General features: G+C 31.6%; 7 protein-coding genes across 8 annotated transcripts; 4 read left to right on the forward strand and 3 right to left on the reverse strand.

The window, feature by feature from the left end:
* Positions 1 to 8,849: 8,849 nt before the first annotated feature.
* LOC124938380 (peptidyl-prolyl cis-trans isomerase CYP21-4-like) lies at positions 8,850 to 12,437 on the forward strand. The gene is made up of 8 exons (XM_047478806.1): positions 8,850 to 8,966; positions 9,479 to 9,681; positions 10,086 to 10,125; positions 10,455 to 10,505; positions 11,136 to 11,221; positions 11,391 to 11,528; positions 11,735 to 11,885; positions 11,968 to 12,437. The coding sequence occupies exons 2-8, from the start codon at positions 9,530 to 9,532 to the stop codon at positions 12,052 to 12,054; spliced, it is 705 nt and encodes a 234-aa protein (XP_047334762.1). The 5' UTR covers positions 8,850 to 8,966; positions 9,479 to 9,529; the 3' UTR covers positions 12,055 to 12,437.
* A 5,677-nt stretch (positions 12,438 to 18,114) lies between these two features.
* LOC124937973 (pentatricopeptide repeat-containing protein At1g02370, mitochondrial) lies at positions 18,115 to 19,883 on the reverse strand. Its single transcript, XM_047478318.1, has 2 exons — positions 19,536 to 19,883; positions 18,115 to 19,442 (listed from the first exon to the last, which is right to left on the reverse strand). The coding sequence occupies exons 1-2, from the start codon at positions 19,788 to 19,790 to the stop codon at positions 18,168 to 18,170; spliced, it is 1,530 nt and encodes a 509-aa protein (XP_047334274.1). The 5' UTR covers positions 19,791 to 19,883; the 3' UTR covers positions 18,115 to 18,167.
* Positions 19,884 to 20,898: 1,015 nt separating this feature from the next.
* Positions 20,899 to 25,624, reverse strand: LOC124937657 (DEAD-box ATP-dependent RNA helicase 24). The gene is made up of 5 exons (XM_047477956.1): positions 24,776 to 25,624; positions 22,925 to 24,153; positions 21,846 to 21,885; positions 21,290 to 21,677; positions 20,899 to 21,201 (listed from the first exon to the last, which is right to left on the reverse strand). Exons 1-5 carry the CDS (start codon positions 25,380 to 25,382, stop codon positions 21,147 to 21,149), a joined length of 2,319 nt encoding a protein of 772 aa, XP_047333912.1. The 5' UTR covers positions 25,383 to 25,624; the 3' UTR covers positions 20,899 to 21,146.
* A 12,514-nt stretch (positions 25,625 to 38,138) lies between these two features.
* Positions 38,139 to 44,607, forward strand: LOC124938339 (receptor-like serine/threonine-protein kinase ALE2). Its single transcript, XM_047478760.1, has 8 exons — positions 38,139 to 38,435; positions 39,111 to 39,572; positions 39,824 to 40,195; positions 41,334 to 41,573; positions 43,012 to 43,386; positions 43,452 to 43,695; positions 43,841 to 43,988; positions 44,064 to 44,607. The coding sequence occupies exons 2-8, from the start codon at positions 39,116 to 39,118 to the stop codon at positions 44,448 to 44,450; spliced, it is 2,223 nt and encodes a 740-aa protein (XP_047334716.1). The 5' UTR covers positions 38,139 to 38,435; positions 39,111 to 39,115; the 3' UTR covers positions 44,451 to 44,607.
* An 18,592-nt stretch (positions 44,608 to 63,199) lies between these two features.
* Positions 63,200 to 66,164, forward strand: LOC124937858 (transcriptional regulator ATRX homolog). The gene is made up of 7 exons (XM_047478187.1): positions 63,200 to 63,680; positions 63,876 to 64,393; positions 64,464 to 64,941; positions 65,027 to 65,127; positions 65,426 to 65,515; positions 65,589 to 65,716; positions 65,817 to 66,164. The coding sequence occupies exons 2-7, from the start codon at positions 63,944 to 63,946 to the stop codon at positions 66,013 to 66,015; spliced, it is 1,446 nt and encodes a 481-aa protein (XP_047334143.1). The 5' UTR covers positions 63,200 to 63,680; positions 63,876 to 63,943; the 3' UTR covers positions 66,016 to 66,164.
* Positions 66,165 to 66,709: 545 nt separating this feature from the next.
* On the forward strand, positions 66,710 to 69,360 carry LOC124937859 (ATP-dependent Clp protease proteolytic subunit 5, chloroplastic-like). The gene is made up of 9 exons (XM_047478188.1): positions 66,710 to 66,977; positions 67,117 to 67,242; positions 67,335 to 67,452; positions 67,533 to 67,625; positions 67,714 to 67,759; positions 67,849 to 67,921; positions 68,399 to 68,433; positions 68,527 to 68,615; positions 69,029 to 69,360. The coding sequence occupies exons 1-9, from the start codon at positions 66,847 to 66,849 to the stop codon at positions 69,227 to 69,229; spliced, it is 912 nt and encodes a 303-aa protein (XP_047334144.1). The 5' UTR covers positions 66,710 to 66,846; the 3' UTR covers positions 69,230 to 69,360.
* Positions 69,361 to 69,654: 294 nt separating this feature from the next.
* LOC124940254 (probable WRKY transcription factor 14) lies at positions 69,655 to 70,833 on the reverse strand. Of its 2 annotated transcripts, none has more exons than XM_047480752.1 (3): positions 70,654 to 70,833; positions 70,427 to 70,573; positions 69,655 to 70,339 (listed from the first exon to the last, which is right to left on the reverse strand). In XM_047480752.1, the coding sequence occupies exons 1-3, from the start codon at positions 70,764 to 70,766 to the stop codon at positions 69,808 to 69,810; spliced, it is 792 nt and encodes a 263-aa protein (XP_047336708.1). In that variant the 5' UTR covers positions 70,767 to 70,833; the 3' UTR covers positions 69,655 to 69,807. The 2 variants fall into 2 exon arrangements, with proteins under 2 accessions (XP_047336708.1, XP_047336707.1); XM_047480751.1 differs by having other exon boundaries at positions 69,655 to 70,351.
* Between the last annotated feature and the right edge of the window lie 903 nt (positions 70,834 to 71,736).

A 71,736-nucleotide genomic window follows, 5' to 3' on the forward strand; every position in this document is an offset into this window, starting at 1 on the left:
AATATAATTGGGTGAATTATGGTACATTTGACCCATAGTTTATCTCTATATCTATTTATATTCACATAAATATTCAAATAAATAAATAAATAAATATGTATAATTTAATAAACTATAATTAAATATTATAATACATAATTAATAAATTATTGATTATAATTATGGAATATAAATTAGTTTTAAAAATATAGTTTTAATTAAAATATATTAAAAATGGATTATAGCAATCTAACTAAAAAAATAAAATAAAATAAGCTACCTTATCTTTGCATCATACTTAAGTAATAAATTTTAAAATTTATTATGATATATTTTAAATATTTTTTATAATAAATGAAACAAAATAAAATAATTAAATATTCTAAAGGTAAAATAGGAATGAAAGCACAATTTTATATAAAAAATATCATTATCCCAATATATTAACTTTTAATTTATAATTCTAAAAAAAAAAACTTAAACAATACAACTATGAGTAGCCCGAGAAACATAATTAAACATATGAACAAGTCGAATAATATAACAGTGGCCGACGGAAAAAAAAAAAAATTTCTGTCATGGGAATCACTTATGAGTAGAGACTAAACAAGTGTGCATTTTGCAATATTTTCCAACATGTCAACACCAAATGTACTCAAGATGTGAAAGAAGTCAAGATGTGAAAGAAGGACAAAAAAATACTGAAAAGCCAAGAAGCAAACAATAATGAAAAAAAACAAAAGATTCTAAAAGCAAAGAGAAAAATGTGGAGGAAAATAAAGAAACAGAAATCAATGAGGACTCTACAAAGGAAGAAGACAATGAAATTGAAGGAAAAAAGTTAAGGGAGTTTCTGTTAAAAAAAGAGAATAAAGATAGCGATGAAACAAGGAATGGATAAGATGAAAGAAGGTGATTCTCAAACAAGTGAAGTTGTAAAAGAGAAAATCAGATAGGAGAATACTCAGAATAATCAAGCTGAAGCAGAAGTTATCAAGGTTGTTACAAAGGATACCATAACTGAAGTTGAAGGAAGTAAAGACAAGAATCTTGAAACTCAAGTTGAGAACAACAAAGATAAAAATCTTGAAACCCTGAAAAAGAATTTTTTCTATCAGATTAGTACGGGTTCATTCAATGAAAGATTACACAATAATAATAAGCAAATTTTATCATCTTCTTCAATTAAATCTCCTTTCATCGTAAGAGGAATGGGCAGGGGAAAGGGAAAAAGGCCACAGGACATAGTAAACTTATATGAAAATAAACACTCTGATTGGAATAATTAGGAGTTACTATTGATTATAATCTTTTAGTTTGTAATCTTTATTGTATGGTTGTGTGAATGTTACTAATCAGATATATAATTGTTTCCATTTGTATCTACATTTTCCTATAAAGCAATTTTAACTGTTTCATTTATGGTGCTTCAGATGAGAAAAGTTAGAAAAATTTCAAGAGAAATATGCATAATGAGTCTACATTGTCATCCTCTCTTTGTGCATGTATCTTTTTGTGCAAGTTTATTGCATTTGTATCAACAAAAGCCTAACAACCCTAAAATTGAATTAAACTCATTTAACCCAAAAATGGGCATCCCATGTCTTTCCAAGGTTGATAATGTAGACACATGATAATAGAACAAATGTTATTATATATTAATAGCAGATTTAAATATCAGCATTGAAACATTCCGATAACATAGCTTTATAGACTTGTAAACATAAATGAATTTATATCAACAACAAACAAAAACATAAGCTTCTATGTAATGAGAGATGATTCAGGGTAATTATCGTCGTCGAAGCACTTGTAGACTGTCTCATTTGAAACATATGTGGTTGTTTTTGCAGGTAATTTGTTTTGCACTCCTTATTCTCCAATATTTCTCCAAAGGTTGTAACATCATTTGTACTATCTTATTTAAAACATATGTGGTTGTTTGTGCAGATATTTATTTTGCACTTCTTATTCTCACAATATTTCTCCAAAGGCTCTAACATTATTTGTAGACTATTTCATTTAAAACATATGTGGTTGTTTGTGCAAATATTTGTTTTGTCGTTCTTGTTCTCACAATGTTGCTCAAAATGGGAAGTTTATTGCATTTGTATCAACAGAATCCGAGACTGACAACTTTGAAATTGAATTAAGCCCAATTAACCCAAAAATTGACACTTTTCTTCTCTAACTCATTCCCAATCTTTTATAATTAGAAAAAAAATGTTATTGTACATTCATATAAGATTTAAACATCATTAAAGATGTCGGCTTCTTTCGTCGTCAATGTTCTGGTACTATTAGGGATGTCGGCTTCTTTGGTCATCAATCTTTTGATACTATTAGGGATGTTGGCTTCTTTGGTCATCAATGTTTTGGTACCATTAGCAACCATATTTGTTTCTCTCACTCTCAAGCATCTTGAAATACGCCAAACAAATAACCAAACCTTAGCATTCATCTACGAAGATGAAGAAATCGACTTCTTTGGTTGTCAATGTTTGGGTACCATTAGCAGCGATGGTTGTTTCTCTCACTCGATCTCAAGCATCTGTAAATGTGTCGAATAGCTAATCAAACTCTAGCCTTCATCAAAAAGAATATGGAGAAAAAGACAGGAAAAGAAACGAATATGCATCAATAACAACAAATAAAGACCTAAGCTCTCCATTTAAAAATTTCCGAACTTACTTCTTTATTTGTCATTTACTCTCCTCCCTCTTTAGAAATGCGCCAATCAAACCCTAACTAGGATGGTAGAGAAAAATAAAACAATTTATACTGAAATAATGAAAATGGAGTCCCAAGACTCCGGGATATAGACAAACTTTTTTATTTATTCTGAAATTAAAATTTTTATTTCTCAGAAATTTCATAAAACGAGTTCAACTTAGTTTTTAATTTTTTATTTATATTTAAACAATTATAACTTATTATTAATTATATATATTTAAATTATTATTTTTATAATTTTGATATATATATTTAAATTATTATTTTTATAAGTTGATTATTTATATTTTAATATATATTTAATTATTTATATTTTAATATATATTTAATTATTTATATTTTAATATATATATATATATATATATATGAGGAGTGATAGAGTGAGGGAATTTGGTGAGGGAATTTGGTGAGGGAATGACTTGGCATCACCTTCATTGGTTGGAAAATGTAAAAGTGGGAGGAAAGAGAAAAAAAAGAGAAATTATTTGATTTTTTGGGCAAATAAGATTATGCCAAGTCATTCCCTCACCAAATTCCTTCACCGAATTCCCTCACCTAATCATTTCTCTATATATATATATAACTTGAATTTTATATAGACAATCTACTGTACATTTTGTATAATTTGTGGCAGGCTTAGCCAAGAAAATTACACAAAATGTAGCTAATGATCAAACAAAATGAATAATTAAAAAACAAAATAATTGTAATTATTTTTTTTGATGAATTAAACAAAATAGTTAATAATTAAAATTAATAATTATATATTTTTTAATATGAATTATTAAATTATTGTATTGTTATGTTTAAGATGTTTTAAATTTATTAGTATTTATCAATTATTTATGTGGATTGTAAAATAAATATTTATTATATTATATAAAATAATAATTAAAATATATAAATATATATATTAAAATATAAATAATTTAATTTTAAAAAGATAATTGAAATATATATCAAAATATAAATAATCAAATTTATAAAAATAATAATTAAAATATATAAATATATATTAAAATATAAATAATTAAATTTATAAAAATAATAATTTAAATATATATATATATATATATATATATCAAAATATAAATAATCAAATTTATAAAAATAATATATATATATATATATATATATATTTGTAACCCCGAAAACTTCTTGTCCCGCCCTTATGGGACAAACTCAAGTTCGAGAAATTTTGAACTTCGGTTTGATCTGTGTGTCGAGAATCTTTTTAATAAAATATTATTTTAAAATTTAAAAAAAAATATATGATTCAACGTTTTAAAATTATTTATAACAATGATTAATTTTTTATTAAATTTAAATAATTTTTTAAATTTTAAATTAATCACATTATTATTTAATTAAGAGAAATCCATCTTAAATTAATAATAACTAATTTATTAATTTTATATTTAACTAATTATTTTTTTTTTATTTTCTCTCATCAAATATATATATACATCATAATTTTTTTTATAAATATAATATATATATATAAATATAATATATGTATATATATATATACTTATAAGTACGTTCACCGTATTTACCATATCTTTTAAATTTATTCTTATTTAAAAAATATTCATTTTCTCTTATTATATATAAATATTTTTATATCTTTTAATTAATTTATTTTTTATTTTATTTATATATATATATATATATATATAAATTGAAGCCAGTAAGCGGTTAACCACGAATCCATGGGTATTTGAACCGGAGTATCCAAGAAAAAGCAGAATATTTGATGGAAGAACAGGGATCCTTTTGAATAACCTGTTATAATAGGAAAACCTTATATCTTGAAATTAATTCATCAAGTTGATGATAAAATCCATGGGCGTTCCAGCGGACATTATGCACTTGTTACACAACAACCCCTTAGAGGAAGGGCCAAGCAAGGGGGATAGCGGGTAGGAGAAATGGAGGTTTGGGCTCTCGAAGGATTTAGTGTTGCTCATATTTTACAAGAAATGCTTACTTATAAATCGGATCATATTCGAGCTCGCCAGGAAGTACTTGGTACTACGATCATCGGAGGAACAATACCCAATCCTGAGGATGCTCCAGAATCTTTTCGGTTGCTTGTTCGAGAACTACGATCTTTGGCTCTGGATTTGAACCATTTCCTTGTATCTGAGAAAAACTTCATGAATATATATATTCATATATATATATATATATATATATATATATATATATATATATATATGAATATATATATATATATATCCTTCATTTTATTATATATATATATATATATATATATATTTTATCAGTATGATGGGTGGTTGGTTTGACGAGAGATAAGAGGTTGATTTGACGAGAGATAAGAGGTGTTTGAATGTAATGAGGTCACGAGATTAGAAGTCAATTGTGATTGATAGTTAGTTTATCAATAGAATATAAGAATGTGAAAGTATGAAGTCATGAGATTAGAGGTCGATGAAATTAGTGGCTGATTTGCTAAGGGGATAAGAAGCCAGTAAGATTGAGATTGGTGGTTAGTTTGATGAAGGATAAGAGAGCAGTAACAAAGGTAAGATCACGAGTTTAGAAGTTGATTGTGATTGATAATTAAAAATATATATGAATGAGGTGTTGATTGACCGAAGTGTGAGGTCAATTGAGATTTAGTTGTTGGTTTAGCGAGGAATAAGAGACGTGTGAAAGTGTGTGAGGTAACTATATTAGTAATAAAAGTTATTCATTAAGAAAAAGAATATTGGTGGTTAAATGTGTAATTGAGATTGTTGGTTGACCGAAGTGTAAAAGTGAGTTCACGAGATGAGAGGTTAATAGGATTGGTGGTTGGTTTGATGAAGTGAAATTAAAGAGGTCGTGATAATGATATGATATGGTTGAGGTAAAAAATACTTGAAGTAAGGTCACGAGATTAGGAATGAGATATTCATTGAAGAACCAAAAATATTTGTCGTTAAATATATGAATTAATTTGTTGGTTTACCGAAGAAGTGAGGGTTAAATGGTTAGTGATATGAGATGATTGGTTGACCGAAGTGTTTAAGTGAGTTCACGAGATGAGAGGTCAATAAGATTGGTGGTTGATTTGCCTAAGTGAGGGTAAAGAGATTGCAATAATGATATTATGAGATGGTTGAGGTACAAAATACTCGAAGTAAAGTCACGAAATTAGTAGTGAGATGTTTATTGGAGAACAAAAAATATTTGTCGTTAAATATATGAATGAATTTGTTGGTTTATCGGAGAAATGAGAGTAAAGAGGTTTGTGATATGAGATGGTTGATTGACCGAAGTGTAAAAGTCAGTTCACGAGATGAGAGGTCAATATGATTGGTGGTTGGTTTGCTGAAGTGAGGGTAAAGAGGTCACGATAATGATAAGAGACGGTTGAGGTACAAAGTACTCGAAGTAAGATCACGAGATTAGTAGTGAGATGTTCATTAGAGAATAAAAAAATGTTTATTGTTAAATATATGAATGAATTTGTTGGTTTACTGAAGAAGTGAGGGCAAAAAGGTTAATGATATGATAAGATGGTCGATTTGCAAAAAAATATTGTAAGAGATGTTTGTACTATTGAGATGGTTGAGTGCAAAAGTGAGGTCACGAAATTAGTAATATGAGAGGTTTATTAGGTGAGAAAAAATATTTTTGATTAACCGAGAAATGAGAGTAAGAAATTGAAAAAGAAGAGGTCGGTGCTAATTAGAAAAAAAGTTAAATACATGTCTTCTTATCAAATTTGTTATCATTTTTTTTTTATAAATAACGAAAACAACAATAAATGAGAAGAGGAAGACAATCACTAGTTTGTCTCAACCATTGAAGTACCATCATGTTCAGACCATAAATGTTGACGACAAAGAGGATAATGAAAATGATGACGACCACAAAATGGTGAGTATTGTTTATTTTAACTTTGTAAATGTGATTTTTATTTATCCTTATAATGTAAAGACCTTTATGTACATTTGTACGAGTAAGGATATAAATAAAATATTATTTATATATAAATATTTTAAATAAAAATAATATTATTCAAATCTTTGAATTAGTTTTAATTTGTAATAATTAAGTTTAATTCAAATTTAATGTTTACTTATATTTTAAAAATCAAGTATATGCAGTTTGAAAAACATCTAAAAGAAATAAATATATAATACATGCGAACCAATCATATAAACTGACAACATTATTATGTGAGAAAAAAAATAGTTTAAAAAAAAATCAAACATTGAATTTTTAGATCAAATTATCAATCAAATTATATAAAATTATTAGTCTAATACTCTTTATTATTATATACTTATTTGAAAAAATAAAATTCTTAGATCTAATACTCTTTATTATTATATACTTATTTGAAAAATAAAATATTAAAAAATTATCTTATCATTCATCTCAATTTTTTATATTTTTTATTTATAATAATTTTTATTATTTAATAATCAAATTTAATGAGGATGGATATTTATCAAAAATAGAAAAAATAAATTAATTAAATATAATTAATTATTTATAAATAAATAAAAAATATAATAAATAATTGGAAAAATATAAAAAATATATTTAAAATTAATATATATATATATATATATATATATATAATTAAAAATATATGTTGTTATAAAATTGTTGTATACATTATCTCATTTATTTATTGTAATAATAAATTATTATAATAAATAATTGGATAAATATTAAAAATAATTAAATTAATATAATAATTAAATAAAAATATGTGCTAATAAAAATATTGTTCATGCAATGTCTTAATTTATATTTTTATAATGATAAATTATTTAAAACTATTTATATAAATAATTAAAAAATAAATATGTGATAATAAAAAAATATTTTTTTCAAATATCTTAATTTATTTTTTATAATAATAAATAAGTCTCAATAAATTCAAATATCTTTTTTAATTTAAATATTTTTATCAATTTGTTTTATAGTATTATTTTTTACCGTCAGACCGAGGACCCTGGCACCCCGATTGAGAATCTTTGAACCCCGATCGAGGGAATCTGACCGAGGACTTCAACACCCCAACCGAGAACCTTCAAACCTCGACTAGAGGGGTTTGACCGAGAATTTCCACACTCAACCGAGAATTCTCGCACCGTACTGAGAATTTCCGCACCCGATCGAGGAACCTCAACACCTCGACCAAGGACTTCGGCACCCTGACCGATAAAAATCGCACATAGAATCGAGAGCACTAATTCTAGGGTCTGTTTTATTTCACTTTTAATATTCAAAATTATTTTTATAATTTTGAAACTCTAAACCATTTTTAAAAAATCTGAAAATAAAAATAAAAATTGATTTCAAAATATTTTTGGAATATTTTTATAAAAAATATTTCGATAAGGACTTGTTTGAAATTTATGTTTAAACCTTAATGTCTTTAAAACTGATATTCTTTAGGTGCATTCCTCTTCAATCTACATGTATCAAATTTAAAAATTGTTGTTACAATTTTAAATACATAAAAATATGTGTATGTCTTGAAATGAAGAATAATTTGTTAAAATAAAATGTTATACAACTAATTTTTCAAAAGATAATATTTTATAAAGTAGAGACCGTTTTTTAACGGGTACGAAAGAGATAACACGAAAATTCTTTTCCGAGTATCACCAAACTACAAACCAAAAAAACTTTAGTTAAAAATACGTTTGTACATGTATATATTTTTTTATTAATTTTAAAATAAAATTAATTGACAATTTTTTATTAAATAAATAATCTTTTAAATTAATTTAAATACGAATTTCTAAAAATCAAAATTTTAATTTAATTATATAAATATAAAAGATTATTTAAAATTTGTTCACAAATTTATTAAAAATTTAAAGAAGTCATAACATATATATATAAATCTTTTAAAATAATATTTTGTTTAAAAAAAAATTTGACACAGTATTAAAATTTTGCTAATCTTGAATTTTTTTTTTTTATGGGACAAGGATTGTTTAGAGTTACAACTTACAATCGGGTTTTTGTTGATTTTTAAATAAAAAGAAAATAAAAAAAAATAATCAAAAAATAATGTATTATGTGTATATATTTATTTAATTTGAAAAGAAATGTAAATTCTTTAAAATTATAAACAAATAATTACAAAATTAATAATAGCTTATTAACAATTACAATGAACACTGCCAGGAAAAAGAAAATTCCTGGCGAAAGGAAGATCGCAGGTCTTCTTCTTCTTCTACATCGGGGCAGATTAACGTAGAGATTCTTTTCAGGTAAGATATTTTCTTCTTTATTGTCTGAATTCTCGATTTGAGCAAGTCGTTTGATCTTTCACCGGATCTGTTACCTTTCTGAAGTTAGTTAGGGTTCTTTTTTTGGTAGCCAGTCCCGTTTTACAACTTTCCCATATCACTTCTTTGCTTCTCCCCTTCTTCTTCCATGCTGTGAATCTGGACATTTTGTATATGCTGGTCTATTCCATATTCACTAACTGTGCTTTGTCCAATTCAAATGAATATGGATTTTTTACTGTATATATGCTCCGAAACTCTTGCTTTCGATGAGACTTTACATCTAACTTTCTGATAAACTGTCGCAGCAACTGCTAATGAGATCCTGGGTTGTATTGCTCGAAAATATATTGGAATATGGTTAAAGTTTTTTTCTTTTTGTTGTTCTGAAAATCAGTATTTTGTACTTGTAATGAATGTTAATATTGTTTTGGTATATTCAGTGTAAATTGTGGACTAATTTCCTGTATTGATTATACCGTTTCAACTGCCAGGTTTGAGAACTGTAGGTGTTTTATAGTCTTTGGAACTAAAATCTTTACATAATGGCAAGGATCAAACCACAAGCTTTACTGCAACAAAGCAAGAAGAAGAAGAGTCCCAGTCGTGTCAGCATCCCGACAATCATTATATATTCTCTAATTGTTGTTGTCATGGTGTTTTTCCTGTATTCTACTTACAGACATTGGTCTCAGAGGTTGGTTATTGTTGTCCTCACATGCCAAACTAGTATATTAGTATGAAATATCTAAAGCTTGTATTATTATTATTATTATTCGAAAAAGAAAGTTTACTTTGAAGTTCTCTGACTTTCTCCCTATAGTAAAACTAGATCTTATACTTAATGTAGGTTTCTGTAGTAGTAAATTGCATGACAGCTATTGTAAATTATGTCATAGATCAGCAACAGATCCACTCTTCTTTTGCGAAAAAATGTAATAGGTGGCAGAAAATACTTATCATCAGCAAAATATTAGAAGTGTTTCTTCTTGAGGTCCTGATGTTGGCAGACATGTAGTTTAGCTAAATTCTTCATCTTTGTTGTCTTATTTAGTGTAAAAGGAAAGTCAGATGGATCCTGAATTAGACTATCTTTTGTAGGTCAGGAATTCAAACAGTGGAAACATTTTCTGGTGTAGAGGTATGTTATTTCGACAACATTGCTGAGTTCTTTTTTTGGATTTATCTAGATAATGTTCATTAGTGCGGTGCTACTGCATTTTGTAGTTGTTATCTTCCTTTATCATTTGCATGATATTGTATTATAATTTGGGGGGTTTCATAAAAACGTAATTTTCTCAGTGGATCCATTTTTTGTTATGTTTGTAATGAGGATTTGCCATGATCATTAAGTTAATTTGACATATAGCCCTCACAACATACTCACTGACATCACATAAAAGATTGTGGGCATAAGTTACAACCAAGTACTTATTCCAAATTGACCAAATACTTTGTTACATGTTGCAGGATGGTGATGCATTTATTAGTTCAAAGAAATCAAATAATCCCAAATATGCTGTAAGTTATTATTATTTAAGCAGTTCCACTATCGTTCTTTTCTTTTGCTTTATCTTCTAATTTTTTTGAGGGAGGAGCTGGTCACTTTGTTATGCCTCACTCACTTAATCAAAGTTTTATTATCATTGTATTATTTGGATCTAACAAGCCTCATTGATTGTATCACTTCTATGGTCGGCTGGACTTTGCGTTTAATATTGTTTTAATGAAGTTTTTCTTAAGGCTGCATACGCAATAAACATAGCTAACATATAGAGCCTATTTGGAAAGTGATATTTTGTCACAATTACGATGGCATTAGAAAATCGTCAAACTAAAAAATGGAAGTGATTTTTTTCTTAGTTTTGGTATACAATGATTTTGATCATGATCCAAATTATATTATGACTTTTTTCTTCATTTGGTATAGATTATTTTTTGGATCATGTCCACTTTATTTTCTTGATCATTGTGGTTTATCATAAAACGTAACAAATGTAGACTTTCCGGATAATGATCAACATGAAAAAAATGGTATACCAAAACAGCCAAATTTGTGTTTTGGTTTAGGTGTTTCTCGCCCACATTTTTGCCTTGTTCTTGTTTCCGAAGTTTAACATGTCTTTGTATTTTTCACAAAATTTTTATCAGATTTTAAACACTTCAAAGGGTTTCATAACAGTGGAGCTGTACAAGAATGGTTCTCCTGAGGTGGTTGATGAATTTATCAATTTATGGTGGGTATTGTTAATAATTATATTATATTAACACATCAGCCAGCTTTATCAACTAAATTCTATAAGCAGATGATACATGTGTGGCTTCTTTTTTCTCTTTTTTTCTCTTTTGTCACATTATCCGTGTGATAAGAGAGGAGTTTCTAATTAGTTTAATATATTTTTTCAGTCAGAAGGGACATTTCAAGGGGATGCCTTTTCATCGTGTAATTAAGAATTTTGTGATTCAAGGAGGTGATTCAAATCAACCTGGTGCTACTGAAGATTGGACTACTAGAGGAAAACATAACAGCCATCTTGACACGAGGTTTGTGCTTATTTGGATTAAGTTTATTTCATCATTAGTATCTAAAAAACACTTAATTATTCAGCTCAAATTAAGCTAAAAAAGTGAATTTAGTTCGGTAAACTATGAATGACTTAACTAGGTAATACCGAACCAAAGCCAACTTTGAAATCAACTCTTAAACTCTTACGTTGTGATCACTGAAGCTGTCTGTGATTTTGATCCAGCCTGAAGCATGAAGCGTTTATGCTTGGTACCTCTAAGGTGAAACCTGACAAAAAGGGTTTCGAGCTTTTCATTACGACGGCTCCCATCCCTGATCTGAATGAAAAGTTGATAGTTTTTGGACAGGTCATCAAAGGTGAAGATGTTGTGCAGGTATTGTTTTGGTTTGATCATTATAACCCTAACAACACTATGTCAATTTTGTAATCTCAATATCTTCTGCTGATTCTGATAGGAAATCGAGGAGGTAGATACAGATGAACATTATCAACCTAAATCTCCCATTGGTATCATCAACATTACCCTAAAAGAGACTGTTTAAAGGACTTTCTTATTGTGTATGGCTGCACATCATAGAGGAAACCTTTTTTTTATGGGAGAGATGTGGCTTATTTCTTTTCTTTTCTTTTCTTTCCACCTCCCTTGATATTATAATTTCACACTCCACACTAGAAGAAGTATGCTCCCAGAAATTATTTTAATCTTTGTTGTTTAAGCCAAAATTTATTTGAAAGTGTTTTAATCACAGATTATATATAGATATTGTCATGTATTTCTAGTCACTTTTTTTTAGTTGGAATTTTATCAATCCCACAGCTATGGCAATGCATTCATTACACCTATGTTGATTAATTTGAGAGATGAACATTCAATCCAGTTTCAGAACAATGAAGAAAGTTCATAAAGAAGCAATTTCTTGTTCAATTTTTACTTTTGTAATAATTATAGCATCTCTGCTTTTTATTTGAATTATTATGATTACGATGGAATTTGTATTCGAGTCTTTTATGTACAAATACTAATAAATATATATAATATTATTAATATATTTATTATTTTATATTTTATAAGAGTTTTAAATTTATTTTTATTTAATTATTTAACAATATGAATTTTAATATAATAAAATTATTCATATTAATTTTTAATATGTATAAATAAATTATATATAGGTATAAGTTGTAATAGGTATAAATTTATATAAGTATAAATTGTAAGATGTATAATTTTATTGAGGTATTAATAATAACGTATTATGATGTATAAATTATACCTCATACTCTATTATGATGTATAAATTATATATTTTTTAATATTTTGTTGAAAATATATAATATGTATAAATTTTATAGGTTTTATTATTTTGTGTTTTTGTTGATGGTATAAAAAGTATAAAAAACTATTTTACTTTTATATTTAGATAAATTATGATTTTAATATTTATCTTATATGTAATTTTTATTATTAATTATATTGAAATGAATAAAAAAACAATATCTAATTATCATATAAATATATTTTTAAAATAAATAATCATATTATATTATAAGAATTACATTCTTTTATATATAATTCTTATAATTTAACTTATATAATTATATAAATAAAACCTATTTATATATTAATTAAAAATTTTGTATTATTAAAAAATTTTGTATATTAAAATAATATTAATTGTTTCTATAAAATAAAATAATAATAATTTTAATAAAATTATATTTTAAATTAGAATGGTAGGATTATAAATTAGTTTCTGAAATAAAAAATATATATATATATATAAAAGTTGTATTAATTAATTAATAATAATATCACCAATTAATATATTATAAATTGTACATATCACCGTGAAAACATTTAATATTTTTTCAATTTTAAAAAAATATTTAATAATTTATCTCTTTTATAATATTTTATTATTAAAATATTATAAATAAAATTTTAAAAACTATTAATATATATATATATATATTATTATTATATATATTTTATAATTTTAAATGTATTATCAAATCATTTTTGTTATTATAAATTTTATTTGATATTAGATCCATGAGACAAATTCTTAAGTTTTAAGATAATTCAACTTAAATTATAAAATACTATTAAAGATAAATATAATATTCAACCTAAATAAAAAGAAAAAAACACATACATATCATATATATTTTAATCCTATATATTTTAAGTGAATTTTTATATTTAATTTTTATAAAATTTATTTATATGTTTAATTTTTTGTTTTAATCCTATATATTTTTATAAATATTTTTTATATATAATAAATATATAATAATGACCAAATTAAATAAAAAAATACTAAAAAATAAAAACTAAAAAAAATTATTAAAATAAAACACAAAGATGAAAAAAAAAACAAGCATGCGCTTACAAGCTACAAAATTGAAAAAACAATATTCAGATTATTAATCAATATTTAAAAATAAAAATTATATTTCTTACAATAATTAAGAATTCAATAAAAAAAAATAATAAAGTTAACTACAATCAAAGATTAATAATATAGTAAATGAGAAGATTTCCTCCAATATTGTTGAAATGTTGTAAAAATATACCGTTGTGAATGAATCTGGTTAACTTTCATCTTGAACTTTCTTTTTTATAAATTTTGTGTTTGTTAATCTTTTTTAACAAATGCTCGAACATTTAGATTTTTTTATCTTGTTTTTCATATTCAAATGGTATTTAATTTTGTTAGTTTGTCTTTCTTATTTCTTAAAAAATTCTTTGATTGTTTCTTGCATAGTAGTATTTATGATCGATGATGTATTACAAATATTTTTTCTTTTCAATTTTGCTTTCTTCGCCCGATAGGTTTTTCTAATTGAGAATCAATGTCTAAATTGTCTAAATTTACAGAAAATGAGGAGATATCGGGGTATCCTAGCCCGACATACTCAGGAGTTGAATTTTCTGACTCGGAAGAGAAATAGTTGCAAGATTGTTTTCTTCTGCTACTTGTGGAACAATCTTTCATTTTTTTGAATTTTTTTAACAATTTCCTACACATGATCGAACTTCCAACCTACTTTGAATTTAGAATCTTTCGTGAACAACATTTTAGCTTTAAGCGTATATCGGGTTCAAATAATTAAATACAACTTGTTTGAATAATAATTTGTAAATTAAATCAAATAATGTCTTAATACTCACAATATCTTCATTTGAAACACCGATTTGATGCATATCTTCAACTACTTTTATATATGCGTGAAGTCTTCTTGTTGCTTTGCTTTTTAGATAGTATCAAGTCGTGTATACATAAATCTCTTAGTACGAATCTCCCATTGTTCCAGTTTTTCTTTGTTGTAAGCTTCTTCTACACGAGATCATAATCGCTCATTTGATTGGTACACTCCAATATTTGGATTTTCAAAAATTTCTATATAAACTCGACATAAGAGGATATCTTTATCGTGGTGTAGGAAGCTGATCAGATAGACATTCTTAACAAAAGTTGAAGATGTATGTGTATTCGATAAAATTAAAATAGTGGGATGTAGTGAATTATATTTTACCACCATATATCTATTTATAGTCAAAATCTCAACACATCTAACACGAAATGACTACACACTGCAAAATTTATCACGCTTATCAACACATCTGACAGGAAATAACTACACACTACAAAGTTTATCACGATATCAACACATCTTACACGAAAATGACCACACATTGCAAAACTTATCATGTTTATCAACACATCTGACACGAAATGACTACAAACGGAAAAGTTTTTAATGCTTATTAACACATCTTACACAAAAAATGACTGCACACTACAAAGTTCATCACAATTATCAATACCTCTGAAACGAAATGACTACACACTACAAAACTTATCATGTTTATCAACACATCTAATACAAAAATAACTACACACTACAAAGCTTATCACAATTATCAATAAATCTGACACGAAATGACTACATACTACAAAACTTATCACGCTTATCAACACGTCTTACACAAAAACAACTACACACTACCAAATTTATTACTATAAATATATAACATATTATCATGACATTATTAAGTCACTCATAACTTATAATATATATTTTCTTATCCAAAACTTCAATTTTCTGAAATTAATTTTAACTTTGGCGATTCATCTTCTTCTTCATATAATGATGATAATACAATGATCATAAATGTTCTTCGTCAAAAATAAGAAATGTTATACCTTTCTATCACCTATAACAACATGATCATCCAACAACTTCTTGAACAACAAAATCACCAAGTATTACATGGTGGTTCAGTTCCTGGACATATTGTTATCAATCGTGATCAGGAGATTGTTGATTGTAGGTCATTTTTTAGCTTGGCTCATTCCCTTTCCCGGCCCTTTTGTTGTACAATGATTACTTTTCAGATATATCATTATACAACGATACCATGTTTCGTCGGAGATATCGAATGTCTCACTCGTTGTTCCTTTGAATTGTTGACATAATCAAAGATTATGATCGTTACTTTCAACAACGATCAGACAATACAAGTAAACTTGGATTATCTCCAATACAAAAAATAACATTAACTTTTTGTATGTTGGTGCATGGTGTTCCAGCAGATGCCACGGGTGAGTATATTAAAATTGGTGAGTCGACTGCAATTGAAAGAATTAAAATTTTTTGTCGAGTTGTGATTGAGATATTTAGAAAACGTGGTCTTAGAAGGTCAACATCAAATGATATTTTTAGACTTCTCTAAATTGGAAGGAAATATGGCTTTTCTATAATGTTAGGCAATTTAGATTGCATGCATTGGAATTGAAAAAATTATTCTACCGCGTGGGTCGGGCAATATGCAGCTCTGTAGTCGAAGGGCTAGGATCATTCTTGGAGTTGTGGCAGATTATGATCTTTGGATATGGCATGCGTATTTCGGTTTGTTAGACACCAACAACGATATAAACGTGTTAGTCATCTCATCTATTCTCGAATTTAATTCAAGGTATTTCTCCTCCAGTTCATTATGTAATTAAAAAAATAATATAACATGGGTTATTGTTTAAATGATAGCATATCCAAAATGATCTACTATTGTGCAAATAATTCATGAGTCACGTGGTCTAAAGAAAAATATTTTACAATGAAACATATAGAAAGACTGTAGTGATTGAAAAATTCCAAATGCACGTTCTGCTATTAGAATACTTAGTCTTACTTGCAGTTCATCTGGATGTGAACGAAATTGGAGTGTATTTAAAATGGTATATTTTTGTTTTTACATATATTTAAAAAAATTTTGTTTACCTAATTATTCAAAGTTTAAAATTAGAACATTAATATTCTTCTTTGCCTGCAGGTGCATACAAAGCATAGAAATTGTCTACATCAACAAAAAAATGAATGACTTGGTTTTTGTCATATACAACATGAAGTTAAATGACAAAAAGTATTAAAAAAATACGTTGAAGATGTTTTTTCTGATGATGAGTGGATAACTGAAGAAAATGATACGAATAATTCATCGTCATCTCAAACACATTTATTTATAGAGAGTACTAAATGTAGAGAAAACGAAGAAGAAATATGCGAGGAAGATGGTGAAAAAGAAGGAGTAGAAAGAGATGATGGTGATGAAGTTGATGATGATGATGATGATGATGATGCTATGGATGATTTAGACAATTTTGATGTTAGCAATGAGACAAATGTTGATGATTTAATTTCTTGATTTAAAAGTTGGTTATGAACAATTTATTAAGCATTTTGAATGATTTTTATTTATTAAGTTTAAAATATTTTGAATGATTTATAATTTAATAGTTAATATTATTTATAAGTAAACTCTTACGAGTTTACGATTCAAGTTTACGATACGAATTTACAATGGTATAACGATTTTACGTAAACCTTCGATTTTGACAGCCTTGAGGAGGACCGATACGGTATTGAAGAAAAAAAGTATTGCATGATATAATGACTACATGTATAATTTTGCATAACATAATTGATGAGGATGAACGTGGCCTTAATGCACCTATTGAAATTGAAAAAATTTCGTCGGTGGTCGAAATGATGATAAATAAAATTACTCGATTTCAAGATTTAATATCTCGCTACAAAAAATAATAAATAAAAAAGAATCTCACATTGCACTTTGTAATGCATTAATTGATAATTTGTGGAAAGTGTACAACTATTTCGAAAATTGATATATCGTCTATTTTATGTGTATGGAATATTTTTTTTAATAATGTTTGTTTTGATTTAAAAAGAATTAATTGTTTATATTGATATAATTTTCTTTGTTTGGATAGAATAATTTGTGTTTATTTTAATAATGTTTAATTTATTATTTGATGAGTAAATTATTAATTTATAATTATTTTTTATCATAATTTTCCCTTTCAATTTATAAAGGGATAAATACATAAATAGTATTAAAAAAATAAAAATAAAAATTAGTGTAAAAAAAATATTTCACAAATATTTTTTTGAGTTTGAAAATAAGTTTTTGAATTGGAGATTATTTCCTCTCTATTCAGTTTTTAGAATAGATATTTAAGTTGAGATAGCCTAACAAAACAAAATTATTAAAAAAAAAAAAATCAGCCCAAAACAAGTTAAAAGAAGAGTTTTAAGATTGATAAAACACTAAGAAAACTAGTAGTAGTCCCTATGGAGCTGATGAGCCTACAATATTATGATCCTCAAGTTCAGAATCTATCTCAATCCCATCTTCTTCATCCATCTTACCTTCCTCATCCATCTTACCTTCCTCATCCATCCTACCTTCCTTCTCGGGCGGAGTCAGACCCGCCGCTACATAGACTCGAACCAACAACTTATAAGCTCTGCAATCAAAACACTTCATGTTCTTCAATATTCCACAGAACCTTTCTGCTCGATCAACATCCTTTCCCTCTTCAAAAAACTGAAAAAACTTCAAAATATATTTAACAGACAGTCCCCATTCCTCTCCTTTTCTCCAACTCACTGCTTCTTCCAAACACTTAAAAGCAGCATCAATCTCACCATTCCTCAAATAAAATTCCATAAAAATCTCCATTGACCTAAAGAAAGGTCCTTTCGACCTCTCCATCGATTGGAGAAGAACACTTTTAGCTTCTTTCAGCATGTCGTGTTTAAGGTAAGTAACTATGGCGGAATTCGCTACTCTAATATCGTAGTTTACATGACAATGTAACCATTCGTTAAAACATTTTTTTACTTCACAAACCTCGTCGAGTCTTCCCATTGCCTGGATCATAATGAGATAACTCATATTGTTCGTCACAGGAAGAATGGTCTTCATTGATGTCCAAATCCGACGAACTTCAGTTGCTTTATTGATCCCCGCGTATAAACTTATCAGAAAATGGTAAGCCATTCTGTTATTCGGTTCCATTTTCTCCTCTAACTTACCAAGAGCCCATTCGGCTTTATCATGAATTCCAGCTTTAACATAAATGGCAGCTAGATTGCTGTAAGCTGTCCATTCACAGTCTTCCATGTTCTCAGTCATCTCCTTGAATGTTCTTTCTACACCTTCCATGTCGTTTAAAGACGAATAACTACTCATTACTAAACAGTAAGTGAAAGTGCAGGGACGGAGATTTCTCTGTTTCATCTTCTCCATCAACAACGGGAGTTTCTCCGGTTGGTTGATTTTCATGTACATGGACATGAGATTACTGAAAGCCAATGTGGTTGTAGCAAAGTTTAATTCTTCCATCTTGGCAAAGAGAGACAGGGCTTTATCTACCATTTTCTCCTTGCAATATGAGTTCAGTAGAGAACCGTAAGTGCTGGGGTTTCTTCTTTCCGGGGAGAGATCAGTGAAGTAATTCTCAGCTGCAGCTATCCCCTTAGCTTTTGCTACAAGATCTAAGCGAACGGCATAATCACGATATGCGAAGTTAATACCTCTCATTTCCATCCACTCCATTATCTATGTATATGCATTATATATAGATAGATCAATTATGTAGATCCGATAATAGACTCACAAGAGATGTAGTAAAGGAAGGGGAAATTCAGATACCTCGAGAGCGTGTTGATACCTTCCGTATTTCCGAAGCTCCTTGATGCATCGGTCAAGCTCGTGTTTCCTGACAAATCTTCCCTCTCTGATGTACTCATTCAGTGTTATTCCGGCGTTTCCGCCGGTAGCTCCCAAGGCTGACAATCTCCTATATATTCTTTCAGCCGACGGATCAACCGGATTCGTAGAAAGCAACCTGACGAAGGAAGCTCGAATCCGTATTGAACCGTAACCGCCACCACCGCCATTCATCATGCTTGAATCGCGCACTGGGAGAAGGTTGCGTTTAGGGTTTAGCAGCTTTTAGTTTTACCCACACGAAAGTGAAGTGAAGTCCCGCCATTTCATTAAACCCTAATCCTTGTAGACTTGTAGTTATTACTCATATTTGAAATATATCATTTCTTTTTTGTTTCAATCAAACTTTATGTCTAAAATAAACATAGTAGTTTGGATTTATTTATTTTTTAGTCCATTTAATATAAATCATTTCATTTTTAAAATTTAAATAATGTATATTTTATTATTAAAAAGAAATATATAAGTAAATTTTATTAAGAAGAGTGACAGAGAGAGAATTTGTTGAGGGAATGATTTGGCATTACCGGTTGGAAAATGTAAAAGTGAGAGGAAAAAGAGAAAAATTATTTGATTTTTTCAGCAATAAATAAAATTATGACAAATCATTCCCTCACCAAATTTTCTTACCTAATTCCCTCACCTAATCATGTTATCCTATTTAATTTACAAAAGAATTTAAATACATTATTTTAAATTATTTCTAAAATTTAAATAAACTAACCCTATATGAAAATTTAGACTTTGATTTTTTTAAGATAAAACTCTTAATCTTAATTATACTTAATAAGTTATTAAAAATTATATTTTACTTTTGTTAATACAATCCTAACCAATAATTTAAGTTAATTTAGGTTAGTCAATTTAATAACAGTAAAACACGTCCTAAATATTTAAAGTTCCAGTAAATATCTAAATATTTTTTAATTTGAACTATAAAGTAAATAAATAAATAAATAAATAAATAAATAAATAAATAAATAAATAAATAAATAAATAAATATATATATATATATATATATATATATATATATATATATATATATATATATATATATATATCAGCGAATCTTAAGTGTGCTTCAAATAAATCGTTTTAAGACCATCTTCAAACGGACTAATAAACCAAAACGATGGTTTGAAAATTTTTCTATACAACTTCAACAGTTTTGCATGTCGGTGTACAAACCGACCGAACAACTAACGCTCCTTAGAACGACGCCACTACAACTTGACCTGTTTTTAGTGGAATTGAACCATAGACCAAAATGTGCATTCAAAATGAGACAGAAATGATGCTGGCCAATGAAGTCACAATTGTGGTTTACAGAAAACTGAAATAAATAGAGGAGATGAGAACAAAACAAGCAACCTATGACCAAAGATGACACTGAACTCCATCCAGTTGTCTAGAGGCCCTTGGCCTTTGAGACACCAGTACAAAATAGTACAAAATAAAATATCAAATTTTGAAGAGGAATCACATAACAATACATCAAGCATATAATATTACTCTTCTTTTTCTCTATTAACCTACTTGTCCCACCCAGAGGCCCTTCGCCTCTCTCTTCCTCCTTTATACCCAGAACTGTCAAAAAGAGACAAAAAAAATTATAACTTCCCATCAAATCAAATCACTAACCAGTTTACCGAAAATGAAAAACAAATGAACAAACCTTTGAGGTGGAGGACCCGGAGGAGGAGGAGGAAGAGGCTGTGAAGTATTTGTCCTGGAAACGTGTATTCCCCCACCAATAGTACCACCAGAGACGAAACCGGGCAAGGCCATTCTATTATTGTTATTAGCCGAACCTTGATTTTGAGGATTAGATGCTGAAGAAGCCGCCACAAAGCTGTTTCGGAACTGAGCCATCACTCCTGTTCTTAGTGAATTGACAGCAGCTGATCGGCCTGGTGCAGGTGCAGCAGCAGTGTAATTACTTGACGAACCACCACCACTAGGTTCTTGATTGTATCCAATACCTAAACCGAAATCCACACCCCTAACACCTCGACCTCCACCACCACCACCACCTCCCCTCCCTCTAGCCTTTTTACCGCCACCTGTCCAATTATTATTCAACTTAGTAAGTTCCCATGAATTATAGCCTATTTTTTTGCTGAAAAGTCTTCAAACGTGGAAAGAAAGATTCTAGCTTCAACCACAGAGTCGGTTAGGGAATTTAAACGGAAAAAATGTATACACATTATATATTTTGAAGAATTCCCTACCTCCTTTCCTTGCATCGCGTTTGGATCTGAATCTCCCATCCTAACAGTTGGAAGGTAAAGATCAAATATAGCAACAATGTCTCCAAATAAAACATAAAAATTAACAAAGCAGCTTAGAAAGAAATAATAATTAAAAGCGTGCAGAATATTCATTTCATTTGCCGATTTAAATCCAAAATTTTCTCTGTGAAATAATATTGTGTTAATATCTAATTTGATCAATATCTTTCAAACACTTCACACTTCTTCTCTTTTTTATTTAAAATTTTATAATGACACTAAATTCCTTCAACATTTACTAATTCATAATCACTTCCAACTCAAATAACCCATTCTCCTTCCAGTGGAATATTCCCTGCCCTAGACATGTACAAGACAACTTTAAATTGAAATGGATAAGGTTTTGTCAAGAACATAGTGACTATTTCATACACATCAAAATTTATACACAAAATAACTATCACTGGTAAATTCTGCAATATATTTACCATCACAGTTGAACATTGTAGCTACATTCTTATTACTTAAGCAGACCTGGGTATTCACAGCTATGAAAGGTGAGTTTTTTATTATCTCTGACATTATAGCACTTGTAGACATATGCGAAAGAGAGTGGATGGCCAATCACCAAGTGCAGTAAAAATAATAAGGTAAAAGCAAGGTAGATTTTCAACCAATTAGATCAAAAGTGTACACAAACAAAGGCCTTGTTTGAAGTGAGTTATTTGAGATTAATCTCAAATAACCCACTATCTAATCAACAATCACATCATTCAAATTATCATTAAATTACCAAAATACTCTCTATCTTTTTTACAAATATATATATATATATTTTTTTTAAAAGATAAACCCATAATGCCTTTTTACCCAAATAACCTGATTTTTAATAACCAACATCAAACAATATTATTTGAAAATAACCACCTGGCACCTGGTTATTCAAATAACCCAAGATCAAACAAGGCCCAACCCTCATAGAACCTACTACTACATTTGCAAGCAAAACCAAACATATACATATTATACAGGATAGAAATGCATAATTTAGAGTGAGATAACAGAAGACAAGCAATCACCTTCATGGCAAGATCCATCAATTCCGTGGGAACATTCTGTCCCGCAGCAACTAGACTATTAACCAATTCGCCGGCAAACCTTGCCTCTTTTTGTGTGATAAGAGTATAGGCAGTTCCATCTTTATCACCAGCACGACCAGTCCTTCCAATTCGATGGACATGCATATCCATGTCTTTAGCTATATCAAAGTTCACAACTGATTTAATGGACTTGATGTCAAGACCACGGGCAGCAACATCAGTTGCAATCAATACGTGATAGAGTCCAGATTTATATTTTTGCAATATATCCATTCTAGAAGCCTGGTCTTTGTCACCATGAAGAGCAGCAACTTTAAAGCTCCTCTGGGACAATTGTGATTCAATTTCATCCACTGAGGCTTTCTTTGAAGCAAAAACTAGAACATCACCATTGTCAATAAGTCCAGGTAGTCTATCAAGAAGCCAAGGCAGCTTCTCAGCATCGGAAGGAATTACTTGAACAACTTGAGTAATGTCCTCATTAGCCATTCCCACCTCTCCTACTGTAACTCTTATTGGATCAGATAGAATTTCTCTCGCAAGCTTTTCAACTTTGCGAGGCATTGTTGCAGAAAAAAGTAATGTTTGCCTATCTGGTCTAATCTGGCCCACAATGGACCTAATTTGTGGCTCAAACCCAAGGTCAAACATCCTGTCGGCCTCGTCCAGAACCAGGTAAGTCGCTCTAAACATTGTAAGGGCTTTCATCTTCATCAAATCTATTAACCTTCCAGGGGTAGCAACAACTATCTCACATCCTGCCTTAAGTTCTTTAAACTGATCAAGCTTGGACATCCCACCATAAACTGCAGATACACGTATACCATGGGATTTAGAAAATTTCTTCGCTTCCAGGTATATTTGATGGGCTAATTCTCTAGTAGGTGCACATATCACTCCAATGGGACCCTCCTCCTTTCGAAGTTCTGGCTGATCCATTATATGAACAATCATGGGGAGCACAAACGCTGCAGTTTTTCCAGAACCAGTCTTTGCAATGCCAATGATATCTCTTCCAGACAAAACAATAGGCAAAGCTTGGCACTGAATTGAGGTAGGCCTTTCATAAGCTTGTTTTGAAATAGCTTTCCTTAACTCAGAAGAAAATCCACAGTCTTCAAATGTCTTAATTGGTCTAGAAACATCAAATCCAGAAACTCGAATAGCTTGACTTAATCTGTATTCAGCAACCTCCTGCTCACTCATGCCTGCATAGAGATGAAAACATTCAAAACCACTGCAATGTTTGTAAATTACTTAACACTGAATAATATTGCAGGTTCATAAAGGTTGGAATGATTCAAATCAAGGTGACAGATTACTACTAATTCAAAACGCTACCTTGAACTTCAAGGTTCTAATCTTGATAACATGCTATCTTTTTTTTCTTTTTGGAAAACAGCTTAACGCCATTTCATTAAGGTTTCCTTAAGGTTCTACGTAGCTAAAACATGCTATCTTTAGTTCACCTAAGACACAATTGGCAAGCTACAATGTCCTTTTCAGCCAATAATCTTCGGGGATTGTCAATAAATATATAACAACTACATTGCACTCGATTAAAACAAATTACGATCAATAGAAAGAAAGAAGAAAATGGCGCCTGCATGAGAATGGAAACATGTGTTCTTAAAAATTGGTTAAGCCCAATTGACAAAACCAACAAATTATTGAACCTATACATCAAATAGAAAAACATGTCACTTGAGAAAAACAAAACATGTCTATTATGTTGAAAAGTTAGTTTTTTTTGGCTGAAATAGTTAATATCAGAAGCACCGGATTTATATACATCAAAATAAAGAAAGTAAGAATTTTAAGCATGTCTACCTGAAATTGAAGGTTTTTCTTCATAAAAATCCTTATTGAAGGGCTCGTAGTCTATTGAACTGTGATCCAATGCTGCAATAGGCTCAATCTTTCTCCTATCAACAACAACTGGATTGTCATCAGAATCATACTCAAGCATTCCAGCATCTATAGCCTTTGCAGCAGCATAAACTTCCTCGTCTGAATCATAACCAGCATGTAGAGCATCAGAAGCTAGCGTTAACCCAACATCCTTCTTCGACCTCAAGAAACTCTCAAGAGGATCATCCTCGTCATCATCCATGTACTTCTCCAACTTCTTCTCTTCCTTCGGTTTGGGAGCCGCTTTCATCTCCTCATGAATTCCCTCCATAAAAGCATCTAGAGGGTCCACCTCATCGTCATTTCCCCCGCTTCCTCCATCGGCAGCATTAACATCGGCTTCATTTGAGGCGTCTCGTTCATCATAATCGATGTTGTCTAGGTCGGTGTCTTCGTAATGGTCATGACCGCCAGAACGCGATGAAGGAGGGACGTATAGCTTCTTGGGAGGCTGCGAACGCTCGAAGTTGTACGTAGTTTGTCGATTGATGCCAAATCCTTCGAACCCAAACTTTCTCTTCGACATCTTAGATAGAAGTAATTATCAATATACAATGGAAACCCTAAGTTGGAATGAAGGGGGATCTTAGACCAGAGTTAAACCCTATAGAGAATGAATAAAGTCACTAGAAGTAGAAATCTCCGGCCGACAAATGAGAAGAGGCGGAAGGGGGGGATTGATTGTTAACGCCGGGAACGTGAAATTCGTCGTCGTCGCCAGCCGAACGATAAGTTTCATCCGCCGTTCACGCTTCGGTTTCTGCCACACTAATTTTATAAAACTATCTTTAAAATATATTCATGTTTTATATATATATATTGACTGAATTATTTTTATTTAATAATTACATTTTATAAAATACAAAATATACTTAGTTTTTTATTATATTAAACTCAAATAATCTCAGTATAAAAATTATTAATATGATTTGAAGTATGTTAGATATAATAGATAGCATTTAGATATATTTTGACTATGTTTGTTCATATATCCGAGGTTATTTGAGTTCTTTGATTTATTCTGATTTTTTTAATTATTATTTTATATTAGTTAATTCGAAAATCGAACCGCTAAAGGTTAAAATTTGAATTCGATTTATTCTAATCATATTGAATAATTGATTCAGACCAAATATTAAACTCTCATCCAAAATTGTACTCTTTATTATAATAATTTTATTTACACTTTTATTATTAACAAATTAGAAGTATTAGAGTCTTATATAGACTAGTTGTTAACTTAATTAAATAATTATATAATTATATCTAATAAATTATATAATATATAATTATAATAAATAATTCAGTTTTCGGTTTGGTATTCGAATTGAAACCACGACTTGAAAATCAATTTAAAAAACATATCTGAATTCGAATTAGTCTAAAATTTGATTAAAAAAATAAAATTCAGTCATAATATTGAACGCCCTTAATTTTGATAATTAATAAATTATAAATTATCATAATATTTAAAAAAAATCATAAGTTTATTTTCTAATAACTAACTTAAAAAACAAGAACCAAATTATTGATGCATCAACATGAATCATAACACAATTTTATTAAAATAAATTAGAAAAATAAAGAAGATGATCACAAGCTTGTTTAATGGGACTAACCAAATAATTTTTTTTATTAAATCGTTATTATTTTAACCATTTAACTCAATTAATATAAATAACATAATGAAACAACTAACCCTTTAACTCAAATAATTTAAATAACCTAATCAAACAACTAACATAAATTCAAAATTAAAGTTTGATGTTAAATAATCAACTAAGTAAAAATAGTTAGAAGGGAAGCAATTCAATTTTGGTTTGGTTGGGTGAGTATTAATGTATTCTCATACCAAGAGGACAAAAAAATTACAAAAGTTGGTATTGTTTTGTTCTCATTGTATTTCTTCTTTTTCATTTGTTCTCATTGTATTTCTTCTTTTTCATATCAAATAAAATAGTTTCTTACAAGTCTTTATAGACGTGTCTCTTGAATATCAAAATAATGTATATGTTTTAGTTATCCCACTCATTCCTAAAACCATTATTATTATAGCAATATTAAACATTAAAAAATAAAACGTCTTAATTTATATATTTTTAATAAATCTCCCCCTTAAACTTAAATACTCTTCACATCTCTTATTCCAATTAGCCTTTTACAACTCTCTAGTAGTGTGGTCTGTAGTGGTTTGGTGAATACGTCCGCGATTTGAGCTAAACTTTCAACATGCTTCAACTCAACATTTCCTTCTGACTTATTCTCGGATAAAATAAAACCGGACGTCGATGTGCTTTCTTCTTCCGTGATTAACCGGGTTCTTTACCAACTCGATCGTCGACTTGTTATCAACTCGGATCATAGTCCCTTCGTATCGGATCACTCCTAGATGCCTTAGTAAATTTGAAATCCAGACTACATGACAAACGCTCCAAGAGGTCGCCACATACTCGGCCTCGTAGGTCGACAAAGTTACATTAGGTTGCTTCTTTGACAACCAAGTAAAAGTTGTATTCCCGAGTATGAATACATAACCCGGAATAAGTTAACATTTTGAAGTGATATATATATATATATATATATATATATATATATATATATATATTAATTTAATAAGTTAAATGTTAAACCGATATTTTGTTTTTGAATTTAGAAAGTTAAAATGTCGAACCGATATTTTTTTGAATCTATAAAGTTAAATGTGGAACCAGTATTTTTTAATGAAAATCGAAACTTAAGTATGTCTCTTCACACTTAAACTATCATAATTGGTTATGTCAAACAAATATTTTAATAAAATAGATAATATATATTAAAATTAATTTTATTATATTTTTTCAAACATAGGAATTATGATTGAATTACAATTTAATATTTTTCCGAAATATAGGAATTGAATTGTAATTCAATGTCAATTCTCTTAGAATTTGAATTAGAATTTCAATTCCACTCATCCAAACACACCCTTATATTTTTATTATGTTTTTCTTCCTTGAAAGCCCTAACATATTTTTAAAAAGTTCAACTCCTTTCTTCGTCTATCTAGTTCTTCATTGTTTCCTCTTTTCATCTATCTTCATCTAAAACTCTTTTCTCCGTGGTTTTCATTTTTCTTGAACTATCTTTCACCTAAACTCATTCTAAATGCATAGATTTGGAGAGATTCGGAGAAGATTTAGGAAAATCAAGTATTTATATCAGCTCAAATCCTAGGAAGTTGAGGACGAGTCATTGTTTGAAGAGACTAATAGTACAAGTTTTGAACAAGTATGTCTTTTAACATACACAACACAAGTTCTTTATTTCTTTATTGAAGTTATTTTCTATCTTCTAATCAAATGACTGTTTTTAATATCTGATAGTTTAGAAAGAATATATATATGATAAAATAAAAAATATACATTTCAGCTTTACAATTGTTCTACAACCTTCGAGAGAGAATCAGGCCAATACTCGTTACAAGCTTATGTGTAAATACTATTGTTTCAAACTCTTTCACCCTGAATACTTATATTATGTGAGTGATTTTGCTCTTTTTTTAGCTTAGTAATTAGATCGGACTTATTACAAAGTAATAAGATTGCTTATTCTGAACATATATATAATAACTGATTTTAATCCTCCACTATTTTATGAAAAATAAAAATTAATTAAAAAAGATAAGCAAAATTATAGAAAATAAAATAAAATTACATTATTTAGAATATATGATTTTGATCCATCTGTACTAACTATGCAATTAATTAATTTATCGTGTACAAAATAACCTTTAAACAATAATAAAATTACTTTTGATAGTAAATAAGAACCAAATATAAACTCAGTCATTTGTTAAATTAATTTATTATTAATTATTCATATTACTTTATTAATCTTGAGTTTTGTATAAAATGTGATTGATGTATGCTTAGATTAATACATCGATTTACTAATAATATTAAAATTTAAATTATCACTATAAACATATGTTACTGATGATGAATAGTATAGTGGTGAAGCGGATAATTATGACGATCATAATGCAATTTGTATAGTTTTTGAAATAATACAAATTTTCCTTTTTTACAAAGCATGGTTGTGCTACCTACCTGAGATGTTTATCAACTTCTCAATCTATTCATCCATCTAACAATCATGTACAACTTAGAACAAATACTATAAATAGAATGACAAAATACAATGACCCAACATGTATTGACTTGTTAAGAATAGATCAAATGAATTTTTTTCGTTAATGAAATTTGATGAAGGTGTTGGGGTTATCTCACTCCAAAAGTATATCTTTAAAAGAAAATGTAGGTATATTACTCTATATTCGAGTTCATCATATTAAGATAACGAATGATTCATTTACGTTTCATCGTTCTGGACGAAAAGTTAGTAAATATCTGCATGAAGTGCTAACAGTCGTTATAAGTCTTCAAGTTGATCTTCTAAAAAAGTCAGAGACTCTCCAAAATTCTCAAATAAATGAAAGATGGAAATAGTTTGAGGTAAATAATAAAGGTCTTATTTCTATATATTTAATAAAAGACATGTTGATTTTTTAAAATAAAAATTATGTATTAATATAATTGTTTAGGAGCTCTAGATGAAACATATATTCCTGTAAAAGTGAATATATATGAAAATAAGATAACAACAAACATGTTTAGGGGTTGCTCTTATGATATGATGTTCATTTATATATTGTCTGGTTGAGAAGGTTTTGCTGGTGATAATAAATTTTAAGAGATGTAATTAGTAGAAATAATAAGGAAAAAAACTCACTTACTTAGACGTATGTACTTATGCAACTAGCTCACTTAGACGTATGTACTAATAAAAAGTCATATAAACCTACGTACTATCAAAAATTGGCTCATTTAACCTCTTTTAGTAAACCATAGTTAATTTTTATTTTTTAATTTATATATTTGTCAATAAAATATTAATATATTTTTCTCTCTCATTCTTTTTTATTAATCAATGAACTCTTTATTTTTATCTTTTTCATAAAAAATTATTATTTATATATAAGTATTTATTATTGATTACTTTAATTTTATTTTATATATATATATTTTAACTTTACATTTCTTATTTTTTTATATTAACATTGATTATTAATTATTTTAAAATTGTTTGATCCCAATGATTGGATATAACAATGACTTATCCTCTCAATAATAAAAATCCTTCAACACAAAATTAAATTAATTAATAATAAAAAATTAAATAATAATAGCAACTCATTCATCAAACAATAAAAGAGTAATAATCAAATATTAGACAAAACAATGTTTTTTACTACTATAAGTCATGAATCAAAAATTAAATAAAAAAATTATTAATTATATTTTTGTTCATATTAAATTAAATAAGAAAGAAATCCTTAAAAAGAATATTACAATAAAACACAAAATTCATAAATAAATTACTAAAATATTTCAAAAATGAGAATTTAAGAATTATAAAAATAAAAACTGATAAAAAAGAAGATGAAATAAAAAAGAGAAACTAATATAAAAAATTTGAGAATAAAATAAATTTAACTGGTTTGTTTGTGTAAGAAAATCTTAACCATTTTGTAAAAGCTTATCATATTAAGAGGCATTTGACAAGGTTAAAGCAATAAAGAGCATGGGGCATGATTCCCGAGAAAAAAAATGATCATGATTGAGGAGAATGTGAATTCATGTCAGAGATTAGAAATTTATTCTTTTGAAATGAAGAAGAAATTTATTCTTTTGAAATGAAGAAGGAAAAATAAATTTAACAAAAGTCCTAAGTGTTTTCATTTTAAAATTTTCGCAACACATTAAAACAAGTTATTTTTAAAAATGATTCCCAAAATTTCTGAAATTCTACACGATGGTCAAAAAATATTTTTAGAAACTCATAGAAATCGAGTTTGGAATTTTCAGAGTTATTGAACTCTAGATATGACACTACGAAGATAGACGTTTTTCAAACGGATCCCAAAAATTCTAAAAATATTTATGGGCATTGAAAATATTTTTAAGAAGCTACATTTTTAATTTCATTATTTTTGGACTCATGAAACTCATGTTATAGCTTATTGAAGTTTTAGATTTTTCCAACGGGCCCTAAAAATTTTATAAAAACCATTTTTGAAGAAAATAATATTTTTGAATTATTGGGAAAACATGAAGAATTTTTAAAATTATTGGACGATTGAATCGTTATTTAAGTGTTGTTTGTTAAAATATGGAAACTAAAAGGACTTAAAAATTATTTAATTTTGGATTTTTAAAGATTGAGATTAAAATTAAATGAAATGAGACTTTAAGGGTTCAATTAAAAAGACAAAAACAGATTAGGGGCCACTTTAATTTCGAACTAATAAATTAATTCGAAATTAAAGTATCCAGATCATTTTATAAACATAAAAAGCCCGAGGGCCTTTTTAAACTAACTGGGGAAATCGGAAGAAGCCAAAAATAAAAAACAAAACAAAATAGGCTTCCAGCTTTCTAGTTCTAAACTAAACCTAATTAGGACATTTAACGGCTAAAGTGAACCAACAATCAACCGAATTTATGAACTATGAATAAACTGTAAAATCAATCAACAATATTATTCTTCCAACAAACAATTGACGTTAGTGTACAAAATTGACATCCAAAACAGAAGATGAAGGTGAAGATCAAGGGAAACTTACCTAAACTATTGAAAGAGAAGTAACGAACGGATGAATAGAGCTCGCTAGAGAAATAATGATCTTTGTCGGAATTGCCCACACGGGTTCTAGATTTTGTATCTCCTCGCGATCATTTTCTTCACTTCCGGACTGATCTACTCTCCCTTCTCTTTAGATGGACTCTCCTTATCGATTTCAGTCTTTGCACGCCAAGTGAACTATTTTACCGATTTGTTCTTCCACGCCAAGTTGATCTTTGGACTGACTTCTTCTTCCACATGCCAAATGAACTCTTGTACTGATTTGTCCCTCCCACGCCAAGATGAACTCTAGACTCTCTTTGACTGTTATTTCCTCAATTGCTCCAGAACTGATCGAACTCCCTCAGGCCAAATAATGGAACCCCTCTATATGGGAAATTTAACTAAATATCTTATTTGACTTTTTGACCAGCGCATAAAATTAAATACGTTAGTAACACCTTTATTTTTTTTGGGTGAAAATGCCCCCGATGTGAGACGCAACCGGCAATCGCGAGACGAAAAAAATTTTGAAAATAAAAATAAAAATAAATTGCATCTCGCGATTGCCGGTTGTGTCTCGCGAATGTCGGTTGCGTCTCGCGAATGTGGACATCTCGTGACAGGGGCAAAATCGTCCAAAAAAAAGGTGTCACCAACACATTTAATTTTATGCGCGGATCATAAAGTCAAATAAGACTATTTCGTCAAATTTCCCCTTTTATATTCATGTTGAGGGGTACACTGAGAATATGTAAAAATATGAAATCCCCCCTTTTTTTATCTTCAAGCGTCCGTTTTTAAAATTATTCTTTCAACGGGTCGACTCAGCCAGACTTTTAGCCCAATGAATCAAAAAATTATATGGTGGATTCACAACTCGATGATCTTGAACTCCCTTTTTGAATCAGTTCAAATGGTGCCTCCTAGCCCGAGTTACAATTTTTTTAAGTTCAATCTTTATCTAGATTTCGGTATTCTCACGGTTTCTTCACCCTAGACTTTAAACATATCTTTTGGCTCGGGGCTACTCACGGAATCAGCAAGTAGGCATTGGAAAGTCCTAAGACTTTCCCATAACTCTCACATTTCAAGTTTTGCAAATAGAGTCTGTATCGCCAAGGAAAATTATTGTACCATGACTAGTCTCTACATGCACCAATCTTGTTACAGGTGACCTAGTGTGAACTGCACGAAGAACTACGATGCCTACTTAGTACCATTAGAAATCTAACTCAAAGTTCTTTCTAATGATAGCTCATTCATCCAAAATGGGTGAGTAAATTGAAAGATATGAATTTTTAAAGTAAAGTCTACTTCAGTTAGCTTCTAGAACTCAAACCCGGAGTATATGTTCACTTGCATTGACTTGGAATGTGATCTAAATGTCGAACCATGGCTCGCAACTGGTTCCATTTGAAATTTATATGGATTATCTTTCTAACCCAAGTTGAATCACTCGAAGTCATTAACCACAACTCAAGTTATGAATTTTTGAGTGAAGGGGTGTCCATATTGATCTTTACTCAAACATATTCTGTTTATATCGATACTTCGTCTAATTAAGGAATCCCAACGCAAATTTGAGCTGAAATTGTTTTCATAGAGGACTCGTTCCCCTTTCCAAAACACCCAAGATAATCGGATTCTGCCAAGTATTGAAGTCGGGGTGAATTTTTGAAGTTTCAAAATGATACCTCAAAGAGTTCAAGTACCCCTTTTGAATAACTTTTTTTTCCAAATAATCTATCACTTTTCACCAAAGTTCGAATTTCAAATGGGCGGTCAACGCTTTCAGCCAGTTGACCCACGTTTGACTATTCTCTAACTCGGCCTGACTCACCGGTTTGCAAGTTGACTCGCCGATTTGACTCGTTTTTTCGGTTTCTCGCCCTTTTGAATACCTTCTACACACAATCGCAAACAACAATATTATACTCAAAATTCATAATTTTTCAAAACAAAGGATATGAACAACGTGCCAAGGGTTCCGGAAACAGATTCGTTATAAAAACGACGTTTTGATCCATAAACGAGCTCCAAAATAACCATTTGGTACATTTTTTCCAGCAACAATATTATACTCAAAGTTCATAATATTTTGTGCCGGTCATTTTGAAGGTACAAGGGCACTCGTGACTTGAGTATTTTTGAAATCCGACGTTTAAACCATTGTTTTTCAGGTTTCTCTGAGTCGGTTTTTCAAAAGACATTTTTATGTTTTTGTTCTCTTGGCCCAATAAACAAGCATGAACGTTATATTAGACCGGGTTATTTATTGGATATCCGGAGTGTAGAAATGGGGTGTCTATACTATTAATTAGTATATACTAGATACACAAATTAAGATTGTTTTTTATAGTCATTTAAAGTCCATAAATACCATTTAGGATCTTGGGATATTGCACGGACACCTTCTAACTTTGAAGAATTTTTTAACATTAAACTTGCTGCTGCAAAAATGTTATTGAAAGGATAAGTTATACTAAGGAGTCTTATATTTTATCTAATTAAGACACAATGTCGTTTTATTATTTTATGTTGCTTATTACATAATTATGTAAGAAGTGAAATGTCAATAGATCCTATGAAAAAATTACTAACAAATGAGATTATACAACAATTGAATCTTCAAATTAGAGACAATGTAAATGCTATAAAGATATTGAATGATTTGGACACAATGGAGGATTGAGTTAGTAAAACAATGTTTCTTAAAAGAAGATATTAAAGAAGTAATGGGAGTATAATATAATTGTTTGTGTAATTTTGAATGTTACAGTTTAAAACTCCATTTTGTTTAATACTATGAACATTTATTATTGTGAAAAAAGTTTATCTATTAATATTATGTTTCATATTATTTTTTGGTTTCTTTCTTATATAACAGTAACTCACTCAACTTATGCATACTTATTTGGATATCTTAATTTTGACACTTGTAATGTTACAAGAGTCATTTAATTCACTTTCTTTTTAAAGTTCACTTATTCTTATTTAATGTATTTTCTAATATACAGTCATGTTATTATAATTTATCTTTTGTTGTTATTAATGATTAAATATGATCCGAACTGTTTCAAAGACAAAAATGAAAGGTTTTTTGAATCACTAAAAAATTGATAGTCAAAACGACGATGTAATTATTCAAATGCTAATATAGGACGAAAAAAATTCTACTTGTAAAAGAAGATGGACTAAAAAAGAGCAACAAGTTGTTATTGGAGCATTGAAATATATTGTGAATTTAGGAATGAAGACAAATAATATATTTCGGTCAGGTTACCTAAATTTTTTGTATGACAAGATGTTGATTGAGTTTCATAGTACAACTTACGTCATATTAACTCAAAAATTAAGATTTAAAAAAAGAATATACACTAATGTTGATCGAATGTGCACTTTATCAGGATTTTGATAGAATGATATAGAAAAAAGCATTACTTGTGATGACAATGTTGTTTGGGATGCACATGTTAAGGTAAACAATGTTATATTTAAATTTGTTTTCATACTTTATAATTTTTATTTTTGATAGGTTGATCCTAATGCACATGGATTGAGAGACAAGTCTCTTCCATTTTAAGAGGATTGACGTATTATATTTGGAAAAAATCGAGCAACTGAAGAATTTGTTGAAGGATCTATAGAAGCAATGACAACAATGGAGAATGTAGTGGAGGCTAATTATACGGAGTATGAAAATGTTGGAAAAGAGCCTACATAGGAATTAGTTAATGCAAGAACCAGTGATGTAGAAGAAGGAAGATCGAGTAAAAGAAATAAATATGAACTTCTAATGCTATGCATGAAAGATATTAATGTCAAATGCGATAATTTTTTATAAAGTCAACAAACAATTTGGCTGCATTAGTTGCTAAAACTAGTTACCAACATGATTTATCATCATAAAGAGTGCAAGTATGTGAAATATTTTCTCATCTTCATCTTAATCTAGTTGACAAGATAGATGCAACTATTGTAATTACAGTAAATGTACAATTTCTTGACATACAATTTTAAATGATGATATTTACATGTTATTGTTCATCAAAAAACTTTCTTGCATGGGTGGTTATGAAAAGGCAGGCATATATAATACTTGTTTTTGATAGTAAAGGTAAGATAACATGTCATCCACTCTTTTAGCGTAGCGTAAACAATGTGTGGATATCTCCAGCCTCCTTGAGGTCCTAGGTTCGAGCCCAACAAGCGGAACCCATAGGAGAAGCGGAACCCAACGTTCTAAAAAAATAACATGTCATTTTTGTCCTTGCAAAAACATGTACAATCGCATCTGTTTTGAGACCATTAGGTTATAAATACTTTACATTTGACATGTTGACCTTAAATACACTCTGTGTAATTATACTTTGTTGAATCTATAAAATTATGTTTTCAAAGAAGCTAATATATTACGGTGATCTTATTAATTATGTGAGTAGCTTAGTTGACACTATTTTTTTTATTAATTAGATATATTCTTAAATGAGGTAAAAAAATGTACTTATTACTAGAAGAGAAATGATAGGTGAGGGAATTTGGTGAGTGAATTTGGTGAATGACTTGTCATAATCTTATTCGCTGAAAAAATCAAATAATTTTTCTATTTTTTCTCTCTCCTCCAATTTTTACATTTTCCAACCAATGAATGATGCCAAGTCATTCCCTCACCAAATTTCCTCACCAAATTCCCTCTCTCTATCACTCCTCTTACTAGAATCATGATTTAGTATAGTGATAAAAAAAACTTAATTCTTAAATGAGATATAAAGAGATTAAAATTTAACCTCTAATTTTATCTCTAAAATAACTGAGGAGGAGAATTGGAGACAACAAAAAAAAAAGTAAAAAAATAATTGATGAGAATCAAAGTTACAATATTCAACATAAACAAATAAAGAATCACTTACTACCTCCTTTCTTGGCAACATTTTATAACATAAAAAGACACTCAAAGTGTTCACAAATTACAAGAAAGAATGGAAAGAAAACACATGAAGATAAAGAAATAATAAAAAAAATTAAAATGGAGTAAATATTATATTCAACATAAACAAAAAAATAATCACTTACTACCTCCTTTCTTGGCAACATTTTATAACATATAAAGACACTCAAAGTGTTCACAAATTACAAGAAAGAATGGAAAGAAAACACATGAAGATAAAGAAATAATAAAAAAAATTAAAATGGAGTAAATATTATATTCAACATAAACAAATAAATAATCACTTACTACCTCTTTTGTTGTTGGCAACATTTTATAACATAAAAAGACACTCAAATTGGGTTCACAAATTACAAGAAAGAATGAAAAGAAAACACATGAAGATTAAGAAATAATAAAAGAAATTAAAATGGAGTAAATACTAATTTAATAATTAAATTAAGTTTATATAAGTACAAAGGATAAAAATATTTTTAATATTTATACAACATTTCTATATTACCACCAAAACACAAAATTATAATATATATAATTTATAACTCGTTTATACAATCAAATACAAATAACATATACCTCTTCATACCAATTTATAATTTATATACATTACAATTAATACATATAATTAGATAAGGTACCATATAACTATTATTATAACACTCAAATTACTTTTATCAATTAAAATATTTTTATAAAATTAAATTTTTTAATACAAACTAATATTTTAGTAATTAAATTAATTAAAAATTCAAATAACTTGTATTTTTTTTTATCAATTTGCTTTTTAAAAAACAAAACCTTAAATAACTTAAGAACAAACAACCTCTTAGTCTAAAGCTCACATTAAAGATCTATTTTAAATAATTTAAAAAGTTCTGGAATAAAATATAAAAAGTTAATTGAGTCAGTGGGTTTGGGAAATTTGATGAAATAACACTCAAGATCAGTTTATTTGTCTTTTTGGCCGGCGCATAAAATAAATGCGTCGGTGACATTTTTTTTGGGACGAAAATGCTCCAAAAAAATGCCGTGTGACATTATTATTGTTTTTTTTGAAAAACAAAATAAAAAAATCGTCTCCCGATTGTCGGTTGCGTCTCGCGAATACCGGTTGCGTCTCGCGATTGAAGACGTCTTGCGACAGGGACAAAATCGTCCAAAAAAAGAAAAATGTGTCACCAACATTTTTTATTTTCAGCGCGGATAAAAAAGTCAAATAAGTGAATTATTAGTTCATTTCGTCAAATTTAAAAAAGGTAAATTTAAATTTATAGACTACTATTAAATAAAAAAGAGAGTTCTAAATATGGTAAATATTTTGGAAAAGTGCCTAAATTCAAAATTTGACATTTATAAAAAATTAACCACATCAATTTTCAATTCTCAATTTTGACTACGGGCGGGTAATTCACTCAGTATTTGTTTCCCCGCCTAATTTTCGTCGGCTAAGATCGATGAAAAAATGATTCCGTATATCACAACTTAATTAAAATATTTCAACACCAAAGAAATAAACGGTCCAGATTAAATACAACCAAATGAAAGTATTCTCTAGTATCTCCCGGTCCGTTGATCTCAATTTCACTCTCCTATGTTAATAAACCAGCATACAGGGAATCATTACCTCCTCTTCAAAGGCGCACGTTAGACAAGTTCCATACCCCGATGATGCAGACTTCACTTTAATTGACGAAAGAAATCTCAGTGATGAGTATTCAGTACATGAACAGTGAAGCCGATGATTCCTTCCAACGAACGAGTACTTTTTGAAGATCTTCAATCTTTCGGAAGAATTTAGAGATGATGTTTATCTCTCTAACTTTTGATTATTTGCCGTAGTCTCCACGGCATTCCATCTCTAGTTTGGTCATTATTTTGTCTTATATGCATAGGAAAAGTGTTTCCGGTTGATAATAGCTGCTTGTTTGTATTTGCTTCGATCTAGTACCAGATCTGGACGATATTACGGTGCTGTCTCTATCTCTTCTTCTTCTTCTTCATGATTTAAATGTTGCTTTCGATTTTTTGAACTTGATTTAATAGACTGAAGTTGATGATATTAGTAGTTTAGTAATGTTTGATGTTGAATGTGTTTGGTGCAGATTGAAATTCGTGTTTTTAGTGGTTATGGTTTAAGAAGTTGAGCATGTTTACTGTATTAATCGGTTTTGCAAACATATGTAGGTCTTGTTTGTGTGTAATAAGAAAGATGAACAGGCAGAAAGAATCTTGATGTATATCTTTTTACCTGAAAAAGTTATCAGTTTTCACTTAAACACATGCTATTTATGTTGTTTTTGGATTGCTACAAGAATTATGTAAAGCAATTTTTTCACTTTCAATCAAAATGTGTTGATACAGAAGACCGAACTATTTTCTTAGTTGTTTATTATTAATGCTGTCTGTGCTACACAAAATGGTAAGAGCCACAAATATGCCAGTCCATTTGAACCTCAGGGATCATAAAGGGAGGAACACTAGTGTTGTTACTTTTTTTCTTTTTTTCTTTTGCAACATTTGATGCCTGTCAACCCAATATCTTGGATGTTGTGTTATACAAATTTTTAACCTGTTTTTGTTTGTGTTGTTAATCTTCCATGCTCATTTTCCATTTGTTTCTTCCCTTTGACATGGAATTTACAGGGGCCATGAAAAAGCTCAAGTGGGTATTGCTGAAGGAACTGTTTGTTTTATGTTACTTGCTGCATATAGCTGCTTCTGATTTGCCTGTCAAACTTTTGGAAGCTAACTTGGAATCTCCAACAACAACACTTTTAACTTACTCTGCATCTACTGATGTGCACCTCTCACCTAAACGTCTTTTGTTTCATAAACCACGCCTGAGAAGTTATTCTCCTGAAGCTGCACCAAGTACTGTTATAACACCATCTCAGCCTCCAAATTATGGCCCATTTGTAACTTCTGGCCATCCTCCTTCAAGCTCTCGCTTGTCAAAGCCGTCAATGAAGAAGAGTGCTTTGATGCCTCCTACTCACAGTACTGGTATCACGCTGCCTGGCGTGGCAGATATTTCCCCATCACAATCCAATCTGTCCACTTCTATTCCTGCTGGTTTGGCTCAGCCACCGCTGACTCCTCACACAGGTTCAGTATGATATTCGTAGACAGTTCCTTTTAGTATTTGGTTATTAGTTATTAGTTGTCTTGACTGTTTCTGTAATTGACCAAGAAAATAACATATTTCATCTGTTAAGGTAGCATTACGAAGAAAAACTATGTTATGCTTGTGAACAACCAACTTCTAGTATCTTTTTGCTCACGTCCCTGAGATTTTGTTTGATTAAGGTTGGTATCTTTTTGTCATTTAATCATTATATTTACTTATTATCTTACAGACTGTTGCGGCCCAGACATGGTGCTGAAAAGGGGAAGTCAAGACTGCCATTGTGTATATCCAATTAAGATAGATCTTCTCCTTTTGAACGTCTCATCCAATCCAAACTGGAATATTTTTCTTCAAGAATTTGCTTCTAAACTTGGTTTGCGGGTTTCTCAGATTGAGTTGATCAATTTTTATGTGATCAGTTTATCAGCGCTTAATATTTCAATGGATGTTACACCACATACTGGAATCAGTTTCTCTTCCAGTGGAGCATCTGCAATAAATTCATCGCTCTCTATACACAAGATCCATCTAGATCCTGCATTAGTTGGTGAATACAAACTTCTAAACCTAACCTGGTTTAAGCCTCCTGCTCTGTCCAATGGCAAGTTTTACTTTTAAATTCTCATGTTATTTGTACACTTGCTTATGATTTCTCATTTTTCTACTTTTGATTTAATTATTTGGAGATGTGCTTGTTATGGGTTCTGTTATGTTGGCCACAGAGACACTGCTTAGTCTTAGGCTAAATGGAATCCATAGCATTAACAGGGGCACTTCTTTTTGATACCTACAGTTTTAGTAAATTGCTGTCATTTAACTCCTTATCATATTATATCTCTAGGATAGTTGCTTGGAAGATCTTTCACTAGGGCTTTTACTTTGCTACTTTGCTAACTATGCAGACTATGAGTTTTTCTGTCCCTTTCTGCTATACTATTTTATAGTTGATTGTGCAATTTGCTTCAACTAGCCCAAGAAACATGAAAAATCTTGGTTTTCCTAGAGAATTAATAATATCGCTAATTACTTTTCTCCTTCTATGTAAAAAGTTCTGGAACTAGAACCAGGTATGATCTTGTTATGACAAGTTATTTTCTCATGTTGCTATGCAAATGCAATCATGATCATTGCATCGTATTATCGGATCTGAGCTTATTGCATAGCAAGGTATTGTAGATAAAGTTCTGATCATTGCATCGTATTATCGGATCTGAGCTTTTTACTTTTCTCCTTCTATGTAAAAAGTTTTGGAACTATAACCAAGTATGATCTTGTTATGACAAGTTATTTTCTCATGTTGCTATGCAAATGCAATCATGATCATTGCATCGTATTATCGGATCTGAGCTTATTGCATATCAAGGTATTGTAGATAAACCCATATTATAAAATGAGGAGGTATTGAAGGACTTATGACCTATTTCCTTTTCTCCTCCACAACTCAGGAAAAGTGGATGTAGGGTTATGATGACCATGCAATGTTGGTGCAGTTATCATTCTCAACATATTTGGTTTTATGTCTGACAAGCCAACTATTAGCTTTTTCAGGTGTTCGTAATAAAGATTTACAGTTTTGGCCAAATAACAATTATGTTTCATGTTTTGTTTTCTGTTTCTGTTACTAACATAAGAACAAAAGCTGATAGAAATTGAAATGAAATTATGACAGCTTACTTACCATTCTTGCTTATTGTGTTACATCTAATTGTTTTCTCATTTTTCCTGCAACCAATGTGCAGCTCCTTTTTCTGCCTCAAAAACACCAGAACGAGCACCTTCACTCTTACCTTCAACTCCTAGGCCAATTGTTACTTCCAACAAAGGGAAACATCAAAATCTGATTCTTTTTGTTTTAGTTAGTGCTGGAGTCATGATTATGGTCCTTGCTTCTATCATCACTATGTGTTCATGCATCTCTCATCGACAAAATCATAAAGGATCTACCAAGGAGACTGGTGCAAGCAAAAATGAAATACAAGGTACTATAAGTATTATGGTTAAACTAACTTCTCTTACTTATCTAGTTCCTTGAATTTGTTTTTTTCAATGGTCTTGTTAAATGACCATCAAAGATAAAAATATGGCAATTAAAACTTTAGAAACTTGTGAAGCTTGTTTGATAAATGAAATGTTTGTGAGGTTTCAATACAACAAATGCTTAAAGATTACAATAACTAGAATAGACAAGTTTCCTTGGGTATTGTTTGGATTGGAGTTTTTAAAAAAACCTGGTTATTTATAAAAGTAATGATTGACGATGATTTTGATGAGGCGAAGATTTTTATGATAAAAAGATTTAAAAAGTATTAATATATAATGATAAAATAAATAATAATACTTTAAAAGAGTGGGTATTTTAGTATTTTGGTTAATGAATTGAGTCATGCGATGGATGAAAGGGGAGTTAAATGATGTTTTTTGGTTTTGGTTATTCAAATAACCCAAACCAAACAAGGCTCCAGCTCAAAAAAGAACAGTATCAGACAGGTTATCAAAGGTTATCAAGAGAGCTGTACGTGACTTACTGTAGCTTGATTTTGCTTGATAGTGAACCCTGTGATGTTCATGTACTTATTTGTCTTAGAGTTTGTTTGTTCAAGTGGGTGTTCTAACACTTCTAGAAGGAGAAACTTTCAAAGATAAGAGAAACTATGTTAGAATTATTGTACCTTCAAAAAAATATTCTTAAAAAGGTCACAAAAATTAATGAACTACCTTCAAAATTATTTGTTCCTTCAAATCTCTTTTTAGTAAAGGCCATAGTTGTACATTCAAAATTTAATGACCATTTACCCTCATTTGTCTATTTTATCTCGCACACATTCTTTTCTCTTCTGGATTAGTTTGTTGAGAACAAAATCTGGTACATTGAGTAATTCCATTGAAATGCCAGAGCCATTGATAGGTTCTCAAAGAACCCATTAAAAAACAAACATGGTTATGTTGGGTACCCATTGGGTTCTGCTGTGAACTATAAAAGAAAAACCTTACCTAAAAGCTAGAGTAAACTGCAAGCATGTAATTCTATTTTTTGGGTTATCTTCAAACTGTGTTTTGGGGGCTCTCTTTTGGACTGATTGGTTGACATGAATGTGTAAGAGACTAAGCTATTCTGTGACTTTTTTCCTTTTTCTTTTTCTATATATATTTCATTTATACTACCTACGCATGTTTTATATCCTTATGAATAAACAAAGAACGTGTAAATTTTTTTATAGCTGTTTATGTTGGCAATCTTCAGGGAAGATTTCTTTATTATTTATTAGCTTTAAATGAGAATAGTTTTTTTTCTTTAAATAACAAGGCAACAAAGAAAAAGGTCACTTTTGGACATTCAAATCAATATTTGATTACTCTCTACTGCTTATAGTCATTCATTATCAACTGATTTCTATTTTTCTTTTTCTCTTCTCAAAGAAATCAAGCTGCACATTGTAGATGCAGTTCCAGCCACGGGATCTATTCGACATCCTGCCAGCACAAGGTTTCTTGCTTACGAGGAACTTAAAGAAGCGACGAATAACTTTGACTCTGCTTGCATACTTGGGGAGGGTGGTTTTGGTAAAGTTTTCAAGGGTGTTTTAAGTGATGGTACAGCTGTAGCAATAAAAAGACTTAGTTGTGGAGGCCAACAAGGTGATAAAGAATTCTTGGTTGAGATAGATTTGCTTAGTCGTTTACATCACCGCAACCTTGTCAAACTTGTGGGATATTATAGCAGTCGCGACTCTTCACAAAACCTTCTTTGCTATGAGCTTGTTTCTAATGGAAACTTGGAGGCTTGGCTTCATGGTGAGTTGCAAATATTGTTATAAATTGGACATGTAAAGTTACTGATTTACCCTTTAATAATTCAGGTCCACTGGGAATGAATTCCCCACTAGATTGGGATACTAGAATGAAGATTGCTCTTGATGCTGCTAGAGGACTTGCCTACCTGCATGAGGACTCCCAACCATGTGTTATCCACAGAGATTTCAAGGCATCCAATATATTGATTGAGAACGATTTCCATGCTAAAGTAGCTGATTTTGGCCTTGCTAAACAAGGCCCTGAAGGGAGGGAAAATTACCTGTCTACTCGAGTTATGGGAACATTTGGGTTAGTCTAGTTTGCCTTGTTCCTGGTGTTAATAAAATGGAAGAAATTTTGGCCTTTAACTAAAATAACCCCAAATAATGTCACTTTTTCAACAAACAAAACTCTTTATTTCCAAATAATCCTCAAATAAGCTCTTGATGATCAGGTATGTAGCTCCAGAATATGCCATGACCGGGCATCTGCTTGTGAAAAGCGATGTCTATAGTTATGGAGTTGTCTTGTTGGAGTTGCTGACTGGAAGGAAGCCAGTAGAAATGTCTCAACCATCTGGGCAGGAGAATCTTGTGGCATGGGTGAGTTGAATGAGTATTTTCCCTGTTTGTTGATTATTAATGAAAAGTAGTCATTTGAGTTTGTGTTTGGTTCAGGCAAGGCCAATAATGAGGGACAAAGATAGGGTGGAGGAACTTGCAGACGAAAGATTGGAAGGGAAGTATCCGAAGGAAGACTTAATGAGGGCTTGTACAATAGCTGCAGCTTGTGTAGCCTCGGAAGCAAGCCAACGACCTACAATGGGAGAAGTAGTGCAGTCCCTAAAGATGGTTCAACGTTTCACCGAATACCAAGAATCTTCTATTGTGACAAATTCCAGACCTAACAACAACAACAACAACAAGCAGTCATCTACTACTTTTGAGTCTGATGGAACATCTTCCGTATTTTCATCTGGTCCTTACTCAGTTCTTAGTGCCTTTGACAATGATAATCTCTCCCGACCTGCACTATTTTCTGAAGATCTTCATGAAGGACGGTGACAAATTCTTCATGGATATTTATTACAGAATCGGTTGGTTCTCTGTTCATTTTACAGTTCTCTGCAGTGGAGGAAATTAATGTACATATTTGGGTTAGGTTTATTATGTACTTGGACTGTTTTTAAAGGGTTTTTCAATGAGCATTTTCACTTTTACCTCTCTTTTTTTCAAACACCAATCCATAGGTTGAATCGGGTAACTATTACTATAAATAGATTATAGAAACTAGCATTTAGTCCGTGCATTTGCACGAGTAATAATATAAAAACCGTGAAAAAAAATTACGGATAACATTTTTTATTTTATTTTTAACCGTTTTAAGTTTATGGGTGAGTCAACCCACAATCCAACAGAAGTATTCATTACTCAACATCATTATATATTAGTTAGTTAAAAAGTTGAACTTATATTAATATTAAAACGTCCCGCGTTTATCTTTGGTGTTGAATTTAAAATATAAAGTCTTTGTAGCCTAGTTGGTTAAAGAGTTGTACTTGTTTTGTTATGTTGCAAGTTCGAAACATACCTCTAGCATTTTTAATTTTATTTTTAACCGTTTTAAATTTAAAAACGGGTCAACCCACAATCCGACCCAAGTATCCAAATTAACCACAGCTCTCGACCCGACAATCCGGACACTTTAAAAATTAAGCATCATTATATATATATATATATATAGATTAGTTAGTTAAAAAGTTGAACTTATATTAATATTAAAACGTCCCGCGTTTATCAAATTTGGTGTTGAATTTAAAATATAAAGTCTTTGTAGCCTAGTTGGTTAAAGAGTTGTACTTGTTTTGTTAGGTTGCAAGTTCGAAACATACCTCTAGTATTTTTAATTTTATTTTTAACCGTTTTAAATTAAAAAACGGGTCAACCCACAATCCGACCCAAGTATCCAAATTAACCACAGCTCTCGACCCGACAATCCGGACACTTTAAAAATTAAGCAGCATTATATATATATATATATATATATAGATTAGTTAGTTAAAAAGTTGAACTTATATTAATATTAAAACGTCCCGCGTTTATCAAATTTGGTGTTGAATTTAAAATATAAAGTCTTTGTAGCCTAGTTGGTTAAAGAGTTGTACTTGTTTTGTTAGGTTGCAAGTTCGAAACATACCTCTAGTATTTTTAATTTTATTTTTAACCGTTTTAAATTTAAAAACGGGTCAACCCACAATCCGACCAAGTATCCAAATTAACCACAGCTCTCGACCCGGCAATCCGGACACTTTAAAAATTAAGCAGCATTATATATATATATATATAGATTAGTTAGTTAAAAAGTTGAACTTATATTAATATTAAAACGTCCCGCGTTTATCAAATTTGGTGTTGAATTTAAAATATAAATTCTTTGTAGCCTAGTTGGTTAAAGAGTTATACTTGTTTTGTTAGGTTGCAAGTTCGAAACATACCTCTAGCATTTTTAATTTTATTTTTAACCGTTTTAAATTTAAAAACGGGTCAACCCACAATCCGACCCAAGTATCCAAATTAACCACATCTCTCGACCCGGAAATCCGGACACTTTAAAAATTAAGCAGCATTATATATATATATAGATTAGTTAGTTAAAAAGTTGAACTTATATTAATATTAAAACGTCCCGCGTTTATCAAATTTGGTGTTGAATTTAAAATATAAATTCTTTGTAGCCTAGTTGGTTAAAGAGTTGTACTTGTTTTGTTAGGTTGCAAGTTCGAAACATACCTCTAGCATTTTTAATTTTATTTTTAACCGTTTTAAATTTAAAAACGGGTCAACCCACAATCCGACCCAAGTATCCAAATTAACCACAGCTCTCGACCCGGCAATCCGGACACTTTAAAAATTAAGCATCATTATATATATATAGATTAGTTAGTTAAAAAGTTGAACTTATATTAATATTAAAACGTCCCGCGTTTATCAAATTTGGTGTTGAATTTAAAATATAAAGTTTTTGTAGTCTAGTTGGTTAAAGAGTTGTACTTGTTTTGTTAGGTTGCAAGTTCGAAACATACCTCTAGCATTTTTAATTTTATTTTTAACCGTTTTAAATTTAAAAACGGGTCAACCCACAATCCAACCCAAGTATCCAAATTAACCACAGCTCTCGACCCGGCAATCCGGACACTTTAAAAATTAAGCATCATTATATATATATAGATTAGTTAGTTAAAAAGTTGAACTTATATTAATATTAAAACGTCCCGCGTTTATCAAATTTGGTGTTGAATTTAAAATATAAAGTTTTTGTAGTCTAGTTGGTTAAAGAGTTGTACTTGTTTTGTTAGGTTGCAAGTTCGAAACATACCTCTAGCATTTTTAATTTTATTTTTAACCGTTTTAAATTTAAAAACGGGTCAACCCACAATCCGACCCAAGTATCCAAATTAACCACAGCTCTCGACCCGGCAATCCGGACACTTTAAAAATTAAGCATCATTATATATATATAGATTAGGGTGTACGCTTAAAAAAAAAAAGGGTAATGAAGGTTTTCTTTAATTTGTAAAGCTTATTTAGTTGAATATATTTCTTTGGACTTTTAGAGTTACAAATTTTCTTAAAAATCAACCCTTTTCCTTTTTAGTTCAATGATGTGCGATATTGCGATAATACAAATATTATTGCGCCCCATCCTAGATATTTTTTTTATAATTGTCATTCTTAGTTATTTTACTTTAAAAATCTGAATCACATTTAATATCCTTTCCTAAATTGATATTAATGTCTAACTTTTACTACGGATCATTCTTTTATTCATTTCTTTTCGATTTGTCTAAGAGTAAGTGATTAGTGTGATTAGTGATAATTTTTTCGGAGATCTATCCATCTAATTCATTAATCTTTAAATTAGAAAGTTTTAAATGACGTTATTATAGCAAAAATATAACAAATAATAAATTATTTTCAAAATAAACAAATATTATTGTTGGGTAGACGAATATTTGAACTTTCAATTGGCCAAATACTTGATTATATATATATACTATGATTCTCTCTCTATATATACTATGATTCTATAATTATGTAATTGTTGAAACTTATTTAAAAGTGTAACATTGTATTTTAGAAAGTTGAAGTCTTTCTCTTAACTTAGAACATCATTTCCAATTTTAATTATATGTTTGTTAGAGTTTTTTGTGTGGAGATTGAGTGTTTATAAACTCGTGTCATAACTTTATACTATTATGATGTAATTTATACTATGATCTTTGTTATTTTTGGCACAGTTAAAATCACACGTCGGAATATGATGGGAGTGAGAAAAATTTCTCTCGTATATAAAAGAAACTTTTTTCACAATTAGAAAAGAATCTCACATCGGAAGATGATGGGAGTTGGGGAAGTTTCTTAGTATAAAAAAGAAACTTCATCCTCTTTGGTTTATTACACTCAATACTTCTTCTCCATTATTAATTGATAGTCTTAGTGCTCGGAGACGTAATCAACATATTTCGCGTTTGAGTCGGCGCTGAAGAGCGCCAATTGGAAGCACTTAAGAACAATTTTTTAATAATGAAGATTTGTATTGAATATTGTATCAAGGTAGAGATTTATTTTTTGGCACAATTAGAATACTAAATCGGAAGATGATGAGAGTGAGAAATTTCTTAGTATATAAAATAAACTTTTCTCACAATTATAAAAGAATCTCACATCGGAAAATGATGAGAGTTGAAGAAGTTTCTTAGTATATAAAAGAAACTCTCCCTTCTTTGGTTTATTGCACCTAATACTTTTATCTCTTCTTCCTTATTAATGATAGTCTTAGTGCTCGGAGACGTATGAAACATATTAGCCGAACTCCGTTATCAAATTTTGTTAGTGTGTTCTTTCGTTTGTTTCTTCTTTTATTCTGTTAGGTTTTTCCCAAAAATCTCTTCCATAATATTCTCTGTTCTAGGTGGACGTAACCAAGATGTATTTTGGTGAACCATGTTAAATATATATTTTTTTATTGATAACATTAAGATCGACAAATTCACGAGGAAAAATATTTTTAGTTTATGGTAGATCAAGATGCAGACTCTACTAAAACAATAAAGTTTATGGGGCATCAGTATGAGCATAACTAATCGTTAGGATGGTCATTCTAAAGTAAAAGATATATTCAACAAAATTATGTTGTATCTTACAGATGTTGTGGCAAATTAAGATGTAGCATTTGCTAAAATAATAGGGCTTATGGGGACAATTGAAGTTGTCGGTAGCAGTAAAAATAACCGATGAAATGATCATTCTAAAGGAGAAGGCACATTTAACAATTATGTTGTGCCTTACAAATGATGTGTAAGATCAAGATGCGAACTCTACTAAAACAATATGGTTTATGGGGTCCGTTAAAGTTGTTAGCAAAAACAAAAATAACCATTGAGATGACTATTCTGGAGGAGAATGCACATTCAACAATTATGTTGTGCATTGTATATGATAACATCATCAAGGTCTCAGAGGAAGAGAAGACCACTGAGTTATTGTTGAAGTTGAAGAGCCTCTTAATGATGAATTCTTTCACAAACAAGTTGATTATAATATAACACATGTTCACCCTACAAGTGTAGAAAGGTATCAAAAAGGCACTTGGTATTTCTTGCAAAGTCTTAGTAGTGGTTTTTGTACAAGAGAATGAGAAAAATAATGAAATGAGATGTTTGGTTGGTGGTTTTGATTCCAGGATATTGATTTGATTCCCGGATACTCATTAATCATCCAATCCTCTCTAAATTGGGAGGAATGAATCCCATTCCGGAGCGATACACTTTCTCTCCCGTTATCTCAACTTTCCTATTTTTTTCTCTCTCATAATTATAATTATAATTATAATATTATATATATATTTTATAATTATATTATACATTATTTTATAATTAACATAATAATAAATTTTTATTTATTTATAAAATAAATAATTTCAATTATTTAAATAATATTAAGAAATCATTTAAAATAAAATTTTAGTAATAATTACAATAACTAATAATAATATAATTAATTTTATATAATAAATTTTAAATATTTTATATTAATAATAAAATTAAAATATAAAACTAAAAATAAAATAATAATTTTATATAAAAAAAATTTAAAAAATTAAATATGAAATATTTTTACAAAAATTATTATTAAAAAAATTATACCATGTTATAATATATTTATCTACTATTACTATATAATATTTGAAAGACTTTATCTTATATTATTTATATTTAATAGATAATTATTTATTTATAATTAGTAAAATATTAAAACATTCCATTTTTTGTTATAAGTATTTTTATTTTTATTTTAAAAAAATATAATTAATATAATAAATATTAGATGTTTACATTTTTATTAAATTATGTCACTTAAATATTTTATATATTGTAAACAATTATATTATAAAAATAATAATATTTTATATTTTTAATTTAATAAAAAAATTAAAATGTTAATCATAATTTTAATAACAAAATTATATTTATAACTTTTCTCTTATAAATCCAAACATTATCAATGAGAATGATTAAAACTCTTAACCAAACACTACACTTCTATCAATCATACCTATTCTCATTCCACACCTCTATCAATCCCAATCCTATTCCCATTCCTTTATTTGAACCAAGCACTCCCTTACTATTGTAGGTTCTATTTTTATTGATTCCCTAGAGATTCACAAGGATAACATGATTATTACATTTGAGTCATATGGATGAAGGGGATGCATAATCTGGCAAAAGAGGATTTTATTGGTGGTCATAAGATCATGAGTCTTGATTTCTCTAATTCAAAATTGGATAGAAGGTATTGAGTAGTGACACTGACTTTAACATGCTATTGTCTAAATTGTGAGCATTATATCGGATTTAACTGCAAAACACCTTACAATATGTGGTCTGGAAAATTTGTGGGTTATTGAAATCCGAAAGTTTTTCGTTGCACATTTTATTATTATGTCAATGAGGGTAAATAGAAACAAAAGAGAAAATGAGTATTTGTGGACTATAGAGATGGTGTCAAAAAATATAGTATCAATTATAATAATTAGTTAACTAATTTTTTTTATTTAGGCTAAATTGGTGGAGTTAGGAAACAAAATTTTCTCAAATTCTAGGTCCTTAATTAATGCCATTATATTCTCATTCTTTCAATATTTGTCAAACTTGTATAAATAGGAACTTATATATGTTGTAATAAATATATAAAATTCATTCTAAATATTCTTTCTTACATGGCATCAAGAGTAATACACAATCCTATTCTCCCTTTCTTTTTTTCGTTCAACACAGGATGCCGCTCCTTTTTGGTTTTTCCTCTCATGGCCACCAACAACACTTTCTCTATTAGCAATTTAACAACCCTCATGAGCCATCAAAACCCTTCACTTGCATCACCCTCATTAGTGTCACCAAGCTTCTTCCCTCTAATTACCTCACTTGGAAACTTCAAGTTGAAGCTCTTCTCGATGCCTATGATCTTCTCAAATGTCTAGATGTATCATTTTCTACACCAGCGACAACAGTCTCCACCACCCTTAAATCTTCGGTGACAAGTCTGAATCATGTTTATCAAACCTGACATCACATGATCTTCTCACCACTCTCCCTTGAAGGAAGTGACAACCCTGGTATATCAAACAAAGACATCACATGATCTCTCGACTCTTCTCCAGCGCACCTATGTCAAGGCATCTCGTAGACACCTCAAGCAGTTAAAGGAGTGTCTCCGCACAACATCTAAAGGTATCCAATCCATAACCACCTACATGCATTCTCTAAAAACAGTTGCAAATCTCCTTGCCTCCTGTCTCCGTTGAAGACATTACTGATCATGTCTTGCATGGCCTCGATGATACCTAGAGAGCTGTCATTGATGGAGTCAATGCAAGAGACACTACCATTCCATTTGATGACCTCCTCGAAAAACTTTGCATTTAAAAACTTTCCCTTGTTGTTGCTCAATGGTAGGCTCTTGCTCCCATGACAGTCTTGAATGCACAGACTCGATCCAACCATTTTGACAAAACTCGGTTTGACAAATTTTCTACATCATTCACTTCACACCCTAACAATTGTAAACCATTTTTTGGTCGTTGTTAGTGGTGCAATGCCAAGGGTCATGTTCTGTCTTAGTGTCACACATTCAAGAAGCAACATCTTGGTGTCCCGACTCCTCCTCGTGACTCTTTTGCTAATCCTGGATAGGTTCAGGTCTATGCTATAACCGTTGACACATCTCAAAATAATTTCCTGGCTGACAGTGGCGCGACGCATCACGTCACCAATGATCTTGTCAATCTAGCGCTTCATCATCTGTACATGGGTCCAGACTCACTATTTATGGGTAACAATTTAGGTTTAAACATCTCTCATTCTGAAACACTTTTACTTAATGACTCATTGATGCTGGAATTGGGAAGCCTCTAGAAGTCAAGAAGATAAGATCAAATTAATGAAGTGTGGTAGAATTCAAATAGTCACTTTTGGAGATCGACCGTCATAATATTTAATTATCTAGTAATAAAGTTTATTTACTTCTTTTTGGAGAGTTGTTCCAACTTCTTAGTTTTGCCTATTTGTAGGCCTTTTTGTAATCGTGAAAGACAACTCACTTTTGATATAATAATTACTTTAAGCTTTAAGCTTGTTTAGAAGTTTATCTTCTATTTATCTTGCTCTAAACTCTTTTGGTGGATTCCTAGAGTGAAGAGTGTCGATTGATTTCTTGTGTTACTTCATATCTCTCTAATTTCTCGGTGTCAAAGTGGTATCAGAGCTTTGGTTTACAATGGTTGGTCGGAGAAGAAGAGGACCAAACGATGATGAACCTAAACCTCGTCAAAGAGACCTTCGTGATATTGAGTTGGAAGATTTAAGGAGACAAGTGCAGCAACTCGAACAACGCCTTGCGCGTGGCGAATATCGTGAACATGATGTTGATGGTCATGGTTTAGATGATGATTCAAGAATAAATGATGAGGATTTCAATCCATTTCATGATGATAATGACGCAAGTGACCGTGCATCTCGTGGTCAACGGTTCCAAAGAAACAATGTCCGCCAAAGGTTTTTGGATTTTAAAGTTGATATTCCAGATTTTGAAGGAAAAAATAATCCTGATGAATTCATTGACTGGCTCAATACCGTTGAGAGAATTTTTGAGTTCAAAGATGTTCAAGAAGATAACAAGGTGAAGTTAGTGGTTATCAAATTAAAAAAATATGCGTCCATTTGGTGGGAACACCTTAAGAAGCAACGTGTGCGTGATGGCAAGAAAAAGATCAAAACATGGGACAAAATGAAGAAAGAGTTAAGAAGGAAATTTTTGCCGAATAATTATCGCCAAGATGCTTTTCTCAAATATCACAACTTCAGGCAGAAGGATCTATCTGTGGAAGACTACGTGGCTGAATTTGAAAATCTTATGATGCGATGCGATGTTTTGGAGCCGGAAGAACAAACTATTGCTCGTTTTCTTGGAGGGCTACGATATGAAATTGGAAATGTGGTCCAATTGCAGCAATATTTGACATATAATGATGTATGTCAGTTGGCTCTCAAAGTTGAAAAACAACAAAAAAAATCGAGTCATTTTGGGGGACGTTTCTCATCGGGTGGTGGTGCCTATAACCGAGGAAGTGCTTCTACTTCCAAGAACAGTCCAGCTATAAAAGACGTAAAACATAAATCTTTTACAAGTAAGGATGGTGGTGCTGCTAGTTTTGAAAAATCAAGTGGTCCAACTAATCAAAAAACTTGTTTCAAGTGCAAAGGGTTTGGACATTTTGCCGCTGATTGTCCAAATCGAAGAATCATTACTCTTGTTGAGGAAGAGTATGAAGAAGAGAATGAAGAGACAACACCAATTTACGATGAATGTAACGAGGAGGGAGATATCACTTATGAAGATTATGGTGAAGCTTTAGTAATACGGCGTATCCTCAACACCACTTATGTTCCAGATGATTCATGGCTTCGTAATAATATTTTTCACACTAGATGCACGTCAAATGGCAAGGTGTGTGACATCATTGTCGATGGAGGAAGCTGCGAAAATGTTGTGGCTACAGCTATGGTGGAGAAGCTGCAATTGAAAACCGAAAATCATCCTCGACCTTACAAATTATCATGGCTTCGGAAAGGTAATGAAGTAAAGGTAAATAATCGATGTCTCGTTCAATTTTCTATTGGAGAAAAGTACAAAGATGAAGTTTGGTGTGATGTTATCCCTATGGATGTTTGTCATTTGCTTCTTGGAAGACCTTGGCAATTTGATAGGAAAACGCAACATGATGGATTCAAAAATACCTATACTTTTATAAAAGATGGCGAGAAAATAATTTTGGGACCTTCAAGAATGAAGGACATTGTTAAACCATCAAAGGAAGAAGGAAATAATTTGCTCGCCAAATCACAATTTGAGGATGTAATGAATGAATCATTAGGGGCGTTTGCATTGGTGGTTTTAGAAGAAAACAAGGAAGATAATATTATTCCTCTACAAGTGCGACCTCTTTTACAAGAATTTGTTGATGTCGTACCTGAAGAGATTCCTACGGGTCTTCCTCCCATGCGAAATATTCAACATTGTGTTGATCTAATCCCTGGTGCGTCAATCCCAAATAAAGCTGCTTATAGAATGAATCCTAAGGAATATGAAGAGTTGCAGCGACAAGTTGAAGACTTGCTGGCAAGAGGTCTTATACAAGAAAGTAAGAGTCCTTGTGCTGTGCCAGCACTTCTTGTGCCAAAAAAAGATGGTTCGTGGCGTATGTGTGTTGATAGTAGGGCGGTGAATAAAATCACGATCAAATACCGTTTTCCTATTCCTCGCCTCGATGATCTCTTTGATCAACTTCACGGCTTCAAAATTGGTTCTAAGATTGATTTACGGAGTGGCTATCATCAAATTCGAATGCGACCTGGAGATGAGTGGAAAACCGCTTTCAAGACCAGAGATGGTCTTTACGAGTGGCTGGTTATGCCATTTGGACTTTCTAATGCACCCTCTACATTTATGCGACTTATGAATCACATGTTTAAACCATTTATTGGGAAATTTGTTGTTGTCTATTTTGACGATATTCTTGTGTACAGCTCTAGTCCAGAAGAGCATTTAAATCATCTTCGACAAGTTTTTAGGGTGCTAAGAGAACAGAAGTTATATGCCAATTTGAAGAAATGTCACTTCTTCACTGACAGCCTCGTCTTTTTGGGCTACAATATTTCTTCCGACGGTATCAAGATGGATCGAGACAAGATTGAAGCTATCTTAAGTTGGCCAATCCCTAAGACTATTCATGATATTCGGAGTTTTCATGGCTTGGCTTCATTTTACCGCAGATTTATCAAAAATTTTAGCACTATCATTGCTCCTATAACTGAATGTTTGAAAGGTGGTAGTTTCAAGTGGACGGAGGAAGCATTAAAAAGCTTTGAACTTCTCAAGAAAAAAATTACGGAAGCTCCAATTTTGCAACTTCCAGATTTCGGAAGGGTATTTGAAGTAGATTGTGATGCTTCTAATGTGGGGATCGGAGGAGTTCTTAGCCAAGAAGGCAGACCCATTGCTTTCTTTAGTGAGATGATGAATAACTCCCGACGCAATTATTCAACATACGACAAGGAGTTCTTTGCCCTTGTTCGTACCTTGGATCATTGACAACATTATCTACTACACAAGGAGTTTGTTCTCTTCTCGGATCATGAAGCATTGAAGTACTTGAACTCACAACAAAAGTTGAACCCGCGACATGGAAAATGGGTCGAGTTTCTGCAAGCATTCAATTTTGTGATCAAGCACAAGTCTGGCGTGCTAAATCGAGTGGCAGATGCTCTTAGTCGAAGACATTCTTTGGTGTCTACGTTGCAGTTACAAGTGCTTGGATTTGAGGTGATAAAAGATCTCTACAAAGATGATTTGTACTTCGGCAGAATTTGGGAGGAATCTTCAAAAGCTCCATTCAAGTTTTTCTTGATTGATGATGATTATCTCTTTAAAGGTACATTATTATGTATTCCAAATTGTTCATTAAGGCTAACAATTATCGATGAGGCACACAACGGAGGTCTTGCGGGACACTTTGGAAGAGAAAAGACTCTTACACTCGTACAAGAAAATTTTTATTGGCCACGTATGGATCGAGATGTCAAGAAGTACATAGAGAGGTGCAGAGTGTGTCATATTGCTAAAAGTCATGGGCAAAATACGGGTTTGTACACACCTTTACCGGTACCATTATGTCCATGGGAAGATGTGAGTATGGACTTTGTTGTTGGGCTGCCACGCACTCAAAGGAACAAAGATTCGATTATGGTGGTCGTTGATCGGTTTTCAAAAATGGCGCACTTTATTCCTTGCATCAAAACAATGGATGCCACTCACGTAGCTATTCTTTATTTTAAAGAGATTGTGAGGCTTCATGGAATTCCAAAGACAATAACCTCTGATCGGGATTCGAAATTTATGAGTCATTTCTGGCGAACGCTTTGGAAGAAACTTGGAACTAAACTTCAATTTAGTTCTTCTCACCATCCACAAACTGATGGACAGACAGAGGTTATAAATCGGAGCTTGGGAAACCTTTTGAGAAGTTTGATTGGAAAGAATCCTCGCCAATGGGATGAGGTTTTGGCTCAAGCAGAGTTTGCTTACAATCGATCATCGAGTCAAACTACCGGGTCGAGTCCGTTCGAGGTTGTTTATGGTAAGAATCCTATCACTCCCATAGATCTAGCTCCAATACCTATTACTCATCATATAAGCAAGGATGGAGAAGATCGTGCTAAGGATATTAAGCAATTGCATGAGAAAGTTCGTCAAGAAATTATCAAGCACAATGAGAAATATCAAAGGGTGGCGAACAAGCATAGAAAGCGTTATGTTTTCAATGAAGGAGACTTGGTCTGGATTCACTTAAGAAAGGAACGTTTTCCTCGAGGTCGACATGGAAAATTACAGCCTAGAGCTGATGGTCCTTTTAGAATTTTGAAGAAGATTGGTGATAATGCTTACAAGGTGGAGTTACCAGGAAACTATGATGTCTCAACCACGTTCAATGTTTCTGATCTTTCACCATACATTGATGACGAACAAGTTCCAGATTCGATGTCGAATCTTCTCCAACTGGGGGAGAATGATGCTGGAATTGGGAAGCCTCTAGAAGTCAAGAAGATAAGATCAAATTAATGAAGTGTGGTAGAATTCAAATAGTCACTTTTGGAGATCGACCGTCATAATATTTAATTATCTAGTAATAAAGTTTATTTACTTCTTTTTGGAGAGTTGTTCCAACTTCTTAGTTTTGCCTATTTGTAGGCCTTTTTGTAATCGTGAAAGACAACTCACTTTTGATATAATAATTACTTTAAGCTTTAAGCTTGTTTAGAAGTTTATCTTCTATTTATCTTGCTCTAAACTCTTTTGGTGGATTCCTAGAGTGAAGAGTGTCGATTGATTTCTTGTGTTACTTCATATCTCTCTAATTTCTCGGTGTCACTCATCCACCTCAAATATTTTATGTGTTCCTTTTATGCAACAAAAAATCCCTTATGTTTCTCAAATTACCAAACAAACTAACTTATATAGTTGTTTTCTTGTCAACCTCTTTTCATGTAAAGAACTTGCAGACATGTCAAACAACCCATAAAGGCCCGTGCGTAGATGAACTCTATCTCTGGTTAGACAACTCCTCGTTTGTCCACTCTATCCGCACAGACTCATATACTTTATGACACTTTAGACTTGGGCATCTTTCCTTTTCCATCTTCACTTTTATTCAGCAACATTTTTCTTTGGGTTCAAATAAATTCCAACAATTATATTGTAACTCGTGTCAAATAAGCAAAAGTCATAAACTTCTTTTCCATTAATCCACTCTTAAATCATCTTATCCTTTGAAATAATTTTCTCTAATGTATGGACCTCCCATGTTTTATCAATTGATGATATTTGCTACTATTGTATATTTGTTCATCATTACACTCGCTATATTTGACTATATCCGATAAAACACAAATCTAATGTGTAAACTCTGTTTCCCAAATTTAAATCTCTTTGAAAATTTATTTCATCACAACATCAAAATTCTTTACACGGATAATGGTGGAGAATATATTATTGGTCTTCGTCCCTTTTTAAGAACTCACGACATATGTTATCACATCACCCCACCTCATACACCTAAACACAATGGAATTTCTAAACGCCAGATTCGGTACATTGCCAAAACTAGTCTCTCTCTTCTCCATCATTTGGGTTTGCCCCTCATATATTGGCATCACGCCATGACAGCATACACATATCTCATCAATCAGCTCCCAACATCAATTCTTAGGTACCACTCACCAAATTCCAAATTATTCAAAATTTCCCCGGATATAATAAGTTAAAGTGTTTTAGTTGTTTGTATTTTCCCTAGATTAAACCATATGTTAACCATAAACTTGCACCAAAGTCTACTATGTGCATTTTTATAGGTTACTTAGTCGATCAATATACATATTACTGTCTCGATCCAACCACTGGAAGGATCTACACCTCTCGCCATGTCAAGTTTGTAGAGTTTGAATTCATGTACAACTCCCTAGTCCCTCAAACCAGTCCGAGTATAGAGAAACAACAAGGCACACTTCAACTCTCCATGATCCATCCCATAAACCAACCCATGGTTAGTACCACCCTCAACCCCCCAAAGGAGGTCTCGGCTCCCCCACCCTCCTTTGGCCACTCCGAGTCCTCTCCTTCACCATCCCAACAATATTCTATGCCACCATTTCAACCCGTTGTCAACCCTCACAAGAAACCCCAACCTGATGGGGGTGACATCATCACCCTATCTAAAAATAACATTGTCAAACCCCTCAAGAAACTTAATCTCCATGTCCAACTCTCTCTTCCACTCGAACCCAACACCGTCACCCAAGCTCTTCGTGACCCTAATTGGCACTCAACTATGCAAGATGAGTTTGACGCCTTACATCGCAACAACACTTGGGAACTTACCAGTCGATCCTCTACTCAAAATTTGGTTGGTTGCAAATGAGTTTTTCGAATCAAACGACACCTGAATGGCTTGATTGATTGGTACAAGGCTCAACTAGTCGCCAAAGATTTTCACTAATGCTCTAGTTGAGACTATACATAGACATTCAGTCTGGTTGTTAAACTGGTCACCATTCGTATTGTCCTCACACTTGTAGTACATCAAGGATGGTCCATCCGCCAATTGATGTAAACAATGCCTTTCATTAAGGGACACTTAAGAGGACATATTTATGCTCAAACCCCTGATTTTATCAACAAAAGTTTCCCTGATCATGTTTCCCACTTCAAAAAGGCAATCTATAGCCTAAAGCAAGTCATCACGCCTGGTATACGGAGCTTTGCACGTTTCTCCTTTCTCTTGGCTTTGTCAATTCAGTTGCATATGCATCTCTCTTCATCTACCAAAAATCAGGTTCTATACTCTATTTATTAGTATATGTTAATGATATCATTGTAACTGAGAGTTCCTCTACAAAGTTGTCCAGCCTTATTTCCACCCTTGTGGATGTCTTACCTATTTCTTGGGCTTTAAAGTAATTCCTTCTGCCATGTGATTCTTTCTTTCGCAAAGGAAGTACATCATTGATTTACTCCATAAATCAGGCATGGCTAACAAGAAATCAACATCCACTTCCTTATCCACCAGTGCTAAATTACTCAAAGATTTTGGTAATCTCCTATCTTCCCCAACTGAGTATCGTGCACTTGTGGGAAGTCTTCAATACTTAAGTATTACTTGCCTGGACATTGCATTCAACATCAACAAACTTGTGCAGTTCATGCACCAACCCAGAACAACACATTGGTTTGCCCTCAAACGGGTGCTTCGTTATCTAACGGGCTCTTGCTACAAAGCATCTTCATCTCGACAACTACTCTTCTGATAATCCTTCATGTTTACTTAGATGCAGATTGGGAGGGTGATAAGGATGATTATATCTCCACCACTAGTTACTTGTTATATCTCGGTACTGCCTAGAAACAACGCTCTATTGCTCGTTCCATAACCGAAGAAGAATACAAAGCCTTAGCTGACATAGCCAATGAGCTTCTATGAGTCATATCCTTGTTCAGTTGATCACCTGCCCACAACCAATCCAGTTATCTATTGTGACAATATTTGTGCCACATATCTCAATGTTAATCATGTTTTTCACTCTCAGATGAAACATATAACCTTAGCATATCATTTTGTTCATAAATTTTTTCAAAAAGGCAAGTTTTTGGTATCTTTTGTGTATAATGATGATCAACTTATTGATATACTCAAAAGCCACTACATCGACCTCTGTTTGACTCCTTACGTACCATGGAGTAATATAAATATAGAATTAGGCTTTCATTATTTCAATATATTAGAACATCTGTTATAATTAATTTCTATGATTCTAATTTTGGTTATCGCTTACAAATTTCAAAAATTCATTGATAATATAAAAAAGAAAAATCTATTAATGCAAATAAGTACTAAATCTCCACATATTTCAGAGATTTCATCAAAATCACATTAAGTCTATAAGAGAAAATACTTCTTTATTCAGCCTGTAAGATCAACAAATTGAAGAATCAAACAAGATTTAAAGTAGATGATCAGATTGAGAAAGATTGGAATTGTTTGATACTTTTGGGGTCATGAGATGGCTAGATGGGGATTGGGGGCGGCAACCGGCAGATTACGCAGGTAGAAATCGTGGCGAGTCTTTTACATCATATTAAATATAATATATATATTATATTAAAAAATTTGGGCATCTTAGAAGGCAGGGCCTGAGGCAATGGCCTCTCTCGCCTCCAAATAGGTCCGTCCCTGGTCATAACCCTATATTATTAAGATATAATATATATTCTGAGCTTCTTAATAATATTCTCTCTTTTGGGTGTACGTAACCAAAATTTATCTTGTTGACCACGTTAAATATGTGTTTTTCTTTATTGTTTATTAGATTTTTTGTATTCCGTTCTAACAATTATAACAATGAATGAAGTATTTGTTTTTTTTAAGGTTTGAAGCTATCATGACTCAATCATTACCTCTACTTCAAGTTAAGACATTTTAAGTAAAAACAAATTCATAATTTTTGGTCTCTTATGAACCACTTTTACAATAATAAATAATGTATTAATCATTCACAAATAATAAAGAGAAGTTGATTATCCTAAGAGAACAAAGATCACCGGTTCAATTCTCACTTAGAATATTTTAAGTTAAAATAGTGGTCATGCCTGTGAGGTCATGCTAGTTTTCTACACTAAAAATAAAAATAAAGAAAAGTTGATTAAAAGGGATTAAGATTAATAATAAATATTAATTTTATGTTTGAGCAAAATGTAACTTGTAGTTATATTTTGTACACTACTTTAATGGCCTTATTTAAAAAGTAACATAAAAACACTTTGTCCAACTATTCATGTTTAAAATAAAAGTATTACCAAAAATATCGTAGTCTAGGCCTCTTCTCTGGAACCGAAGGAAGGACATAACATAAATTAACGATATGAAAAGTCTATGTTGGTGCCTTGGGACTGGAGATAGATTCAGTTCAAACAAATGTATAGGTCATTTGGTCGGGAAGGCAGGGGTAGGTTATTATAGAGTTCCAGTTTTTGGTACTTCTCGGCTGTCTTTCTAGTGTGTGACGAAAGGGAAACTAAGTGTCACACGGACAAATTACGTAGCGGATTTTTACTAACTTTTTCTCCCTTGTGCGGCTTGTTTTGCGCACCAAAACAATCAACCAAACTCAACACCGAGGTTTACTTCTCGCACAGAAATAAACAACAAACTCACAACAATCAATAAGTATGCAGGAAAGTAGAAGACACACAGAATTACGGGTCACGCCCGACTTTATAATTTTATTTCGCTCACAAATAAATCTTACAAAGAAGACTATAAACTCACTTGCCTGCACACAAAAAGACTCTCACTAGCTGTGGGTATTTTTCTACCAAAACTCAACCAAACGTCTTTGTGCACCTCAAGATGTATTTATAGCCTTGGGGATAACAATCAGCTTGAAGTAAAATAACTAACTTGCAGAGTGGGGGAAAACCGCCTAACAATTATTGCTGGACTCGGTCCTAACTGTTGTTGGGCGGCTGGACGTGGGTCTTCCTCGGTCGGTCCTAACTGCTGTTGGAATGCTAGACGTGGGTCTAACTGCAAGTAGTGGGTCTTAACTGCTCCATTACTTCAGTCCCACTTCCTTCATCGGTCCTAACTACTGCTGGACTGCTAGACGTGAGTCTAACTGCAAGTAGTGGGATGCAACCGCCCACTATGCCCACGTTTTCCACCAATCCCAACTGCTCCCGAGATTTCCGCCACATCTGCCCATCATGCCGACTTTTCCGGGTCTACTCACAACCGTCACAAGTCAGCTTGATTCTTTTCTGCGCATCCTCTCAATGCACCCGTCGTTGTCACCCTGCCTAGGTCGCACGCACACGATCACACTTAAGCTCGGTCTCGACACTCCGCATCATGCCAAGACAAACACGCATGCTAACATCCATCTCTCGGTCCTTGTATTAAAACTCGCGCCCCGACAGAAACTTTGGACACTTAGCACTCTGCAACTTTGGTGCCCATACCGCACACCCGCGACATTCTTTTTAGGCATCTCTCGGTCCTGGCCCTCCGCAATCAAGCCAAGACCGAGGCCAACATTTAAGGCTGTAACACTAAGCTACCCAGAGCTAGAAGTATTGTCTTGCTTACTCATACTAGAGTTACTTTTCCGGTCATCGAGGGACCGAGACGAGCTTTCGAATCTTTAAATGATACTTCAGAATAAAATAAGAGACTCGCCCGGACGTCTGAACATGAGAGACTATATCAAGTTCTAGGATGGGCGTGCAATGATAATATTTTGGTCTAAAGGTCTCTCACTGGAAGAATAGTGAATACTCAACGCAAAACAAAGGAAGGAAGCCTTCTCGACAGGAATTATAAATGAGTTGTCTCATCTCCGCCATAATCTCCTCGACCCCTTCATTTATATGAAATGAATACACATAGATTTGGTAAGGAAGAATACCTTGTTTTAATCTGATACAATTTGTAGAGTCGCACTCCTTAAACGTCAGAAGTCATTGATATTCACATTGAACCGTCATTAGGTTATACTTATTGGGCATAGTTCTATATTCGGTCTACGAACCCTAAATGACGAAGGCGTGCTTGAGGCGGTAAAGTTGAATTTCAGTTTTGTTAGTTAAGGTAGGTAATCTCGTGTATTTCCATTCAACGATAATTTTAAATTATCGTTAAAACTACACCATTTTTATTTATTTTCTCCAAACCAAATTCAAATCCCTACCATTTAAACGTCAGAAGTCATTGATATTCCGATTGAAGCGTCGTTGGGTTATATATACTTATTGGGCATAGTTCTATATTTGGTCTACGAACCCTAAATGACGAAGCCGTGCTTGAGGCGGTAAAGTTGAATTTCAGTTTTGTTAGTTAAGGTAGATAATCTCGTGTATTTCCATTCAACGATAATTTCAAATTATCGTTAAAACTACACCATTTTTATTTATTTTCTAAAAAAGAGAAAATAACAACAAATTCAAATCCCTACCATTTTAAAAGATTGTCACTACAAGCTTGTAAAAGAAAAAAAATTAAAAACCCTAAAAAATTGGATCTTGATTCTAAATTTTCTCCTTCATTTAACACCAAAATTGCTATTCATAAAGAATAAATTGTGAGAAGAAGGAAGTGGGAATGGAGTACACTAACCTGCGCACATACTTTTCTTGCAGAGAGGATGATTTCCTAAACAAGAGGAAAATAAAAGGAAGATGATGGAGGAAGAGAGAGAAAGTATTGAAGGTGGTGGGTTTTACTGGACTGAGTCGGGTGACCGAGATAACAAGCCTAATCCAACTACAATCTCACAGCCTTTCGCAAAATTTCATGTCGCCAATAACAAAAATATGGAGATCATTAGGATTCCGCTTCCCCCCTTTTATCACTATTATCCCGCAGTTCTCTTCATCTCTAACCCTAATCCTTCTTCTTCTTTCTCATTCATTGCCCCCCTTCTCTCTCTACATATATATACACCTTTCCGCTCTCCGCCTCCTTCACAACCACCTCAATAGTTTTCGCCCTTCTCTTCACCTCTCTCAATTATCCTTTGTAGTCAAGCCGATACGAGACTCCTGACTTCTCCGATTTCCATTCCAAAGGTAAGCTGCGATTTTCTCTCTGTTTTCCTTTACTTACAATCGATGTTTTCTTTAGGGTTCATTGGGTATGGAGATCCAAGATTTTACTGCTATCTTGCTTTTTATCGAACGTTTTTGTAATACATGTATCGGGTTTCTTCGATCAATGACAGATTCAATTGTTTTGGGGTTGTTTATTTCATGTTTCATCTTCAGGGTATCTGTTCTTGAAGTGGTTCATTCAGCATTTGCTTGTATGACCTATTGCAAGTGACCTTTCTTCAATGGAAGTGTTTGGAAACCCTAGATTAGAGACTTATGGTGCCACCACGGTGAGAAAGAAGAGGAGCCTGATTTCCAGAAGGCCTAGACTTGATCAGTCACTTCCGTTCCTTGAAAGCCGTTCACCCTCAGATGATGCGATCAGTGATGGAAATAGTAGCGATGATACCATTGGGAGGAAGGAGATCAATCTTAATCAAAATGGTTTTGGTGATCATGCTAAACGTCACAGTGAAGGCGTACTTGCTCCTGCTAATTGGAAAAGCTTAAGCAAGACTAATCCAGGGCAGTCTGTTGGAAATTTGGATATTGATGGAATTACTGACAGGGTTAAGAAGGTGAAACTAAAAGTTTGTGGTATCTCAAGAACCATTCAGTCGAAGTCCATTGCAGAGGATTTAACAGGTCATGGCTCTTCTTCTGCAAGATCCCGCCAGAAGTCGCTTTACCAGGTAATGTTGTGAACTTTATTTAATTGATTTATTGAAACTATTCGGTTTAACAGTTCAATTTTGATGGCAGGATGATTCTAATGGTCGCGGAGGGGACCAGTCAGACGATCCTGTACGTAAGAGCAAGAGGGTGCCAAAGAGGCGTGTACTGGATGGAGCATTTGAGGAGGAAGAAGAAGATGATGAGATAGGATATCTTGAAAAGCTCAAGATTTCCAAGGCTGCTTTTGCAAAGAAGAGTTTGGAAGAAGACTCTTCTAGTAAGAAACTTCATCCAATTTCTAGGGTTTATAAGAATGGTAAAAATGTTGATGTAAAGAAGAAGGCAAGATCTAACGACACAGATTATGAGGATGAGAAAGAAGAAGAAGACGATGATCTGGCGATCTCTGATGGTAAGAAGGCGAGGAAACAAAAGAAGGAACAAACTGAGCTGATAACTGAAAGTAAGAGGGAACCCGCCCTTACGACCCGCCAACGTGCCCTTTTATCTTCGTCTGGCCCAACTATAGAATTCCCTAATGGACTACCACCTGCCCCTTCGCGAAGTAAGCATATTTTCTTCTCTTGGCAAGTTTTTTAATTTCTTTTGGTAAGTTAATATTTTCCTGATTAAAAATATCTATTTTGAAGAGCAAAAGGAGAAACTTTCCGAAGTGGAGCAACAACTGAAGAAAGCTGAGGCTGCTAAAAAACGTAAATTGCAAGTTGAAAAAGCAGCACGAGAGTCTGAGGTTTCCCTCCCTACCCTTTCTGATATATTGTTCTACTATTGTCCCCAATATGGTTACACTATTGTATATGAATTTGGATCTGGTATTCCAAATATGCGTCACACTATGGTTGTTTTATTAGGGGTTATTTGAATAACCAACTGGTCATTATTTTCAAACCCCTATTGATGTAGATTGTGATAAACATTGTTTCAGTTGATGAGTAGTAGATTGTTAGATTGGGTATTGGGTTCAGTATTTAGAAATGTGGTTCCATCTGGGGTCTAGCTGAAGTTGTTGATTTAACTGAACTGTTTAGGCGGAGGCAATTAAGAAAATACTAGGTCAGGATTCGAGTAGGAAGAAACGAGAAGATAAAGTGAAGAAGCGTCAGGAAGAATTGGCACAGGTATGATAAACTTTGATAGATAGATAATAGTTAGTAGTAATAATAGATGTGACAATTGTATAATATAATGCAGGAAAAGGCTGCAAATGCTTTGAAGCATGCTTCGAGCACTGTTAGATGGGTCATCGGGCCGAATGGGACAACAGTCACCTTCCCCGAGGAAATGGGTCTGCCTAGTTTATTTGATCCGAAACCTAAAGGGTGAGTGGGGTTAAAATGAAGAAAGTTGTTTCTTTCTGCTAGATTATTTAGGTTCTGTTTTGTTGGTTTGTTTGTAATTCTCAATTGTAATCTTAAGCAGATATCCTCCTCCAAGAGAAACCTGTGCTGGACCATCTTGCAGCAACCCTTATAAGTATCGACATTCCAAATCGAAGCTTCCTCTGTGCAGTCTGAAATGCTACAAGGCAGTTGATTCAATAGAAACAAAAGTTGAAGAAGATGATGGAAAGGACAAACTTGCAGCAGAAACAGCAGAAGCCAATCAGCCAGGGATTTGATTTGAACTGAATTGAATTGATTTTTACAGAGAAGGGAAATAGACTAAAGGGAGAAACTATTAGCATATTTGAAAACTGTTGATAATATAGAGATATTTGCATATTTTTATTTTAGATTTTAAACTTTTTTATGAAATTATATTATTCTACAATCCCTGGTTTATTTTTGGTTTTGGTTTTGGTTTTAGTTTTAGTTTTAGTTTTAGTTTCAGTTTTGGTTTTAATTTTAATTTTAGTTTTGATTTTGGTTTAAGTTTTAGTTTTGATTTTGGTTTTAGTTTGAAGGTTATATATTAATTTGTTAAATATGGTTTATGTAGACAAAAGTTTTCTTAACTAGGTCAATGTAATCTTAATTTATTTTAAATATTTTATTTAGTGAAATATATTTTAATTAACTATATTAGCAAATTTAATAATTTTTTTTTTTCTATTCAAATTCCTTTTATCTGTTTTGAAAAGGCACATCTGTTTCACTGTTTGGATTCAAACATCATTTCATTTTTTTTTTCTATCAATTATTTCATTTAATTCAATACTTTTATTTTAAATTATTATTTTTTATTTTATTATTATATATCAATTACCTTTTAATTATTTTATCAAAAATATTCTTACATCCTAAAAAAAATAAAATATAAAAAAATTATTTTCTGAGAAAGACCTTTGCTTGCTGGAGCTAAACTCTTCTCTTGATGCCAATTGAAAATTACTGCTACAACTTGGTAGCTTGAAGATAAGCCCAGGCCGTCCGTCGTCTTCATCAAGCTTCAGACTTCAGAGAGAAAGCTTTCTGTTTTTTCCTTCCAACGGCAAAAGAAAGCACGGAAAATGGCGAATGCGTGTGTATACACATCGATGGCTTCTTCTCTCAGGCTTAATTCTCCTCACTTCTCCGCGAACCCTAGTTCCACCTCTGAAGTTAAACCCTTCTCTCTCTCATGTCCGCTATTCTCTTCCAGGTAAATTCACCGCCTTATTTCCGACTAATTTCATCTTTTGCCACTTCTTACTGATTCTTTCAACATGTCAGAAGGGAGTTTCTTGGGTTCAGCGTTTAAAGTTTATATCTTTAAAATCGTATTTCCTTATTTTTCATAGGAAAGTAAGAAAGCTGACTGAAAATCGTAAGGGAAATTATCTGAACCATTCTGTAAAGGCTGTTTACACAGATGATCTTTGGGAGACACAGTCGAATGATTTAAGAAGGGGTATATGGTCTGTTAGGTAGGATTTTCCTTAATTTGTGTTGTTGTTTGCTTGAAATGTTTTTGATTTTACAAGTGGCTTAAGAATCAAATTGGTTTGTTTTTGAGTAGGGATGATATTAAAGTTCCATCTTCGCCATACTTCCCAGCTTATGCTCAAGGAGGACAAGGTGCTTCCCCTATGGTGCAAGAAAGATTCCAGAGTGTCATCAGCCAGCTCTTCCAATATGTAACGAATCAGATTTTGTTTTGTTTTTGTTGAAATTGCAATTGAAATTTTACTGTTATTTTTTTCCATTCATTTTCCAGAGGATAATTCGTTGTGGTGGACCTGTTGATGATGATATGGCTAATATCATAGTGGCTCAGCTTCTGTATTTGGATGCAGTTGATCCCACCAAGGTTTCATTCATGTTTTGGTTGAATTTCATTTAAACTCTTTAAGTTAAAAACTTCACATTTTGATCATCTCTTTCAAAATTGTAAACAGGATATTGTCATGTATGTCAATTCCCCAGGAGGATCTGTAACAGCTGGTAGTACCTCTTCCTTTTTTATTCAAATTTCTTACACCTTATTCTTTTTGTTGAATCTCTGATTATTACTGCTTAATTGTGAACTTTAGGTATGGCAATATTTGACACAATGAGGCACATCCGACCTGATGTCTCCACTGTATGTGTTGGGCTAGCTGCTAGGTATTTTCAACTCGAATACTAGTGGTCTTGGGTTTTCTTCCTCTTTTTCATTTAGGTTGCTTTTGATCAAACTGAAAATTAGGTGATTTTAAAGGGAATTAGTTAAGTACTTGATATGATAAATTGTGGAACTAATGTCGAGAAAGTACTTAAAAGACTGTTTTACCCTTATATTGACACTCTTGCTTACCGAGTTAAACCACATATTTTAGCTTAATTTAGTTTGAATCTGAATACTTAAGTGATTTTTAAATCACAGTTATCAAATGAACTACACATAAGCAGTTGATCATTTAGATTAAGTGATAAGTTGGTCTACATAACTTGTTGTATCTAAATCATCTGTTTTCTCTCTCTTTGCTCTTCATCCTTAATTACTCAAAGTTTTGATTGATTTAATTCCTTTAGAGAGGTTTTCTTCCTTGCTTTCTGCGGGCTATATATTAATGTTTTTCCCTGTTTTCTGTCTGTGAACAGCATGGGAGCTTTCCTGCTTAGTTCAGGCACTAAAGGTGACTAACATTAAGCATCTCTTTTAATGAACATGAGGAGTTTCTTCCCTAATTGCTTAAAATTTACTCTTATATAACTGTGTTTATAACTAGGAAAAAGATACAGCCTGCCAAACTCTAGGATAATGATCCATCAACCTCTTGGTGGAGCCCAAGGTGGGCAAACAGATATTGACATTCAGGTAACTTAATATGAGCAAATCAAAGATATTGGTTATAAATTGATTTAATTTAGACTTTATTTGCAGAATTTTTATTTGTAATGTTGTAAACATTCATTTCATAGATTAGTCACACTTTTGTGTATAAAATATGTAGTAACTTTTTCTTTAACACTTTATTGTCTTTTGATTTAGTTTATTGTACACTTGTAGACTTGGCTTAGAGAGGATAAACTACCTGTTATATATATAGCTATAATTGATCACACTTTAATTTTGGATAGTGGGGCTCTTTAGATGCCAATTCTGAGATCCACTAGCTTCTTTTCCACTTCAATTACTTTTGTTGTGTGTTGTGACTTTTGAAGTTTAAATTAATATTGTTTCTCTTTCTTTTAGTGCTGGTATGAAATGAAATGTGATTTTTGGTGTAGGCAAATGAGATGTTGCATCACAAGGCGAATCTGAACGGATATTTGGCTTATCATACTGGGCAAAGCCTTGCCAAGATTAACCAGGATACTGATCGCGATTTCTTCATGAGTGCTAAAGAAGCCACCGACTATGGCCTCATAGATGGGGTTATCACAAATCCTCTTAAAGTTCTTCAGCCTCTTGCAGCACCAGCTACATGACCCAATTAATAATAACAATTCTTCTTTCTATTAATAACATTTGAATTTCTTAGACTGCAGCCCCTTTGTTCGTTTCCCAAATATGCTTGCTGGAATTATCAATAATTGATTCTATGTGTTGTGTTCCTTTTGATCCTTTCTTCCCTACATGGAGTTTTGACATTTTTGTTTCTCATTAAGATAATGTTGCTGGATTCTGTAACTGTAATAAGGTAGAACTGTCCATGAAAAGAACAGAAGCAGAAGTCAGTTTCTGTTGATCCAATCAGCCTATCTCAAGTCTTTTCTAGTTTAGCCCGGTAGGCGAACCGAATGATAACCGAATGATTAAGTGTCTTTGCGGGGACAGGATGACAGGCAAAACCAAAAATAAAAAATGTAATATAAATAAGTATGAAATTGAAGAATTCATAAAATTTGCTGCATCATTCATCCAAACTAGTAAATATTATTATAAACACCGATCGAACTCAGAGATAAAACAGGGTCCGGAGGGATTAGAAATAGAAACTTATTAGTCCTCATTTAGGGTTGATATGAACAGAGATTAAACTAAAAATGGATCTCCTAAAACAAAGTTATAATTCCTCAAGCTCATCGAAGAAGCCATCATTCTCCTGATGGGATGTGACCGTTGGCAGCGATAACTGATGATGATGATGATGATCATCATCATCTAACGAGAGATGATAATCATCAATAATTTCCCCATCAAAGACTACTACTTTGTCTAGTAAGTTTTCACCAAATGGGTCTTCGTCATCTCTTATAACAAGACTGCTATGATTGAACAATGGAGATTGAGAATACAAGTAATGGAAAACATGGCCTTCTTGTTCTTGTTCATGATGTTCATGATCAACTGTTGTTGAACTAATGATAAAAGTTTGCTCTTCCGAAAATTGTTGTTCTGCATCTTGATATTCCTTTCTTGGGGTGATGGGAAGTTCTTCATAATGATTAGGATTGGTTATTAAAGAAGAAGAAGAAGAAGACTGATGAGGAGATGGATGGTTATGATCTGAAGTGTAAGTGATGATTATAATGGAGGAATCTGTTTTACATCTCTCTACTTGTTTCTTTGCTGAACAACCCTTTGAAGTGCTGCATCTGTAATAACCCCTGAAAAAGAATCATCTCATGAATGATCTGAAAGAATGAAAATGGAGTAGAGAAAGAGAGAAAAAGAATTAGAACCTTGGAAAAGGAGAACCTTTGATGGGTTTTTGGCCATACTTTCTCCATGTCCAAGAATCTAAAGGTGGAGGACCTTCACTCTTCATCTGCTTCACATTACAAGTTGAAGATTCAACCTTCATCACAGAAGCTTTCTGAATCACCTTCCTATATAATTAATTAATTAACAGACTCAATCAGATCAATCATACTTAGCAAACAATTAATTAAAAAGATAATTCCTTTGCCTTTTTTTGTATGAATCTGGTTTGATCTTCTTCTTATTCTTCCTCTCTGCTCCAACATCCACATTTCTGTCCAATCCTGATGAAGAAGATGAATAATTACCAGTACCATCCATGCCGGAATTTGAAAAAAGAAAGAAAAAGAAAACGAAAGAGATGATGTTTTCTTTCTGATTTTATCTATCTAACTCTCTCAAACTTATCTTATCATGCTCAAATTAAATACAAAACCCACTCACAACTACTCAAGTACGAACAACACTGTTTACAATAATTATTAAAGCACTATCATTTTTATATTAAACGTTATAAAATTGGAAAATTAACAAATATTTTATTTTTTTTAGTTTGTACCACGAACCTCCCTCCCTTTACTGTTTTAACTTTTCTAGTCTGGTAAAGAGAATCTATATATTTATATATTTATTTTTCAATTGAATTTAAATCAAATTTCCACATGTGTGTTTTTTTCCAACTAAATTAGCCAATTATTCTTGTTTGGTTTTGTTTTGGTGGTGGGGCAAACTTTCAAAAGGGTATTTAAGAGGTGTAACAAAAACTGTCTAAATGCAATGTTATATATTAGGCCGGTTTGAATTTAGGTTATAACTTTATTTGATATAAAATTATGAAAAGTTGAGTCATTAGTGAAAATAATTTAAGAAGTATTAATATTTAATAAAAAAAATTAAATAGAAAAATTTAATATTTTAATTTATAAATTAATTGATTTAATAGATGAGAATTAGATAAATTATTTAGATTACCTTTTAGACCCTCATTAAATTATAAAATAATATTTTAAAGAATAATTTTTTTTTTTTTTATATTTTTGTTATGCTTTTTAGATTTAGATTTATTTTGTTGACATTTTTTTATTTCTTAGTTAAGTTTGTGGCTTGATACTAGGTTAGAAAAAATATTTAAAATCAAACTCTTAACTAAAAATTGAACTTAGTCCTAACTTAAATTTATGATTTTTTTTAGGAGTTCTTTTGAACTATTTTTTTTTATAAACCCCAAAACAATCTATATATATAATGATGCTTAATTTTTAAAGTGTCCGGATTGCCGGGTCGAGAACTG

Source organism: Impatiens glandulifera, chromosome 5 (genome assembly GCF_907164915.1).
Source record: "Impatiens glandulifera chromosome 5, dImpGla2.1, whole genome shotgun sequence".
In the NCBI taxonomy this organism is placed as follows: domain Eukaryota; kingdom Viridiplantae; phylum Streptophyta; class Magnoliopsida; order Ericales; family Balsaminaceae; genus Impatiens; species Impatiens glandulifera.

Coding starts and splice junctions, on each gene's coding strand:
- LOC124938380 (XM_047478806.1), top strand. CDS start 9,530: ATGGCAAGGATCAAACCACAAGCTTTACTGCAACAAAGCAAGAAGAAG. Junction 9,682..10,085: donor TACAGACATTGGTCTCAGAG/GTTGGTTATTGT, acceptor TATCTTTTGTAG/GTCAGGAATTCAAACAGTGG. Junction 10,506..11,135: donor CAAATAATCCCAAATATGCT/GTAAGTTATTAT, acceptor AATTTTTATCAG/ATTTTAAACACTTCAAAGGG.
- LOC124937973 (XM_047478318.1), bottom strand. CDS start 19,790: ATGATGAATGGCGGTGGTGGCGGTTACGGTTCAATACGGATTCGAGCT. Junction 19,443..19,535: donor GGTATCAACACGCTCTCGAG/GTATCTGAATTT, acceptor GCATATACATAG/ATAATGGAGTGGATGGAAAT.
- LOC124937657 (XM_047477956.1), bottom strand. CDS start 25,382: ATGTCGAAGAGAAAGTTTGGGTTCGAAGGATTTGGCATCAATCGACAA. Junction 21,678..21,845: donor ACGCGATGCAAGGAAAGGAG/GTAGGGAATTCT, acceptor ATAATTGGACAG/GTGGCGGTAAAAAGGCTAGA. Junction 21,202..21,289: donor CCGGGTCCTCCACCTCAAAG/GTTTGTTCATTT, acceptor TCTTTTTGACAG/TTCTGGGTATAAAGGAGGAA.
- LOC124938339 (XM_047478760.1), top strand. CDS start 39,116: ATGAAAAAGCTCAAGTGGGTATTGCTGAAGGAACTGTTTGTTTTATGT. Junction 40,196..41,333: donor GCCTCCTGCTCTGTCCAATG/GCAAGTTTTACT, acceptor ACCAATGTGCAG/CTCCTTTTTCTGCCTCAAAA. Junction 43,696..43,840: donor CGAGTTATGGGAACATTTGG/GTTAGTCTAGTT, acceptor CTTGATGATCAG/GTATGTAGCTCCAGAATATG.
- LOC124937858 (XM_047478187.1), top strand. CDS start 63,944: ATGGAAGTGTTTGGAAACCCTAGATTAGAGACTTATGGTGCCACCACG. Junction 64,942..65,026: donor ACCACCTGCCCCTTCGCGAA/GTAAGCATATTT, acceptor TCTATTTTGAAG/AGCAAAAGGAGAAACTTTCC. Junction 65,516..65,588: donor GTCAGGAAGAATTGGCACAG/GTATGATAAACT, acceptor AATATAATGCAG/GAAAAGGCTGCAAATGCTTT.
- LOC124937859 (XM_047478188.1), top strand. CDS start 66,847: ATGGCGAATGCGTGTGTATACACATCGATGGCTTCTTCTCTCAGGCTT. Junction 66,978..67,116: donor TGTCCGCTATTCTCTTCCAG/GTAAATTCACCG, acceptor TATTTTTCATAG/GAAAGTAAGAAAGCTGACTG. Junction 68,616..69,028: donor AAACAGATATTGACATTCAG/GTAACTTAATAT, acceptor TTTTTGGTGTAG/GCAAATGAGATGTTGCATCA.
- LOC124940254 (XM_047480751.1), bottom strand. CDS start 70,766: ATGGATGGTACTGGTAATTATTCATCTTCTTCATCAGGATTGGACAGA. Junction 70,574..70,653: donor CCAGATTCATACAAAAAAAG/GCAAAGGAATTA, acceptor TTAATTATATAG/GAAGGTGATTCAGAAAGCTT. Junction 70,352..70,426: donor AAAGGTTCTCCTTTTCCAAG/GTTCTAATTCTT, acceptor ATTCTTTTTCAG/GGGTTATTACAGATGCAGCA.